At 46.5% G+C, this 60,948-nt stretch overlaps 2 protein-coding genes across 3 annotated transcripts; both read left to right on the top strand.

Moving 5' to 3' along the window:
• Positions 1-518: 518 nt before the first annotated feature.
• BCO2 (beta-carotene oxygenase 2) lies at positions 519-13,549 on the top strand. Of its 2 annotated transcripts, XM_059829676.1 has the most exons (12): positions 519-707; positions 1,806-2,025; positions 3,509-3,637; positions 5,582-5,684; positions 6,881-7,009; positions 7,153-7,313; positions 7,631-7,798; positions 10,307-10,444; positions 11,147-11,308; positions 11,957-11,959; positions 12,368-12,478; positions 12,859-13,549. In XM_059829676.1, exons 1-12 carry the CDS (start codon positions 586-588, stop codon positions 12,970-12,972), a joined length of 1,560 nt encoding a protein of 519 aa, XP_059685659.1. In that variant the 5' UTR covers positions 519-585; the 3' UTR covers positions 12,973-13,549. The 2 variants fall into 2 exon arrangements, with proteins under 2 accessions (XP_059685659.1, XP_059685658.1); XM_059829675.1 differs by lacking the exon at positions 11,957-11,959 and having other exon boundaries at positions 11,147-11,329.
• Positions 13,550-16,505: 2,956 nt separating this feature from the next.
• PTS (6-pyruvoyltetrahydropterin synthase) lies at positions 16,506-21,432 on the top strand. The gene is made up of 6 exons (XM_059829760.1): positions 16,506-16,579; positions 17,448-17,527; positions 18,946-18,968; positions 19,949-20,005; positions 20,326-20,396; positions 20,922-21,432. The coding sequence occupies exons 1-6, from the start codon at positions 16,506-16,508 to the stop codon at positions 21,061-21,063; spliced, it is 447 nt and encodes a 148-aa protein (XP_059685743.1). The 3' UTR covers positions 21,064-21,432.
• Positions 21,433-60,948: the final 39,516 nt, after the last annotated feature.

Genomic DNA, 60,948 nt, shown 5'->3' with positions numbered 1-60,948 from the left:
TTCTTTCACTTTCTTCAGCAGACTGCTTGTCAAAAATCACTGGGAAATTGTTTTTAGGGCTCCCCTCAACACTACTGTGTATCATCCCAACTTGGAACAGATTCCTTTTTGCAACCTTGTAAGTTCTTGTAATAAAAATCCATATGTTACTTGCTCTCAGTTACTTATTGAAATAAAATTCAACTATAAGCTTCTTTAATTAAAAGAAAAGTTCTCTTCTTTACTATCATCACGTATTTTATTACCTCCTTTGGACTGCAGAACAGGTGTCTCTAATGAATTAACTACAGTAGAGTTAAATCCACTGGATTTTCAGGTCCCTGTGGATGAATGGGGTACTATGGGAACACGGCTTTAGTTTGAATATCCACTACAGCTTGGTGGCTTGCAGAATGCTGAATGCTATTCTCCTAGACATCCAAAGTCAAGCTCTAGCAATTGTCTGTTTATTCAAGTGAAAATCTTAGTTACCTGCTTTTTGTTCTCACTGCTTTCTTTGCAGGTTTAAAGAATTTCCTGCCCAGCCCATCAAAAGAGCAAATCACTTGCCACAGCCCCAAGGGTTTGCAATGCATCTCACCCTTAATGCAGACTGTAAAGGAGACCCCTCAGCCCATCCCAGCGAAGATCAAAGGACATATTCCCAAATGGATTAATGGCAACCTTTTGAGGAATGGTCCTGGGAAGTTTGAGTTTGGTGAGGAGAAGTAAGTCCAGGTTTGGTGAGTTTGTGAAATGATTCTGGCCTGAGCTCTGCCTAAACCTAAAGGGGACCCACCTGAATGTCTCACCACTCTTTGGAGCACCTTGTAGTTTCTTTTTAAGTAAGGCAAGGAAGAAATGCTTATGTTATCATTCTTTTAAGAACAGTTGCTCCCTCATCTAGAAACTCCCAGTGGGCTCTGTGAAAATAGGAGCACGGTTAACTTACCTAAGGTTGGAGAAGCTGAGTCACAGAGAGGCTGTGCCCTACTCAGCATAATATAATGAGGGAACAGAGCCAGGGATTAAAACATCCACATTCCTAGTCCTTTGTCATTAACAAAAATCCATCCCATGAGCACTCTGAAATCCGGGGCAGGATTTGTAAAGTAGATTGCACTAAATTGTGTGAGTTGCTTTAGAAGCAAATCCATCTCATTTTAAAAATAATGTATTAAAATATTTCAAGAAGGCAACTACCGCCTTCGGCTTGGAATCTGCCATTCGAACTAATTGACAAACCTAGTTCTTCCTCCAACAAAGCTGATGGCAGTGACTGGCCAAAGGTGATCATCTTATCATATTTCCAGGGATAGATCATAAGGTTTTCTCAAAGTCTCAGAGATCTCATTTTGGAGAGAATAGCATCCTGCAAACAGCTAAGAGCTAAAGGCTCCTTCTTGTGTGGTTGGGCTTTCAGTAATAATTTCTATTCTTATTGTACAGTAAAGCATAATTTTTATTCCCTATGCAGAAGTCTGCAGAGTGATTGGTTTACCAGTATAGATTATTTCCCCCAAAAGCTTATACATAGCATTTTCAGAAGTCTCTGAGGTCCACTTTCAAAAGTAGCATAGGGAGTCCAAATCTCACTGAAAGTCAGCATCTAACCTCAGGTCCCACAGCTGCAAATACACTTGATTTGCTTCACTCAATTCAAATGTTTTCGCAGACTCACCACAAGGCTATATGTGTTTAAGTGTTCATGGGATCTGCACATTAGCTTTTTACGAACAATAATAAACCTAAAGGCAAGAGGGAACAGTATAGGAGAACATCATATAGTGCCCAACTCTTGTTCTCTTATTTATCTCCTCCTGAAGATTTAACCATTGGTTTGATGGCATGGCCCTGTTGCATCAATTCCAGTTGGAGAACGGCACAGTGACATACCGGAGCAAGTTTCTGCAGAGCAGTTCCTACCTGACTAACAGCCAGCACAACCGCATCGTGGTCTCAGAATTTGGGACGCTGGCAATGCCAGACCCGTGCAAGAGTGTCTTTGGGCGCTTCGTGTCACGCTTTGAGATGCCACGTAAGAGGGTTTCTAAGAAATAAGAAATGTTCTGAGATTTTCTTGGGGAGCTTGTGGTTAGGTTTAAAGGGAGATGTGAGGAAGTCTGGTAGGTGTATTCTGAGACCATGTTTTTCTTGGAAGATGACGTCTTGGAACAACAACAAAAAAAGCAAGTTGATGTCAGACTTAGCTGGAAGAGGCACATTCAGTTTAATGTTTTAGTGCCACTTGAGCTCACTCCATTCCAGAGTTTGTTGCAAATTTCCAACAGAAAACTTTCCCCAAAGAACACCCTGTGCAGTCCTGATAATGACCATTACAGTCTGACATTCCACCTGAGAGACAGCTTTGCCCTTAAAACACCTTGCCTTGCTAAGCTTGTAGGATAAGTGGGCTAATCCTTCCCTTCCTGTACTAAGGTGCAGGAGATGATATGAGTAGGGTGAGAGACAGTATTGTGCAGGAACAGAAGTACCATTACCTGTAGGATTCTGTGTACATCAGGAAAAGAAATAGGTTTACATGCAAGCAAAGTACTTTCCACTAATACGAGAACAGACCTAAAGTTCGCAACTTGTTGCTCATGTGTGTGACCATCTTCTGCTTCTTATCTTCCCTGAGGAGATGGATCCTGTTCTGCCATGTCATCTGTTCTATTCAAAGGTGCTCATACCTTCACTCTTTGGTCTGCCTAGCTCCCTAACTCCCCACGCCACCCCAGCTCTCTCAGTAAATTTCGGAACTATCTACATCCCCCATCTTCTCTTTCAAGCTCCAGCAGTTTGTTCCTGCACACCCTTGCCTGTTTGACTCTTTACACACATGTAGGCTATTCCTCACTACAAGAAGGCCTGTCCCCCAGGCTTTTCCTGTACCAACTTCAGGCTCTGTGTTCACTGCACACATAATGTTCCAATTGGGGGAATTGTGTTTTCCTCAGCTCTTCTCAGCCACCTGGCTAGTGAGTCGCAGCTCCCCTAGGAATAGCAAGAACAGCTCTGGCTGTTGTGTGAGTGTAGCTCTCAAACAGCATCTCCCTGACTCAGTTTTAAAGAGAAAGAGAATAGGGAAGAGGAAGCATACCCTGTCCCAGCCCTGTCTCACAAATAGTGTCCCTGCCCTCCCCTCAGCCCAAGTTGTAGCTTTAAGTCTTGCCTCTGTTGTTTCCAATGCTGTGAATCAAACATGACACTCTTTGTATGGCTGTCAGAGGAGAGGACTTTGGCTAGGGAGGAAAGGGAGGTATATGAAGAAGTGAGAGTCAGAAACAAAGTGCATATGGAAGTATGAAGATTATCTTGGCTTCACTGCAGTGATTGCCAGAAGAACCAGTCCTTTTATCCTGAACTCACCTGTGCAGACAGTTTCCTGACTGCCTTTGTAGATTAGTGAGATATTTCTAATCAATCACAGAGGGATTAGTGTCATTGCAAATGGGTTTATTTGTTTAAACATGTCTAACTTGCTGTAATGTGATGTGAGCTTAAACAGAGCTGTGTACAACTCCAGGATTTCATTTCAGAACCAAGTGACAATGCCAGTGTGAACTACGTTGTGTATAAAGGAGACTATTATGTCAGCAATGAGAACATCTTCATGTACAAAGTGGACCCGGAAACGCTTGAAACGAAGGAAAAGGTGTGGGCAGGTGGGATAAAGGGGTTAGCTTATGGTACAGGAGAGTCACTCCTTGCTGTTTCTAAAAGCAGATTCTAAAAGAAATTATCAGTGTGGCTCTGGGCCATAGCCATAAGCATCTCTTCATGGTGTGCTCAAGTCTCTGAAAAATCTGCTTAGCAGTAAGGCAGCTCTCATGAGTGAAGATTCAGTCACTGCCCACTGTAGCAAGCAAGGGGAGAGACAGATGTAGACTCACTTCCGTTTGGGTACAGCTGACGTTCTTCCAGCGCACTCACTACTTGTCTGGACTTGTCTGTACCTACCAGTGTGTGAAGAATCAACGTGCATACAGGAAGAAGTTAACATCACTGATCTCAGATCTGTATTCTTGCCCTGTCTCTTCATTCTTCCTATCTGTTCCCTTTATCTCCTTCTTACACCCCCAGCTTTAAGCACTCCAAAACAGCCCTGCAAAGTCTCGACTAAAACCTCTGTCGCAAATGGGTGATGAAGTCAATGTAAAGTCAAGTCAAAATTCAGATGCCACTTTATTTTCTCCCGTGCTAGCAAATGAACAAAAAGTCAGAGTAGAAGTCTTGCCATATGTTCTGTGCATCATCTCACAGGAGTGTGGCTGCATTTGAGGGAAGAATATGACTTGTGAAACGACAGTATAAGCTATATGTCCCCCTGCCTGCACCCTTAGAGGGGATTTGGGTATTTGCTGGGCTGAACAACTGTGCGAAGGACTGAGGAAGGATTCTGCCATTCCTGAGTCAGTATTAACTACTGCACCTGTATGTTACCACGGACTATTTAATACCACAAAATACCAGGCTCAGCACACCCTCAGATCTCGAGGGAGGCATTCCAGGAGACCCTTCCCTCCCTACAGGATCAGTTGTGAGTCATGAAGAAACTCTGTTTATGAAGTATAGCATGCTACTTGCATATTGAAATTGAGAGTTTGACAATTTGCTATTTTATCTGTTTTGTAAACCATAATGCAGTGATGAAAAGATGCGTGGGTATTTTTCGTTTGAATGTTCAGCTCTGTTGAGCCATCTTGTAATTAAAAAAAAATTCCCCTTAAGCTGCTTTTTAGATGCAGACCAGTATTTTTTGGCTAAGTGAAGAAATGGAAGGGATGATTTCACATTTAAACTCTCTGATTTGAGATGCCTTAAAAGGACATGGTTTTCTAAGCTTGTGGTGCTGTGGCACTCTTTTCTACTGGGGCCTTCCAAAGGGTCTCAGGTTGGATACTTGAAAGCCATTTTTTTAAACTTTTGGAAAAGAAGCATATCCTCCCTGCTTTAATGTTTCAATGCATGGATTGATCTTTCTCCAACTTTTTCCTTCAGACTTTCTTCCCAACACATCCCCTCCGCTGTCTGAGCCTAAACCATACCCTAACTCAGGAACTAGGAGTATATGTTAACACTACTCACAACTGTACCTTTGCCCTGACTGTTCCTTCTAGCTGTAGACAGGGAAGCTAAACTGTTTTTTCTGTGAGGAGAGTGAACACTGACTATCAATTAGCTATGGGTGCTTTCCAAAAACTTGGTGATTTTTTGGGGCAGTGACTGTCTTCACACATGTGGAGTAACCACTGTCTGTGGTTATTCTGGGGGCCTAGCTAAAATGCTGATATGGGCAACATTTCCACTGTGTCAGCACTTCCTGCCATTAGTAATGCTCATGTCTCCCAGAGAAATGGCTGGTGCTGTTAGTCCCATTTTACTGGTAGGACTAACACAGAGAGAAACATTGTTAATTTTCAAGGATTTCAGGAAGATTGCTGGCAAAATGAAGGGTTAAGTCCAGATCCCACATTAGGTTGTAATCGTCAAGCTATTCTTCCTCAGGCTTTCACGAAACCAACATTTAGAAAGACTGTTGCTTGCTACAGAGCAACAGGAAGCTTCTATCCTGACTTAAAATCTTTGGCATTTGCAGGTAGACTGGAGCAAATTTGTTGCAGTGAATGGGGCCACTGCTCATCCTCATTATGAGTCTGATGGGACAACATACAACATGGGCAATTCCTACGGGAAACATGGTAAGACTGGGCATGACCACGTCTGGCTTGTGGGCAGGGTGTACAGGCTGCTTCTTGTTGCTGCTTTAAGGAGCAGTTGTTGAAGAAACTTCAGTGTCTAAAGAGACCTTGAAATTGCTGTTTATCTTTGTGTCAAAATGATGGCAAACCAGATTAGTTCTTCTTTCAGGGTGTCAGTCTGTCCCATAAAAATGGCTTCTCTCAGCAATTAGTTTCAGATGCTCTGGACTTTGTCCTGTGTATATCCCCTCTTCTTCTCCCAAGCTTTGATGAAAAACAGGAGAATGATTTTTAAAGTCCCATCCAGCGTTGAAGCCTCATACAAAGAATTTGGCATATTAGCCACACATTTTCCACTTAAACCAATCGGCTTTTGATAAGGACCATAAGGGTTTATACAGGAGAGAAGGTGGAATTTATTACAGTGACCTGGCTATCTTAGAGCAAAGCTGAATTTTCTGGGATATTTTTCTTTTTCCCAAAACCATGAGCATTACATCTAGTTGGGATCTAGTTATGTCGACATGGCTGCTCCAAGCTAGCGTTCACCGTTAGTTACATGAAAGCCTTCTTTTTCAGGTGCCTGAGGCCTGTGAAAAGAACCACTGCCCTTTATTATGATACCTCAGGCTGGTTCCAGTTCACTGAACAGTTGCCCGGTTTTGATAATTTTTCATTCTTGCTGTTTTCATTTCCTTTTGTCCTTAGCAATTTCGAGCTTTGCAGCACATGCCGTTTTCAGCTGGAGAGACCAAACTATAGATTATTATTCACATGTGCCATTCTTTCCTGACCATATGCGCAGATTTATTAAATGAGTGTCATGTCATCCCCAAGGCTCAAAGTTTTCATTTCCTTTGATACACGAGCTACGAACTTGGTTTTCTTCCTGGTTGTGTTATTATAGGATACACTAAGCTAACATGGAACACATGGCAGACAGTAAAATTAGATGGCAGTCTACAAGACTGAGAAGATCCTTCTAACTTCCTTTCAAGCTTCTTTTTTTTGGTATGTAATCCTCTGTTGATTGTTTTATTGACTTGAGAACTGGCTTTTTGTTTTCTCCTCAGTTTAGCTATGACCTTGGCTCCTAGTATTCTAGGAAAACAGAAAGGAAAAGAGCCTGACTTTGGCTTCGTGAATGTGGACAGTCTCACATCTCAGTGGTGTTGAACACCCTTTCTCCTTTCCAGGGTCTAGGTATAATATAATTCAGGTCCCTCCACAAAAGTCAAACTGTAGTGACACGTTAGAGGGAGCGAAGGTGCTGTGCTCCATTGCTCCGATGGATAAGATGAAACCCTCCTACTATCACAGCTTTGGTAAGAATGCTTTCTATCTCAAACTCTGTGGATTTAGCCTACTGTGAGGCAGAAAGGGCTGTTCACTGCCCTCTGCCCCTGAGATTTTTTTATCGTCTCATTTGCCTAATACTTGGATGATATCTCCTGCCTTCTCTTTTCAGGAATGAGTGAAAACTACATAATTTTCATTGAGCAACCCATCAAACTGAATCTGTTGCAGATTATCACTTCCAAACTCCGTGGGGAAGCCATTTCTGAAGGGATAAGCTGGGAGCCTCAGTACAATACTTGCTTCCATGTGGTGAATAAGCACACTGGGGAGGTAGGTGGATCGCAGGGGCTGAAATGCAGATCCCAAGTACTATGTAGTACAAAAAGGTCAGTCATAGCCTGGAGATGATGCTACAGGGATGGAGTCATGACAGAAAGGGGCCTATCCTGGGCTGCTTTACATTTTGGCTTTTCTTCATCTGGTTTTGCCTACTTACTGGCTTAAAGCAGCCATTCTGTAGTAACACAAGGGCACAAGACAAATACTGACGAATGAGTGGAGAATTAAATGGGGGAGAGAAGAGAAAACTCTGAGGTGTGGCTAGGATCTTTAGAGAGGAAATTTAGCCTCTCTTATGGTCACTGTAGGTGCTGCCAGGGCAGTGGTACAGTAAGCCCTTTGCTACTTTCCATCAAATCAATGCCTTTGAAGATCATGGCTGCGTGGTCCTTGATCTGTGCTGCCAGGATGATGGAACAACTCTGGCTACTTACAAACTTCAGAATCTGCGGAAGAGTGGGGAAGGTCTAGATCAGGTAAGATCTCTGTATTTGTGTTGCATAGAATCTGATGGGGCCCCATGCTGGTTGAGTTACTTTTCTGAAGTAAGGTTCACGTTAGTACAATGGAGAACACTATGGGGGAACCACAAAGTGGAGGATGTGAACTGGGGAAAGGAACCACGACTATATGGAAAAACTAAAATGATGATCTATTGATCTGTTGGTATTTTTCTTCCTTTTAAATCTCTTAATAATCTCCATGGAGCGTTTCCTTGAAACTTTTAAAATTGGTGTGTGACACAGATCTCCGTCAGCCTAGCAGAATGTACTTCTGTTTTAAAATCTCGTTTTTAATGATACTAATTTTCTATATCCCTGTGTAATAAATTTTTCCCCCAAGAAAGTATGCAAAATAAGTTTTTGCATGACTTTTAAAGGGCAAAAGAAAAAGAAACCCTGTTGTTTAAAGGCATTACTTCAGAAAACCAGCCTTTATTATGTAAATCACAAACATCACAGAAACCCCTACTTTGTTCCTCACATTCACCTCACAACAGCACGTACTCATAAATCATTTATTATGTCCAGCTCTGCCAAAAGCACCATTTAAAGCCATGTAAGAGGCATTATTTTGCAAAGGTCATACATTGGAAAAGTGGGGGTGCTTTCAGTTTCTTGTACTGCAGCTGTGTTTATTGGAAACCCACTATATTGTGGGTGAAGGGCAGGCATTTCTACAACATGTTCAGGCAAATCTGAGTTTCCTTTGTCTGTGTTCTGAGCTGACTAGAAGCAAGTCAGTTCTGATCTGAAAAGTGTACAGTTGTGTCCCCATAGGATCATTTTGTTCTGCTTTCCTTTGTTGTTTTTTTTGCAAAGATGTAGTGAACGTTAATTCAAGTACAGCATAGTGTTAATATGACCGTTTGCTTTGCAAACTGCTTCCAGCTTTTGTTCAGCCTTCTCTGAGCACAAGAAGAGCTATAATTTGATCTGTCTGAAGGTGTCCTTATGTCAACATTAGGCATGTGTTTCCAACACCCACGTTCTTTAACGGACAAGTAGCATAGTCATTAAACTGTAGATGCACACATGAGTGCAAGTAATTTCAGAACAGAATCTTAAATTTACGCTGCACCGAAAGACTAAGGCATGCCTGAGCATGATTTTTCTGTTTTCCCCGATTCATGCTCAGTGCTTTTGCTTGCTGGCTAAACCATATTTTGTCTGGTAGAGTTCGTCAACCAATCAGTTTACTGTGGCTACATAAGACATAAAATCTTTGAAAACAGGGTTTCAGGATTAACACATATGATTAAAGCAAAGTTTCACATTGAACTGGTGAGTTACAGATTGAAGTAACTGAAAAACACCAAAACAGGGTCCTTGCCACCTATTTTATTTAGAAGGCTTAATATTTTGAAGTGTTATGGGTTCTAAACTTGACTTGAACAGGATTTCAGTGGCAATGGTGGAATTATTCCTCTCATGCAACCCGCTGAATGTCTGCCACGCTGGGGGCTGCTAGTTTGCTCTCCCTTTTGCTCCCCAAGTAAATCCACCACTACCCTAGACTTTTCAAACATGAAGTCCATGTGTACCTGAGAACGGAAGAGGAAAACCACGCAGGCTAACTTGAGGCATTGAACTGAGGTACAGTAGTCTCCTTCTGCTCGGCTTATCATCCAGGGGAGAGGGATGCTCCTCCAGAGACTCATGTAGAGCATTTAGTCAGGTATTTCCAGTCATTGTCTGGACAGGGCCCTCCTTCCATTAATTTAACAGAGAGTCAACATTTACCCTCTGAGATCAACAGCAAGCAGTATAGTCGGTGTCCGTATCATGCTGTGATCCCACAAAGATCTGAGACAGTCTACAACCAAGCAGTTTTTCTTCTGAAGCTTTGTAACCGCATGCCGCTTATATACTTACAAAGTTTGTCTTCCATGCATGGTTCATATTATTTAAAATAATGTGGAAGTTTCTCAGTGCTTTGTTCAGCCTCAGGCTTCCAAAGTGGGACTGCCACTGATCGCCAATAGAGCTGTAGAGGGTGGCTTTCCAGAAGAGGTATCCCTTCTGCTTGCTCAGTGCTACAGAAGTCCCGTTTTCTCTAATGCCCCTATTAGCTTATGATCTTGGTTGGGCAAGAAGGGCCTAAGTCACACGGTCAGTAGGGCATATATGTGGACAGGCTGTAAAAGGATCAATGTAAGTCTGTTCTAACTGAATAAAATATAGTGCAGCATATGTCCCAGTGCTGGATTTGGAGGATAACTGAGTGATTTGCATACCCAACTCAGCATTAATTACTGTGAAAGCAATGCTGACCCATTTAATTTGTTGTCTTTCTGTTTTCTACTGTAAAATACTGGAACAAGCAGAGCCCTTACCAGAACTTGGTAAAACACACAATAGAAAGAAGAAGATTTCAGGGGTGGGAGGAATGTCTAAAACTTCAGAATTGTTCCCAAAAAGGCCACTTAGCCCAAAATGCCACTCGACTCTCTCCAGCACCATAACTTTCTGTCTCTGTAATAGATTTATGACTCAATATCCCGAGCTTTCCCGCGTCGCTTTGTTCTCCCACTGAATGTGAATTCAGACACACCTGTGGGGAAGAATCTGAACCCACTGTCTTATACATTGGCAAGGGCTGTCAAAGATGCAGATGGCAAGGTATGTATTAAAGACTTACATAACTGCATTTATGGCTGTGGTGAGATTGCCTGCAACAGTTATCATGCTGTGCTATTATCTTCTCAGATCTTGTCCACCAAGCAAGCAAGCAAGGTTTGGTCATTACTAAGATGGGACTTAGTGTTTTAGTACAAAAACTACCACGTTGCCTTAAATGAGAGAGCAAAGCCAGACTGGGACTTACCAAAAATGCTCAAGTGGATGATAAGCCTTTACGATAATTGGCCAAACATCAGCTTCTGCACTGACAAAATCCTCTATGCTTTCACCTGGGTAAAGGCTTCTAGCTCTGAACAGCCCTACAGAGTGGGCATTCAGTGGTATAGAACACGTGTTGTCCACTATGAGTGGAGTCATCTCTGTATGTACTTTGTACATCAGACTGCTGAGTGCCGGCCCTGGGATTTTCTGAGCTAGGAGTGCAGGAATACATGGACTTACTCCTGTTTTTCACATTAGACTGATCCTTGAAGTTTCCAAGGTCTGTGATGATGAGTCAGTTCTTTGGGTGAAACAGATAAGGGAGATGGAATTGGTGCTTCCACCTGCCTCAGTGCAATGTCAGGCTCATCTTTAAACATTACTTCTCCACAATAGTTGTGCAGTGGGTTGGTGGGACCAGTCAGGTCTTCTGCCCAGTCAAAGCTAAACTGACACTTGTGTAATGCATACTTCTTCTAGGTCTGGTGCACACATGAAAATCTCCACCCTGAGGCCTTTGAAAAGGTTGGGGGCTTGGAGTTCCCCCAGATCAACTACTCTCGGTACAACGGTAGGAAGTACCGTTACTTCTACGGATGTGGTTTTCGGCATTTGGTTGGAGATTCCTTGATCAAGGTTGATGTGGAGACCAAGAATTTCAAGGTGAGGTGAAGTGAGAATATCTTTTTTAGCAATGGGAGTCATTCCACTGAACTGGCCTTGAAGATATGTCATTTACTAGGCTCTTTACTCTTTAGGGGTTTTCGTTCAAATGGGTCTGAGATGAGATTCCTAATTTCATCTCTCACCTAGCACCTTATGAATGGGGCACACTTAACCAAACAGGAGAGGATATCACTCCAGGTTCCTAGATAGATGACAGAACAGAAAGGGCTGGATAAAGTATGCATGTGTCTTCTAGGCCAAAGAAAAGTCATCTCTTGCCAGATGGTACAGAAAATATCCAAGTAGCATAGGCAGTTGGAGATAAACTGCCAAAGTATTTACGACTTGGGCAAGAAACAAGGTTTAGGATATCTCCAACTGCAAACACAAGCTGGGATTTTTCCCGTGTTTCCCTTAAGCAGGGAATAATGATCCCCAAAGTGTTAAACGCTTATTAATCAGAGACTTTTCTGGAGGCTAGAGAGAGTTAGGAATCCTCAGACAGAGATGCCCATTTTAATTGTTCTGCTCCAGAGACTTATTTTGCAGTTGAGTGCCTTCCTTCAGCACAGCCTTGGGGTGCTATCGCTCTGCCTGCAGTAGGAGCAGCAGCAATGCCCTCAGGTGGTGATAGTGATAGATCGCTCTGCTGGCATGGCACTTCCCTCTCCACAGTGCCTGGGTACAACATGGTCTTTCTGCACTAGAGTGGCGTGATGGTGGCTGTGCTGACTAGGATGGTAGTGTTTTCTGAGCTTGTAGCTTATACCTGTGCCAGTGCAAACTGTTGGATGAAATGAGTAATAGGAGCCCCTTTCACTGCCTGTTTGCATGATGCCTGGCACAATGGGCATGCTGGCACCACCATACTACTGGAACCAAAAGAATTAATTAAAAGGTTGAACTATAGGTTTCTTGGAGCACAGAGTATGCCTGGGTATCTTTGTGGGGAGCACTCCAACTTTCAACTCCGCTGACTGTAGTAGACAAGTATTAATGAAATGAAACACATCCATATGTTACTGTGCTTGCTAGATTTGGCAGGAGGATGGATCCTACCCATCAGAGCCTGTGTTCGTGCCAGTGCCTAATGCCATGGCAGAAGACAGTGGAGTCATCTTGTCTGTTGTGGTCTCCCCCACTGAGGTAACTTATTGCTACTGGTTTGTCAAAGTTACATAGTATCACACATACTTTCTAAACCACAAAACTGAATTTGAGGCTCTCTGGCAGATAGTTGAAGCACCACGCTCCCCAAGGTGTGTGCCTCTGCAACTGCCAAGCACAGCCAGGCAAACTTCAAGTAGGAGTGTGCCTTGGAATGTCAGTGTTCCTTGAGTGGCATCCGTGACTACCAGTGCTCCTAGCCAACCATCTTACAGGTTTAATCTATATGGTCTGGTTGTACCTGACTATATGGCCTGGTTGTACATTTGGGCTCCCGTATGGGCGACAGATGTAGTGGGTTGGACAGTGGAATGAAGTTCAGCCTTGGCATTCATTCTGGCTTTCTTTTCATCCTGCAGAACCAAAATGCTTTCCTGCTTGTCTTGGATGCAGAGACCTTCAGGGAATTGGGGCGAGCAGAAGTTGCAGTGCAAATACCTTATGGATTCCACGGCATCTTTACTTCCCACTGACTGAAGACCTTGTCACCTTCTGTCACTCAGGACCAGATCAGGCTCAGAAAGAAACCTCTGCTTTCTTTTACCTCCCATCTTTGCATTATGCCCTGGATCAAGGAACTGCTTTTTCTCTATCATGACCTCTGAGTTACTGCTGTATTCCTAACAATATATAGCAAAGGGTCTGAGGAAGGCAGAAGCCCCTTCTCTCAAACAGCTCACTGCTTTATCTGAATTTTCTGACTATCTTGATAGACCAGTTAGCAGCAGTTCACAAAGGCTGCCATGTATAAGGCTTGCAAGGGAGAAAATGGAAACTAAGATGACCATTAGCTTCCCTTGGTAGTAAAGCGCTCTGAAGGGAAGAGAGTATCACTGCTTAGGGCAGTGACTTTGGCTGAAATGTGTAAAGCAGAAGAGAGGAGTAAAACCAACTAGTAACATGTAGACCCAATGAAGGGATGTAATTTCACCCCCATTGCAAAAAGATTGCCTTCAGTGAACCCTAGAAAGTAGATGCAAACACTCACAGAAGCTGTGCTTATAATGCTTTTCTCTGTACACTAGCAGTGCCCTCAAATAAAACCTTGTGAAGTTTCTTCTTTCCTTTCCCTGCCCTCACCAGCCCCATGGCCAACTTTGTGCTGTGCCACAAGAGGCTAGAGCTGCAACCCTGACACACACCTTATTATGTTACATGGTCTTGTAGACATGCATGACACATCTCCACCATGCTCCTGCTTAAACAGCATAGCTGGATACAGCTCTGATGGCTAACGTGTCCTGCCTTTCTCCTAACTCAATCAGTATGAAACATGTAGAACTCCATTGTGGCCTTGATATCCCTTTGCTCTTAAGTTGAGCAGATCAAACTCAAAACACTCTCTCATATGCTTGCTTCCTAATCCAGGCTGCTTCAGCTCCCTTGTGCCCTAGGGTTTGAAGGAAAGCCACGCTTCCTATTTGCAAACTTGCTTTGCTTTTTATTTTTTTGACTCCTGATGTTCTGGAGGTGAGCCCAGTCAGAACACAGCCAAATCAGACCTGACTCACTCTACCCAAACAACCCAGCTTTATCTCCTCTCTGACCTTTCTTCACCCTCCTTACAGGTCTTGGGGAAAGACAGGGGAGAGAAACGAGGGTTATAGACCACGGCTGCAGCACTGTGGGAAGGCAGAAGGAGAGGCTCATGCCAAAGCTAATCTCACAAAGTCGCTAGATGGCAAACGCCTCCCGTTGCTGGTGCTCCAGCCCTGCCACCCGGCTGCCTCCTCCACTGCAGCCGGCCCCGCGCTGTCACTTGCCATGTCAGCCGGTGCAATTGCCCTCCTGCAGCCTGTCACCCACGGCGAGGGGGGGGGAACCCCCAGCGAGGTCACAGCCTCAGGACTGGAAGCTGAATGATGCTAAGGAAGTGCTTAATGACGGCAGGTGGAGTTTTGTTGTCTTTAAACTTTTTTTTCTTGCTGAGGTGGGAAGGGGAAAGGCAGGTCAGAGGTTCACGTGCAAGCCTGTGTTAACTGCAACCAGCCAGAGCACCCAAGGCAGCGCTGCAGGTAATAGTGCAGGGGAAAAAGATGTCCTGCAGTGCAAAGCCCATGCTGCGTTTATAAAGCTGTACTTCAACAGTGCAATCCTAGCCCCTGCCCGTGTTGTGTGCACACAGGCTGTACTCCACTACCTTAAGAACTGTTTTTTCTTCTAGTGCTGTTATACAGAACTTGGAGATCTGGCCCTGACGCTTGGAGTTTTCCCGCTCTGACAAACTGGCAGATACGCTCTGTTATCCCTGGGGCACCAAGAATTTCCAGGAATTAAGGGAATATGTGGATGCAATTACCTTGCAGCACCGAGAAACCCAGGTTCCACCCCCTCTCCCAAACCTTTCTGAAAATCACCACACTTTATGGATTCCTCTGCTTGAACTCCATGTATGTTACTCCCAAAGTGCACTCCTTCAAGTCTGTCAGGTTCGTAACCATCCCAGAGATCAAATTAGTTTGCCAGGCTAGAAAGGGTATCAACAGGCCTGGCAGCCCTTTCCTGTGACTGGTGCAGGGAAGGACTGCTGTGTACACTTGCGTTATCTAAACCATCTCAAATCAGGCACATGACCAGGGAGCAGGGCATTCTCAAAAGTTTAACAATAGCTCCTTGTGGAGTGGACAGAGCTCAGTTATTTTAGGTGGGTAGGAATTAGATCCATGAAGTTTTCTCAGTCCCTTCAGGCGAGTATTGCTTTGTGAACTGCTTCTCTTCGGATTGCTGTGTAAACACCTTACAAGCGCATTCAGAGCCTGCCAGCTTTCCTTTGGCAGACCCACCCCTGTGCACTAACGCATTTATAAACATGCTTCTTGCAACTGTCATAATATAAGAAAACACAAGCGAGTCAAACCGTTGGCCCGCAGGCCAAATCATTGCTAACTTTACAGGATAAATGAGAGGATGAAATGCCTTGAAAGAGGAACGTCAATGAAAAGACAAAAGGCAGGATGAACAAATTGCAGGTCTCTGATCTGGTTCTGCAACAAACGCCAGTCCTGCCCTGTAGAAAGCTCCTCTGCTGTTTGAGCTCATGTTGTTTCACTGACGCACTTTTTTCAGTGCACATCTCAACTCGTTCTGTTCCTGGACCTCACATCCACCAGCCCAGCAGCCTAGATAATGCAAATGAGGAACTCTGATGTAGTCCAAGATAGTTTTTGTGTATGTTCTCGAAAGCAGAATTTGAACTAAGCTGAAAGGTTAGCTCGTCGGTACTCAACAGCATCCCTTCTCGTACAGCATCACCGTCGTACCGAGCCCACTTGGACACAGGTGAACAACAGGAATTTGAACTGGGAAATGCAATGCGTGTTTTCCAGTCTCACATTCCGTCCTTCAGAGCTGATCCTTCTCTCCCTGGGACGCCCATGTAGAAATGTTTTAACAGCTGCTTCTTATCCTCAGGGTGGTTCCCGTGATTTTGATTGCTGCTCTCAGAGAGCTTCTGGTTTTCTGCATCCGTGATGCAGTGAAAAGTGAGCGAGTAAACAGGTGGTGTAGAAAGCATTTGCTACAGCAGATCCCACCGGTGGCCCGCTGGAGCTGTTGTCACACCTCTGCATTTGGTCGGGCTGACACAGTGGCTCCTAACAGCCTTTTTTATTTTCTCGCTGTATCAGTGGCTCACACAAGACCGCAGTATGTGCGCAGGAGACGGTAGAGGGGACCAGGAGCAGCAGCCCAGCTGCGGCAATGAAGAAGGCAGGCGCTTTGCCCGCCTGCGCCTCAGGGCAAGGCGAGGGCAGGCTCCTGCGCCCGCAGGCCGCGGCGAGCCGGAGGGAGACCCGGCCGCAGTGCCCGGGGGGACCGGGCCGAGGAGCCGAGCCCTGCGCAACAGGCGGGGACGGGGCACCCGCCGCGGCTCGGGCACCGGGCGCGCAGCCGCCGGCGGCCCGGCCCGAGGCTCCCGCGGGCGGCGCTGCCGAGCCGCCGCTCGGCGCCGGGGCCCGGATGGAGCCGGCCGCGCCAGCGCGCAAGCACCGCCCGCCGCGGCCCTGCCATGGCGCCGCCCGCAGCGCGGCTGGCGCGGCTCTCCCGCGCCGTCTCCTTCAGCGCCTGCCACCGGCTGCACAGGTGAGCGGCGCCGGCACGCCCGGCCCCGGGAGGCGGCACAGCCGCGGCAGCCCGGCTGCCCCCCCGCCGTCCTGGGCGGAAGGGCGCGGAGGCCTCGCGGAGCTGCGGGCGTTTGCCGCGGCGCGCTGCAAGCGGCCTGGCCGGAGCCGGGCGCACGGCGCGGGGGCCCGGCTCAGCCGCTGTGCCCGTATGCGCGCCTGCTGTCGAGCGCTTCCCCGTTCTCCTTGTTGGGGGCCGTCTTCTGCAGGCTGCAGTAGCCGGACCCGGTTGCAGAGATCAGTGCTTCACGAGGTTTAACGAGAACTGAAGTTTAATTTGTAAGCGGGACGGATTATGCTTGCAGTTTGTAAGCGACTCGCCGTGCCCCCCATCCGTCGCCTTTTTCTCACAATTGACGCGTTCCTAAAGAGTGCCTTGGCGTGACATACTCCTCGGAGCAGGCACTTGAATTTCTTCAAAGGAAAGCTCCAGAGAGGGAAGTCGTCCTTTATACAAAGCTCCCTAAGCTTTGTTAGTTAATAATAAATAATAATATGCATAGCTTGCTCCAGGCGCTTCCTCCTAGGAGCCCAAGTGATTTTGCCGTTATGCGAATAGCTGTTAGTGTTTATACAGCAGTGGTATTAGGCAGTTGTTATGAAGCCTGCATATAGACATACAAAACGACAGCAAAAAACCCCCTTGTCAACAACATCTTCTCACAGGCCAAATACTCCGCCGGTTCTGTTTGTGCCTCCTGGGTAGGAAAAGCTAGTGGGTTAAATTTGGGAGAGTGAATAGATGGAAGAGCCAGGAAGCAATCACAGTTGAAGTGAAGCCATGAACATCTGTAATGAATCCTGAAATGCCATGTCTGTATTTCTCACAGTAAATCACTCAGCGATGAAGAAAACCTGAAGCTGTTTGGGAAATGCAACAACCCAAATGGCCACGGACACAACTATAAAGGTAAGGAGTTGACTTCCATGCTTACACGTGTAGGCGTGGGGAGAGGCAGCTCCCAGGCAGGCTGGTTTGAAGGCAGAATAACCCTTGGGAGAGCTGGGTCAGTCATGTGTCTCGGCAGTCTGGTACGGCTTTTAGTGGCTGGCACTGGGGTTTTTTAGAATTAGAAGGAGTCCTCTGCAGCAGGGAGGTTTAGCCATGGCGTGGATTTGCAAGCTATTAAGTTAAATAGATAATAAATATTTATCTTAAAATGTCAAATCTACTTGTTTATAATCTGCAAACTCATTGTGTTTTGAATGAAGATTTTTCTAAGCAAAAGACATGCAATTTAAACAGCCCATAAACTTTATTTGAATGTTGTTTTCACAAGTTCTTCTCCTACCATCTATACCCTATGCACGTAGAATCGTATCTCTGCAGTTGTTATGCTGGCTCCCTGTTTAGCACTGTGTATTGTAGGTACCCTGAAACCTCTGCTACAGAGCTATTAGCTTTACCAGGGAAGACAGATTGACAGATTGCTGGACTGAAGATCTGTCCCTCGTTTGAAAGCTGACTTACAGGCACAACAGTTCTTGCTTTCTCATATAAGAAGGATGTTCCCACTGTGAAAAAAAATTGTGGAAAGCTAGGGAGATGCCTCTAAAACTGTTCCTTGGGGGCGGGGGGGAGGAAGAGAGCGAAGAGAGAGAGTGAGAAAAAGCGCATGAAGGGGCTTTTCCACCCCAGAGGAGGATCACAACCAGGCTCAAATGACTGTCTTTCTGTGTTCCCCAGTGAGCTGTGATTCTGTTCTCAGCTCCTGGGCTTAGTGGGAAGGAATGCTGAGCTTATAAGGATGTTGTTTCCAAGTGTTTGTCTCTTTTTTGTTGAAAAGGCTTCTGGGTTGAAATGGCACCTTGCAGTAATGCTAGTTCTTAGAGAGTTGGTGGCCAGTTCATCCCTTTCTTTCTTTCTCCGGTATTCCGTAATGTCAGAAGACTTATAAGCGGACTCCACATCTTATGATCTTGTGGGTCTGGTGATTGTATGGGCACCTAGGGTGTCTGCATTGTCCAGAAAACTTTGCCGATCAAGAGGCTGTGATTGACAGAGTGTGCAGGGCACAGGCTGTCACAGGGAGTAGGTACCTGAGAGGTCATCTAGTCTTACCTCTGCCTGAAGGGGCACTTCAGCGATAGTGGCATGTCTCTGGGTATCAGACCTTGGAGAATGACTTCTTTGACGAGCTGGGTGACTCCGAGTCATTATTCTTTATGGAGTGGATACCCATTTTATAAAAACAGTCCCACTTTTAAGTGCTGGGGAGCCTGCACCAGTCCTTGTGGATTAGTGATGAATGGGTTGCATGTCCCAATCAGTAGTGTACTTTGTTGCTATGTTCATGGTCTTGTGACCTGATATTTTCTTTTTTTCAGTTATAGTCACTGTGCGTGGAGAGGTAAGTGCGGTCAACGTTTTTTTCCCATTCCTTAGGGTGGCGGGATAGATGGGTCCCCGTCTTCCACAGTACTGAAGTTCTAGCTCAATTGCTAGGTTTCCCAGGGTGTTTGTCACTACAGAAGAAGGTTTTCCGTAATCACTGTCCTATTCACCTTGCCTCTAACAAGGATTTGCAGGTGACCGTATTTAATCCAAGGTTTGTAATGATCCTCTGGGCACATAACTTAAGCTCTGGTCAGATCTGTGGGGCACCTTTGGATGACTACTGAGCCACAGGGAGGCTTAGCACTTCCAGTAACTGTTTCTTTCTGCTGTTTTATCAAGGTATTTTGCTGCAAATACAGAAGGAAATTCTGCTTTTGTAGTTGTTTATCACCCTTCATCCTGTCATTGTTCTGTGTATTCTGCAGAGTGAGTTGTGTAGATAGCGCTTTGGTTCTGATGTTTTCCAAACACCTTTTTGAAGATTTGCAGTTCATAGGAAAGGGGGTTTCTATTCAGATCTGAAACTAAAACTTTAAAGCCTCTTCCTTCTACATTCCCCAAATATGCTGTGAACTACATAACCTGATTTTGTTCTGGAGCTGTGCCTTCTCCAGATGGGAGGATGACCTGAGCTCAGGCTGGTCTCTGTTTTGTCCCTGGTTGTTCAACCCAACAGTTTAATGCCTGTTTTCCTGCTTATGGTCATGCTAGATTGTTGCTTGAAGACTGAGTGTTTCAGTGAGTTTTTCCTCCCTGGTGTCAGCTTTTATGAGAGGGTGGAACCACTGGAGTTGTTTGTATGTGGTATCTAGCCTTTGGGAACATCATAGGAGTAGAGTTGGAACTCAGTGAGTGAAGGTGGAAAGATATTTTTCTTGTGGCTCAGATGTCTTGAGCGCACAGATATTCAGTCTGATTTGTACAGGCTCACGGCAGCCTTGGTAATAAGGACGTGTAGCTAGGCTGCTAACCTCCCTTTTGTTTTCCCTGCAGATTGACCCAGTCTCAGGAATGGTTATAAACCTGACAGACCTGAAAGAATATATGCAGGTAATAGCGGTATTTTCCTACACATCTCCTGGGAGAGTTGGTTAGAGCTTAGCAATTTGTCTAGTACCAGGGTGGAGACATGGTGAGTTGATGATGGTAGGAAATAAAGAAGAAATTAAGGAATGATTTAAGACTAAAATCCTTTAGCCCTGTGATGTTAGGTGGTACCATGTCTCCGGCTAGAAAATTAACATGTGGATGTAGGGCTCTTATCCTTTTTTTACATACTGTTGCCTTGCTCCAGTCCCATTTGCTTGGTAATTTGAACCCCAACTCCACTGAGCAACCGGGACAAGATTGTTGCTCTTTTCTTTCTGCAGGAGGCAATCATGGAACCGCTTGACCACAAAAACCTGGATAAGGATGTGCCGTACTTTGCTGAGGTTGTGAGGTGGGTGATGGGGACTCCTCGTGGCGTTGGTTGCAGGGTCAGGGAACAGTCTTCAAGGCTTAGTCCTACATCTGAAAGAGCAGCTGCGATAGCTGTGTGTGTAACACACCTGTGACGCACACTTGTGCATGTCGGGTGCTGGGTGCCCTGCATGCCTTCCAGCCCTGCTGCCATGCAGCCTGCCTCACTGTGCCGGGCTGGGTGCAGGCCTGCTGGGGCAGCTGCCGTCCCACGTACCCAGGAAGGCACCACGTGCTTGCACCTGAGGACCCCTTTGCAGACTGGCACTTGTCACATGAGCCTGCTCTGGGGACAGCTTGGGAGACAGATACGACCTGTTAATTAGACCTCCTCTCATCCGTGTTTGCTGGCAATGGTTCAAGCCCCCCTTACATTCAGGGTGTCATCACGTGAAAGCTGCCCACATGGTTTCCCGTGGCCCTTAGCATCTCCCCTGGCCCAATCTGGGTGTAGCCTCAAATATCATTGCTGTCAGTTCTGAATCTGCTCGTGTTTCAATCTTAGCACCACAGAGAACGTTGCGGTATTCATCTGGGAAAACCTCAAGAAGCTCCTGCCCGTGGGAATTCTTTATAAAGTCAAAGTGTATGAAACGGACCAGAACATTGTCGTTTATAAAGGAGAAGAAACAATCTCTGAGAAGTGAAATGAGTTTAAGCTCAGCTGGTCAGAAACTCCGCTGCACAATCAGATCAGTGGATTACTCCAGCCCAGCTCACTGTATTCCCTACACCTAAACATTGGTTATGTATTACATAAGGACAAATACAGATGTTTCACAAGAATTCTTGCAGCAGTCTAGCAATTTGGGTTCTCAGAATTTGTTGATTTGTCTGCTTTTTCTCAAGACATTCCTTTTTCGCAAACCCAAACCACCAAGCTGGTGTGAAATTTACAATTGTGCCATGGTAAATAAAGCAGCTTTCTAGGGAGGAGACAGCCTCGCAAAATGTATGTCCTGTCCAGTCATAAAAGGCTTTGCTTTTTCTCTAATTAAACATTGGATTCATTTATGATTTTTAATAAGCTGGGCTTTGGTGTTGTTTTGGTTCTCGATCGAAGAGGGAAGCATTCTTGAGAATGAGAACTACATGATCCTCTCTTTTCTTTTTTCTTCTTTTTTTTTTTTTTTCCTGTGCTACAGGCTTATTTCTTCTTGTGACTAGCAGGTCTTTCTCTGTATAAGGAACTGGTATAGTGAGCAATATAGTTGTTTACAAAGCAATTCCCAATCCAAACTGCAGAGCTGAAGAGAACAGTATGTTGTTGAGAATCAGCATGGGAAGCTGAGGAAACTGCGAAGATGCAACATCGCAGCCCCAGTGGTGTCAGAGTGCCCTGATGCATGGGTGAAAGTGGAAGTATGCGAAAATAAGCCCTTAAATACTGGTTACCCAGCTGGTGTCCCAAAGATGCCACTCTTGTGAAGTTTTGCTAAGAGAACGTTTTCATCTTAGAAAATTCTGACTGATCTTGTCTCATTGTAGGGCAAGCGCTCACTTCTTAGATACCCTGTGGTGCTATGTCAGCTCAGGGCGAGTACAGACAGATAGACATAATCCTCACCTTGCTGAGGAGTCATTCCTGCTACAGGAATGGAGACTTTCTATTTTGCATCTGATCATGGACAGTTGAAATAGTAGGGGAGGACCTGTGATACCTGGAGTCCATATCCACTGAAGCCCCCTGAAAGCTTGTTGGCACAAACAGCCAGATCAAGCATGTTTTTCTTAGGGAAGTTTCTATGAGTTCTGTAGGAACAGGATCAAACTCTCTCCTTTCTTCTTTCTGGAGAAAGCAGTCAGCTCATGTTCCTGCTGCAATGATCAACAATTACTTGGTATTTTCATCATCACAATCCCGTGTCGGGAAGGTCTCGCAGACAAAAGAAGCACTTGGTATGCATCAGTCATCAGGGCTGCAGGTTCCTGCTGTCACTTGCAGATGAGGGAATGCAACACTGTTCAGCGTAGGTTGTTACAAAAGGGCGAGGCTGTGAGATGAGTTTAAATGAACACTAACCAAGTTATTCTGAAGATTCCTAAAATTGTAGGCATACTGTGAAAGCTAAGGGCTGGAAGAAGAATGCATGTAAAGCCGGTTAGGGAACAGCTATTGTGCAATTCTTGTGGTTAAGAGCCACAAGATCAACCTGTCTGTCCCGAGGCATAAGTGATAGTACTGTGGGTGATTCTCTTTGTCGCATGAGCAATGTCCTGAAGACTGGTTAGGTACGGCCATGAAGGATAACTGAATGCATATAATTAAAAAAGTGATACGCAGAGTAATAATTCCCTTGCTTTACAAGGAAGTTATGCATCTGAACAATGGTAGCAAACAGCACCATTTAGGAAGGGTTAATGAAGCTTGTCTAATAGTTAACCTTGGCCGCACTCTACTACAGGCTGGGGGTAAAGTATACTTCTGTAGCTACCATTTCCGCTAGAAAGTAGTTTTTACAGTTCCAAAAAATACTTTGACTGTATATATATACTGTACTATATATATAGAAACACTTTTAAACTGTGACTGCTTTATATGATGACAATTCTGTGCTGTCTCCTGCCTTGATCCCTCTTTGCTCAAACTTTCTGGATGAGCTTCTAAAAGGGAGTAGTGAGAAAAGGCTGGAGATGAGGGATATTCCAACTTTACCTCTTTGGCAGAGCAAAACCTCTGCCATGGGAGCTCCAACGTTGGGGGTTTTTTCCCTCTTAAAGAGGGTGCTTTGGTGAATAACTGGCTGAAGGTTCATTCCAGTGTGACACGAGTAGAGAGTACTCAGTGCATCAGATGAAGGGAACACACTGTTGCCCCTTCTTCGCCCGTTTTTTCCCTCAGATGTGGAACCAGTCAGCCTTTTTCTGTGTGGACTCTTGCCAGGGAGGTTTTGCAGCTTATCTGAATGCTTCTGCTGGTCTGTAGTTCATTAGTGTGATAGGTCGTTCTGGTTTGCTAAAATGATCTAAATCGTACTGGATGATTGCTGATGATTCACAAAGCATTTGGTGTCTTCAGTGAGTTATGGAGACTAGAACATACCATGTGGTGTCTTTATCAGAAGAGTAATTTAGCTGTTGACATTGTTGACAAAAAACAAGCAAACAAATGGTTACACGTATATAGCACAGCCCATTGCTATTATTAGCATGAAGTCAGGTGCTAGGCCAGAAAAAACTAGCCCAAATGCCTCATCTTTTACTGCAGTGCAACATAGCCCTGACAAAGTCCCACAATAGCTTGGGCATTTATATTTGTTGCTCTGTTGCATGTTGGAGATGTATTCACATCCTTTATTCTGATCTCTCCAGTTTAAATGGCAGCAGATCCAGATAAATTGGTTGACTGGGTAGTGTCTTGGGTGAAGAGGGTTGGCAATATCAGAGCTGGAATTGTAATTGCCTATGTCCCAAGAAATTACAGTGTATTCTGTCCCTTCTCCTGCTTAGAGGGGTCTTGATCTTTTGAGGTGCGTGTGAGCTCCGTGTAGGGAAGTCTCTGTAGGAATCAGCCTCCAAATTCACAGGTTAGGGAGGGAGGGTTATGTAAGGAGAGAATTAACTCACGTAATTAAACATTCAGCGTCTCTGTGCTGTAACTTAGTTACTGAGTGATGAAACTGTTTGAAGGAGAACTGTTGAGGTGACGATGGAGCAGTCCAAGACAGCAATTAAAAGGGCAAAGCTGATCCCAGGAGAGCTACTGCAGGAGCAAGACTTCCAGCTTCGGTGCACATAAATGTAAACAGCAGTATAATCACACCAAGACCAAAGAAGTGCTGTGTTGTGTTTAGTAGGGACTGAGGGGGAAGACCCAGTTCTGCCTTCCTGTCACACGGGAAGATAAATCATCAAGTTATACAGAAGAGGAGTAGTGCCAGGGCAGGGACTGCATGAATGGGGAGCCTGTGCAAGAAGCTGGCCACGTCGGTTGCTTGCACTGCACTTATGCTCGTGTTGTGCTTCACCTAACATGACCGTGTGGTTCTGCCAACTAGAAGCAAAGCAAAGTTTGAGGCTGCCCAGTTTCAAAGGAAAGCTGTTTAGCAGCAGCTCTTCATTTTAATTAACTGTTTCTAGGGAATATTTTCCCATTCTACCTCGCTGCAAGGAGAAAAAGTCTTACTCTCTTTTCTGTGCTTGAAAGACAGTGACCACACGAGGACTGTGGGTTCAGCCCCAGCTTTGGCAGTGTAGGGAGTGGGAATTGATCATTTTCCCATGACGTCTGAAATTATGAAACAGCAGAGCAAAAGGGACACTGTTACAAAAAGATCAGCAAAGTGAAAAACAGCAGCTAGGACTGAGCCAAGTTCTGCCACTCAGTCTTACGTGCCACTCCCTAGGCTGTTATTTATAGTTCATTGTAGCCCCAACAATGACCGAGTTACTAAATAATCCAGGCGTCGCTTCTGATGAGGGACTGTGTGTGGGACATGGTGCCCCCACCAAGAGCTGTTCCTCCGAGTTCAGGCAACCGGCAGTGTCTTACGATTCCGGAATTGAAGTTTGCCCCTGTAGCATGGCTTCTTTGTATATGTATGTGCACAGTGCCTGGAAGGCAGTGAAGGCTGCGGGGTGTTCACCGGACCTCAATCTGCTTCGCTGCCCAAGACTGGCAGTGCCTTGGGAGGGAACGAGAGGTTGAATGAAGCAACAGGGAGCCCCCAGCTTTGTTCTGCAAAAAGCTTGGGAAGGTTACTGTGAACAGAGCTGCGGGCTGTCGCCAGAGAAAGAGGTGATGTCGGTGAGAGCTGCTGCACCGCTGAGAGAGAGGGCCCATCCCTGTCTCTGCCCCAGAGCTCCCAGCTGAGAGCCGGAGGGCTGACTTACTGGCTAACATTTTCCTACCTGCTCCCTGCACGTTCCTCATTTTTGTGGGGCCCTGCCTGGCGTGAGTGTCTGCAGAGACACAGGCCAGAGGTGGGAGGAAGCTTAAGGGACCTCAAACACAGTTCCATCCTCCTGCAGGCAGTCATCGTTTAGGCTGTCTGTCCAGTAATGTATCAAACTGTACTTTAAAGCTCATTAGGATATTTCCTCCGTCCCTGGCTCTAATTATCAGCAGTCTCTGTGTGTGCGATGGGGAGGCCAACTGGAAGCAGAGCCTAAGGCCACAGGGAAAGTGGTGCTAGCGAAAAGAACAAGGGGGTTAAGGGGCATTTTGTGGCTCTACCCCTGCAATGAGCATTATTTGTCCTGTGTACTCAGTGGGGCCAGGGCCTGGGGGAAAGGAGGTGTGATCATGCCACATACGTACAGGGGGAGCTGGTTTATGGCAAAGCCATGGTTTGGGTATTTTCAGATGTTTGCGTGCTTTGCCCACTCCAATGTTCTTTTTATTGGTGTGGGTGTCCGTAAGTACAACAGAGTCATTAGGATGGGAGGGAAAGCAGGCTTTTACTGTACCAGGGGTAGGATTTGTTCATTCAGACACTGCTGAAGCACTGGTTTGGAAAAATCAATGGCTGCTCTAAAAGTTACATAGAAATGTCTGTGGATGTGGCAAAGGACTAAACAAGGCTGTCCTGGGACAAGGCACCTCTGAGGCAAATGTCTCTACTTCAGATTTGTAGGTATCACCTGACTCTCTCCTGTTATTCCCATCCCTCCCCAGTGGGCTGCTGAGAGAGTAAACGTTGCCGTATTTCCACCAGAAAGGGACGAGTGCAGCCAACAGGAGACTCGGGGCTGAAACTACATCTTGTTCTTCATCAGTGGGATTTTGGAGTGATGTGGATTAAGAAAATAATGTTTAATTGTGATTGTTGGGTTACTCGCAGAATGAGTGATGCGCTTCCTCCTGCTATATCTATGGTAAGATACATTAATGAGAAGTGAAGTCTGTAGTCCAGAAAGTTGGGGTTGTTTTGCTCATTTTTTTGAGGCAGCATGCGTCACCTGGGATAGCACACCGGCTATTAAAAGTTCAGGAACTACAGGAAGTCAATGGAAGGTTGGGAACATTTTTAATGGAGCTGCATCCGTTTGCTGTAATCATTCTGTTAATTATTAATCAATGTTTTAAAGCTAAGTACTTCCAGTAACAAATTCCTACTCATGGTTAACTCAAGATTTCATAGATGCGTCCTGAAGAATTGGGCTTTAGGGCTCATCTGATACCTTCTCAGAGCCACTTCTCTGCCTCTGTAGACAGTGAAGTCCCTGTCAGATGCCATGTACTTTGTACCACCCTCCATCCGGCAGGCATTCCCAGAGGTTGGCCCAAATGCCCCGAGCAAGGCGGTATGCTGTGCTGCAAACAGAACAGAGTGATTTACAACACAGAAGAAGAAATGTGTTTGTCCTAGGCTTGCTTCAGACCATGGATCAGACTGTCAGTCCATATTTGCTGCCAGCTGTGGAGTCTTTCGAACAGTGACCCGAAGTTTCCCCAGTGTGAGACCCAGAGACTGTCACCGGATTTTGGGTCCTGGAGGAATTAGAGCTAGCAGAAAGGAGCCCAGGGCTGAGAGACCGCAGAGCCCCGGGTCCAGCAGACCTGGCTGACTGCACCAGTGAGCCCCGACCTCCCAGCACGACAGCAGTGCACTTTAACGCTGACTGCTCTTTATGGGCAGCTCTGGTGAGTGTTGGAAGTGGGCCAGGGAGACAAACTGTCTCATTTCCATGGACCTTCCTCATACCAGCCTACCTGGCCATGCACGAAAGCATTGTGTCTTTCTCAGAAGTGAAGACAGGCTAGAGGGCTAGAGAGAGCGAGCTGCCAAGGGGGCATTTTCTAGGAGAAAGGGTTGTCTTATATGTGATGACTCCTTTGTCCTCTACATGCATCCACACAGCTGTACGACCTCGTTGGTCTCTGCCATATGTTTCTGCTGCAGAACTCACGAGTTCAGTGAAATACTTGTCATCCTGATGCAGATTCTGTGGTGGAGTGGCTCCATAATTGCCTTTGGAGCAAGAAAGGAAGACACGGGCAGCTGTCCTGGTGGCAGGGCCAGATAGTGTGGCATGTTCTTGTCTCTTGGGACATTTAGCTCTGAATCAAAGGAGGGTCTTGCTTTGCTTGCACTTCAGGGTTGGAAACTGAGGTGATGCTGGTTCTTTTCTCTTAGTGTTATTGGCAGCTACTATGTTTGGCTTTTTTCTTTTTTCTTCTTATCTACAGCAGTTTCATATGCTTTAGTCTCAGCAATGTCTTTTACCCACTGATGTGAGCTTCTTGGGTGTTGCAGGCCTCACCCTTATTTCCCTCCCTGCTAAAGCAAGACAATTTCCCTATGTTGGGTTCAAATTCCCAGTTAGAATGCAGTACCCTTTGCATTCCTTTTCCTGGTTGTGTTTGTGAAATGAGTTTTACCAGGGAAATTAGACAGGAAATTTCCATGTAAAAGGAAATACTAGTATCTGCTGCTGAATAGCAGCAAATAGAAAAGTTAACGAGAATGCCACTGATGGGGCTTATCAATGGGACAAAACCAGCAGGAGTTCACCTCTCTGGAGGTGAACTGCATTGCTCTGAATGCCCTGTGCTCATAGATAGTATGGTAAATGGGAGTTGCCACAAGGATGTTTGAAAGGAATTTCCTATGTATTATCCAAGGCAAAGAGCTGTAATCTTACGAGACAGACTTATCAACAGTGAGATTAAAATTGAACAGTATTTTGCAGCACTAATTAGAACGTTATTGTGTGTTGTGCACTGCAACAGCAGAAGATACAACATATTCAGATCTCTCCTAATTACTCTGCCTGTGAAACAGATGCCGATTTTAATAGCTGGACCCTAAAAAATTATTTCTACTAAATTCTGCAGAAACATTCCATTAGTGCATGACTCCAGGCACTAGGTAGAAATTTTAACTAGGTAGTTAACATTTCATCTGTGAAATTGTGCTTGGGACTTCTGACTTTACAAGCCAATCACTCTACAACCTACCAGGAAACAGGAAGGTCAGTGGAGATTAGTATGAAACAAGTGAAAGTTTACACTTGCATTGAGAAGCCTAATGGTATGAGAGGGAGGAATATCTTTCTTGTCTTTGATGCAAACCGTGGCTTTTTGAGATAGACAAAATTTGAACAAGCAACAGAGCTGAGTAAGGTGCTCCCACGTTAAAACAAAACTAGCCTTAGCAGGGAGAAAAAGGCCATGGCTCAGGGGAAAAGGGGACTGATCTCTGGAGTCAACAGTCACAGACCACTGTCAGGTCACCTTGCGCTGGGTCCAAGGAGAGGTGTAGGCAAATTCGCCACTGTGTACTTCTCCGTCTTTGAAACAGAGCTGAGCACAGGTATTGCAGACTGCGCCTGTCTTGGTTTGCAGCTGTGCCTCTGAGTTGCCAACACGATGAGTGCCAGCCAAGGCGGGCTGATGGCTAGCATCAGCTCTGAGCAGCTGCAGAAACCAAAACGGTCTGGAGAAGATGGCTGGCGTGCCGGCAAGGCTATCCGATATCGTGTCTGCCTTTTGGGAGAGCAGACAGACCTCTGAGGAGAGGAGGCCCGGGGGCAGAGCAGGGCACCCGCTGCCTCCATGTAGGGCTGACTACGGGCAACCAGTCCCTGTCCCGGCAGCTGCCCTGGCAGCTGCCAAGTGCTGAGAAAATGGGACAGTGCTGAAGAAAGGATCGGGTGCCCAAACCAGGTGGAGAAATTAGGTAAAGCAGTGGTTGTGTTTAGTATTTCCAAATAAACTGCACCTCTCAGTTTATTATTTTCCTTCCTGGCTGAGAGGGTGCAGAGGTTCAGGAAGAGAGAGTGAGAGAGAGTTTGTGTGTACGTCTATTTGTGTGTTAAACAGCAGAGAGTTTCACTTAAACCTGTAATATCATCAGAAAAAGGCAGAAGTGAGAGGAGAGATCCTTTTATCCCATTCCCAGCACTATTTGGAGAAGTGAAAAGGGCAAAGGATTGACACAGGGGAGCAGCCCTTGCGCTGGCGGCCGTGGGGGGGTCTTATGCTGGCAGAGGAGGATAATGGAACGTCTGTTGAAAAATTTGGGTAACAAAAGCAGATCTGTGAAGCAAGACAGACTTGTTGGCACGGTTTGTAACAAGTAAGAGCCAGGTATTAATCACGACTGTCCAGTTTTAGCTCTTTAATTTATCAGAAAATTCTGTAGGAAGAAAAAACAAATCCCTCTTAAACCTCTAAAACATGTCTGAATGCCTGAGAAATACATACGGTCAGGAACAATTTCTTCCTGCTGTGCCCAGCTCCTGGGTTAAGTTCTCAGGAATATGAAGGCTTCTCTACTGTCAGGCTCTCGGTGCTCTGGAGTGAACCTTTCATCACTTGGTAGTTAGAATTTATTCGACAGAAATAAGGGCTAATTGTAGGGATATCACAAACTCTGGCCTACTAAGGCCAGGTTAAAGCTAGATCTCTCATCCATGACCATCAAAATTCTGTTATGATCTGGAGCTCAGTCTTCTGAAGGGGAAACAGCACGAGGATTAGTGGGGCAGGGATGCCTTTCTGACTCTGCCCTCCAAAAAGCCTTCTGGCTCACCCTGTACAGGATTGCAGTGTACAGGCCTCACCTTTGTTTGTGTGCTTTGTTTGCTTGTCTTTATGGGCTCATCTGTGGGGTCAAAGCCAAATATTTCACAGTATTCAGAATCATTTCAACCCCATTGCCACATCACAGTGAAGCCAGGAAATAATGTTAGGTGCCAGAGTCCTCTTTCATTCCTTAATTTATTTAGATTAGTTTAAGAAAAAATTACTTTCCAGAAGTTTGAAAATTCCTAAATAAACACTATCCATATAAAAATACAAACAATAATAATAAAATCAAGACATTCAGTGGCCCATACAATCTTGCCCTACAGCAAAATCAGCTGTTGATTAAAAAATGAGAATAAAAAATACCCACCCTGCCATTCCAGAAAGCCAGAAAATAACCAGAGAAACTTTATAAGGCATCCACTGAAATAAAAAAAATGGGGGATGCTGCACGAAGTAACAATATGGAGCATAAATTCCCAAGGCCTGGGCCTTTATGGAGGATACCCTGCCAGCAGGATCTCCAGCTTGTCCTGGTGAGGGGTCTCCTCCCCAGGTGGAGGGTTGGTGGGTGCACTTATTTTCTCTGTGCTTGCACTGGAGGTTTTAAACTGGCTGAGACATGTGAATCCTAAATCCATAATTTCCCCTCCCGGTCTCAATTCTGCTTCCAACTGTTTTAGTGAATATACTGTGGGGGACTGTGCCAGACTGTCACTGAGACACGTATACACACACAGACACACACAAACGCATGCTGTGAATGCAGGTCCTAGGCTGCGCAGTCAAAAGCAGACCTCTCCTTGAGCTTCTCACCAGACCCTGGTATCCTAACAAGTAGAGGGCCTTTTCCCTCTCAGGCATTTTCATGCTTTTTGTGCTTCACAGAACCCCAGGTGATGAGGAAGGAGTTAATTCATGCAGTGCTCCTTTGTTAGACAGGGTCTGCTCTTCACTGTGTTATGCTTTTCCAGCCGAAAAGCTAGAACAGAGTGATCTCTGACTTTCTATGAAACGTTTTGTCTTGCTGAGATTGCTGGCCCTGGGCGAGGGGAGTAAGGGAAGGATCAGCTCTGTGGTCAAATAGACCTTTATAATTTGATGTAGGAGTGCAGTTGCCATCCTAATACACAGAAGAAGTGAATCGTTTTCCTGAGTAGATCAGCTGCCTGCCCTCCCATGCATACTGCAAGCAAGGAGGAGAGGTGCAGCACAGCTGGGTCATCTTCTCTTCCTGACTTCTAGGAGAGCAGTTTGCTTGTGACAAGGACCAGCGGCAACTGAATGACAGCTATGAAGAAAGATCCGCTCTGAACCCTGGAGACGGAGTTGGGAGTGGTGATTGCTGGTGCTGTGGTTGTTTCTGATTCTGAAACGGAAGGAAACCCCCAGGGTTGATTAGAAGTCCAGAGGACCAGCTGAGCTACAGACCTGCTCCAAGAGGCTGCATTTAACTCTTAATTTCTCAGAAATCAGGGGTCAAACCCATGGCAGGGGAGTGGGATGTCTGAATATATCCAGTGACATCAATGGAGCATTATCAGTATAGGCTCGAGGCTCCTGGGTGGTAGGGGATTTTCTGGAGTACCAGGAACATTATCTGTGCCAGCAAAGCCACAATTTCCACTTTGTATCTGCATGGCAGAGTGAATAGGGGGATGAAGCCTGTGCCAGTACCTGCAGAAATAAATAAGCCTGTCCTCTCGTTTGTAGCTGTTTAATGTCCCTTAAAGCAAAAAGGAAGCTCGAAAAGGTTTTAAGTTCAACATTATAACCTGAAAAACCTCTAGCTAGTTCTAGCACTCTAGTATCTTTGCCTTGTCTCCTGACTATCGGAGAGATGAGATATTCTTCATCTGGAGGTACATTGAGTCCATCTTTCCCCTCTCCCAAAACACCAGAGCACAAGTGTGTCATTTGTCCTGCTGTTTGAACTGCCCAACTGAAGCTTATTTACCTTTGTTCAGAGTCACAGTCTTGAACTCGGTGGTTTTATCAGTGAAGACGATATATGCCCTGTGGAAGAAGGGAAGAGAGAGGATATAAAAGGGGGCATTAGGAGCAGATGAGGAGACAGGAACTATGAAGTCATCCTGAGCTCACTTATATTGCTCTCCAGCCATATTGCACATTTTTTTTTTAACATCTGAAACACTGTTTCTTCATTTTGCTTTGGCGGCTTTACTGCTCTTCTCTGGACTGGATAAGAATGCCTTGTAACAGGGTGGCAATTTACTGTGACCATCTGCTCCTTGTAATTAGAATCACTATTGTCATGAACTATTGCATTCTTCCTTCCCGGAGGTAAGGCCAATCAGGCTAATGGCTATGGCTTCCTTTGACAAATATTTCCCACTGATGCAACTCCATTAGTGTCAATGGAAACAAGAGGGGTGTTCAATCCATTCATTTCCATAGAACTGATCTACATCCCTACTAATGTGAGCAAGTCTTTAAACTACAAGACCATCTGTGGGGTGACCACTAGATACGGCTTTGCAGGAAATGTTTCCTTGGTATTTTCAAGAGAAAATCTGGAGAAGGCTCAAGAGGTTTGTTTCGGCTTCTGCTCTAGAGGTGGGCTCTTGATTCTGGGTGTTGCCAAGAGCTTACACAGGGAAGTACTGTCCCAGCTGAATACTTAAAGGTGGAGTATAGTCTTACCTTATTTCCACAGAAGATATGTTACTGTCTGGAGATGTCCAGTTTGCTGCTTTCTGAGTGGCATTTAATATTGCTGTGTCAATAGAACTGCAGTTGTCTGTGTCTACCATCTTCCATTCTCCCACGGAGACATTTTGTGGGGATAAGGCTTGCAGTAAATACTTGGTCACATTCTTGCTGACAGTGAAGTTTCTGATGTCACTTATTGTAACTGGAAACAGAGCAAGTTAGACAAAGTCAGTCGTCTGTTCTGTGAGAGAGGCATCTCCAGACTCCATGCCTTCAGGGTTTTCAGCTAAGGAAGTATTTGCTCCCACAGTGCTCTCTATGTGACACAAGTGCACCAGAAGCCTGCAAAGAGAAGGTGATGTACTAGAGTCCACACCCAACCAGAGGAACAAGAACTCCCTTATCTGCCCCCTCCCCAGTTAGGGAATAGACTAGGAGGAGCTCCTCAGTCACCAGATTCAACCCCTGCTATTGAGGGTACTGTATCTGTAAGCCAAACCAGAGCTCCTTGCAAGTAAATCTCTTCTGGATCCCATGCAAATGGCAGGGGTGGAAAAGCTAAAGGGGACAAGCTTTTGGGCGGTCAGTTCCTCCTGTCAGCCCATAGCTGAGTGTGCCAGAGCCCACCCTTTCTTCCCCATGTCTCTGCTTCGGGTTGCTGTTTCACAGCTGTGACTGGTCTGCGCAGTGTTGCTGTGTATCATGCTTTTGTTGCAAGCAGAAGTTGGACAAGAAGTAAATGAAGCACGAAGATCTGCTTGCCAGGAACAAGCGACTCCCCAGCCGTGCCTCCCAGCCCAGGTTGCTGTGCGTGCTGTACTGCCGTGGCCCTCTTGGCCCTTAGCACCCTTCAGGTCGGGACTGTTTCAAATGAAAGCTGCCAAAACTGTCAGAAGCTACAGGAGCTGATGTGAGACAGTAGCTAGCATCAAACTTGAATTCCGTCCTCAAACAATGAAATAACAGCAGTGAACAAAACACCCCTCTATTAAAATCCCCATCAACTGCAGTGGATACTCCTTGGGTGAGATCTGAAGGAATCTGTGCCAATTTACACCAGCAGACTACCTCCCCCCTTGCAGGAAGGGATCAGGATGTCTCTCTTTCACTGTTTTCTCAGCATTTAGGTTTTGCTGAACCTCAAGGCAAAGGGACATTTGTTGTCAGGTCTGGAAAAAAGGGTCTACGGCTACGTTCTTCGTAGTATTAAAAGCTATTTTCTATGATTGACGCTGAATATCTGTCAGCATAAAAATAGCCTATTCACCTTTGTCTTTACCACTGAGAAGGGCAAATTCTCAGGAAGGAAAGGGACAAAATCACAAAACAACTTCCCCCCAAATTCTGTGTTTGCAAGAGCATTCAAGTCCTTCTATGCAAGTTTAGGCAGAAAGATTAAGGGAGAAAAAAGCACCCTAAGGAAGGAAAGAGAATTTGGGGCTGACCCTGTAGACATGAACATGAAATAGGAACAAAGAGGTAACAACTAGTGCCATATAGCTATCTCCTGTCTGAAATTAAAAAACAACAAAACCAGAGTGTTAGACCTCACACGGTTTAAACACATCTGAGAACACCCCAAGACTCAAGAAACCAGCTGGATTAGGGGAAGGGGAGATACATTTCTGTGCAGTGTGAAAACTCGGAGATCTAGACAGAAGTGGCTTACCTAGGTAGGTTGTGTTTGCCTTGTATGCCTCAGGTGTCACAGCTACAGTGAAATTGCTTGCAGTTGTATTCAGGAACAAATTACATCTTTCTGCCTGCGTATATGCTGGGACAATTAGTGTCCCCGTGAAGAGGAGTTGCACCAAGAAGAGGAAAGTTGCCATGATCCACTTTGATGTCTGTGCTTCACGCACCTGCACCTGGGAGCTGAGAAAGCCTCACACTTTCCAGCCTATTTATACTCTGTTCCATACTCTGCAAGTATTTCCTCCTCCCCATCCAGCTCACGTGTACACGCTCCCGATGGGAGGTTTCACTCATGCTTTTAGAGATTACTTCCTTCTACCTGCTTAGCCTCTGAGTGAACTAATTAAAATAAAGGGGTGACCAGCTGAGAGGGATTAAAATGAACAGTGTGTGTGTCACTCAGGAACCCACGGGCTGGAAATCAAGTCTCTGCATGGCTACCTCCCTTGAGCTGCCTTTGCATGGTGAACACTGCGTTGTGTGCTTGCATGCTCATAGTCCCTGTAACCTCTTGCAGAAGCCCACATTCTGGAAATGTGGAGGAGCATCTGCAGTCCTGTTTCCAGGCTTTTCTTAAAGGCCAAACAATTCCAGAAAGTGTGGAAAACCCGGCAGGGGTACATCCTTGTAGAGATGTTCAAAGATAGCCTCTACTGCTGCTTGGAGAAAGCTGGGTAGTGAAGGGCCAAGAGCCTATGAAAGGATGGTCTTTCTGACCCTGGACCATAACCCCCTTTCACAGCACTTCACTGATGAACACAGCAGGTTCTTGTTAGGGGACAGATCACTTATGTGATTCTTCTCGAGTGGTACCATGACAACTCGTTTTGGCTGTACCCCTCAAATAATGTTATATGAAAAAAAAACCCGTTTCTCTTTTCATTCTTTCCCCTTGCCTGGATTTCCCCATTCTCCCCTGCAGGTCATTGGCTGGGGTTTTCAGAAGCTGATTTTGCAAGTGCAAAGCCGTTGGGGTGGTGCTGTTGTGGGATGAGTTATATCAGCGCTGGTGAGAAAGGAAGCACTGCCCCATTTCTGCAAGCAGGAAGGATTCCTCCAGTACGCCTTCTGCCTTGTTGGGAAAGGAGCGGAGAGTACAGTCCAGAGCGAAACCCAGAGTGTGTGACACCCAGTAATTAGAGATGGTGACGATCCTAAATCAGTTCCCCTGAAATGGAGATCACTCCAGAACCTGTTCCCAGTGCTAATTCCACCGAGGGCAGTTATGTCCATTAGTCAAAATGAGCAATATGCTGAACGCATAGGTATTCTAGATGAGCTGGATCCTCAAAAAGGAGAAGGGTGTGCCCTTTCTTTCCCCCTGTCTGCCTTACACTCACAGACATACCATCGGCAGCCCACAGGAAGCTCCTGGAGGCATTTTTGGTGCCCTCGTGCTGTAGTTTTGTCAAGCCCACCTCCTCCGCTTCGCCCCAGGCTCTGCTGAGTGTGGCTGGGCGAGTGGGAGGTCTGGATTTCCCTCCCTGTGCTTCCTTCCCTTTTTCCAGCCCCAAAGCACCTGGCCCAGGCAGGCCTCACCACCCCGCCAGCGGCCCGCAGGTTTAGATAGAAGCTGTTGTGTTCCATGTTTCAAATAAAAGTTGAACAGAAGTGGGAGAAAAAGGGCAAGTGCAAGAAAAAGAATAGGTGAGTTCAGGACAAGCAGAGTAAGAGGAGAGCAGCAGGAAAGAGGCCCGACAAAGAAAGGCTGTGTTGGAAGAGCTGATACATGTTCAGTGATGCTAACATTGGTTGGAGGTAAACTTGACCCTAATGCAGAGTGTGGAGAAAATGAGAAACTGAGCTTTTCTGGCTTGTTAAGTTCACAGAATCAAATACTCCTGCAGGGCCTCATTTCCTTATCTTTTTCTTCCATGCCTTCTGCCCTCCTGGAAGCTTCTCTGGGCAGTATCTGCGGCTCTGCTGATGCCCGGTGTCAGTGGGCAGCACAGTGCTGAGTTCGGAAACGCTCTGCACGTTCCCCCACAATGGAGAGAAGCAGGACAGAGTGCTCCAAAGGGACCGTAGGGCTGCAAGTCCCCTGGAAATGGGAACTGTTCTCCCCCACTTGTTGCACAACCTTTTCTGCAAACACCTTAAGGAACACGGAAAATAAGTCAGCAAAATGAGAGCAAATGGAATGGGGAAAACGCAAATAAAAATGGAAGCAGAGGATTTTGCAAGCACAACTTCACTTCTGACGCTATTTGCCCTTGGCAGTTTCATCTGAAATCCCCTTGCAAAAGCTCTGTGCCAGTTCGTGAGGATGACTCAATATCACGTCACTGGAACAAACAGAGTTGAAAATAGATATGTTTGCCTCTCAGGGAGAATTAATTTTGGAAAAGAAAAGGCAGGATGGGATTGTGTCACATATATAACAAGGAATGCTCTGCTACAAAAACTTATCCAGGGCAAAAGAGATCTTTGTAAGTGATGATGGAAGTGACAATGTTTATTACATGATGTACACTCAATGGGGCTTTTCAGTTTTGTTCCTCATGGGTTCTTGAAGAGGTTGAACTTGCCACGGGAAAGCAGGAGCTGAGGCCTGCCTTTGGAAGGGGATATAGCCAGAAAGCTCTATCAGGAGGAGATCTCTGGAAAGCAATAAAATTAATATTTTTAGCCCAAAAGGTGACTTCATAGTCATTAATTTAGCCCATGTAGCTTAGGGATAAGCCCATGTAATAAAGCAGATCAAATGGGTGTAAAGTCCAGTGGAGGAAGGGCAGGGAGTAGAAATTACTCTGGGAGACTCACATGTGTGTTACAAAGAGGCATTTGAATCACAGGACTCATAAGGAGTCCAAGCTTCCAAAGGACCCAAAACATTTGGACAGAGCAGTAGGACGGATGGAGCAGAAGCTGGTAGGGCCTAGACTGCTCAGCTGTGCTCAGAGCAACATCGAAAAATGCCCCCAAGGAGCTGCAGGACCCTGACCGGGGCCAGCAGGAGCCCAGCACACCTCTTGGCTCCTCTGGCTCTAGCAGAACCAGAGCCAGGGTGGGGAAAGCAGGAGCTGGCCCCTGCCAGCTCAAAAATTTTTGGCAGCTCACGAATCTGGGTTTCAGATGCCAAAATAAATACAGCCTCTGGGTAGCAAGGAACCACTGGGCTCCTCGGCCACAGTTCTAATCTGCGGTTCCTCAGTAAACTCAAGCACAGTTTGGAAATGCTTTAGGGGTGTTTCCCTGTCTCCCACACCCACTACAGGTGCAACACCGTATGGAATGACTTCGGGTTTATTCCCTCTTGGCAAGCAGACAGAAGTTATTCTCTTGTCTGTCTTTCTCCTTGCTAGCACAAGCGGTGTGGTTCCTTCCCTATCCTGTCTTTTTGTGTATTTGTGGGCAAAACTTAAGCTAAAGCTGTAATTTCCACAGGCTTCTTTAAAGGTCAAGTCATAGCCATTTCTGAGAAAACTCGTGCCGTTCTCTGCTTCCTTGCCACAGGTGGTTTCTCCCTCCCAGAACCAGCAGGGACAGCCATTTGGAGCAGGACCTTGTTTTTGTGGGGAGGCTCCGCTCTGCCCTGCGTGTTCCTGTTGATGCCATGCAGGAGGAGGTGGAGGTGGACAGGAGCAGTGAGGAGACCTCGGGCTACAGTACTCCCCCCCACCACTCATATGCTGAGGGAGCAAGTATGAGCATGGAAGACTCAGACTCCGCATTGCATTTCTCTCTATTCCCCAGGGGAGTGATGCAGGGAGTAACTCAGAAGCTGCAGCCCCCGTGGCATATGTCTTCCAAGGGCTTCCTGAAGGCCTGAGATGGTGATCTGGCTCCTAGGAGTTGGAAGGGAGGTGTCTCAGCAGCTCCCTTGCCATGTACCACCAGACTTCTGGGTCTGCTGGTCCCTGGGGGATGTCCACACAGCTCTCTGAGCTTCTCAAAAGGGTCCATTGCTACAGACCAGGAGCTCCTGGAAGCCTGATGCTATCTCAGTCAAACAGTGGGGCCGCATGGTGCTGAGCATCACTGGGCATGGGAATGGAGGCACTGCAGCTTGGCTCAGCTCAGAGCCTTCTGTACTGACTGGCGCAGAGGGTGTCTCATCCCTGCTCCCTTTCCCTGCAGCAAATCCACTCCTTTTTGTCTTCCCCAGAGTTAAATGAATCTGCCTTTTTGTGGGTGGAGGACTGGAGTCCCCTGGCAAACAGCAGTGCTTTGAATTCAGGGCTCTGCTTCAGGGAAGGAGGTGAAACCCTTCAGCATATTGGCTGAGAGTTAATGATCTGGGGAAGACCAGAAGCCAGGAAAGCGAAACCTTCTCCTCCCACATGCAACCCAGTAGGAGGAGATGGCAAGTCAGGGGGTGTCTTTTTGGCAAACTTGCAGCAGTCTTGCAGAGAATAAACAATAGCATGCAACTGCCTGCTTCGGAGCATGGAAATGTGAGTCACAGATAAACTGGATCAGGTTGTCTCTCTGGCCCTGGGGTTGCTGCAAGCAAAACCGTTTGGGTCAAGCAGAGGCTAAGCTAGGGCCAGGGCAGGGTGCTGAGGAAAGAAAGGAACGGAGGCAGCAAACACAGAGTCCTGTATATTCCCTGTCCTAGTGCTGAACGGGACAGTCCGGTCTGTGCTGCAATCACCCTGTCCAACAGGGCAGCACAGCCTTGGCCCCAGCAGAACACTCCCTCCCGCGACTCGGGCATCCGCTCCGCCTGGCTGCTGGCTCTGCCTGGCAGAGGGGGACTCTGCCCAGCGCAGGGCAAGGAGAGGTGTTTGCTCTGAGCTCCTCTGCATGGGTTTACTGGATTATTTGCTCTGGGCCAAGGACTCAAGGCAGTTGAGGTTTACTGGCCTGTTTTGCAAACAGTGTGTTTTATAAATGTAGGATGTTTTTTACTGCTTGGACTGCTGAGCTGGCTTTAAAAGATTCCTTGTCCTGCTCGTGGTGTGGGGTGACTTACCACTGCTGGGATGGACTCCGCACCGCTGGTCTGTTCAGGGGCTTTGGAGCCACCAGTGTCACAGCAGTTCTCTGCAGCTTCCAGGAGGCAGATGGAGGGCCCTGCCACACACCATCTCCTGCCTCCGCACAGGAGAGAAGGGAAAAACAGAGAGGGAGCGAGTAGGGCAGGCAGGGCCTCGTGGCTCGCTGGAGTTGCAGATTGGATGAGGCACGCACTTTGCATCAGGAGGGAGCTGGGAGGCTGCCAGTCCCCCCACGCGTCCCAGGTTTGCTGCAGGGAAACACCTCAGTCCTGGTTCCCTGCCAGCTAGGCGCTCAGGGTGTCCCTGGCATGGGATTTCCCACAGAGGAACAGCACAGCAGAAGGAACCTTCGGTTTTAAGGCACTTTATCCTAGTCTGTTAACCCTGAAGGGGCTTTATCCAGCCTTGAATACGAAAAGATGGATTGTTCTCTGCATTTGCCTCTGAGGGATAAGGTCCTAAAAGCCTCTTTGTTATCTACAGCAGAAAGGCTGTTGGCTGCAGGGAGAGGGAGGGCAGGTTTGCTCTGGCAGTTTGCAAGGGAGAAATCTGGTTTGAAGGACAAACATTTTGCAAAAGGGCACTTCCCTAATGTAAGCAGTTTAACAAGGGAATTTTCCTGCTTGGCCTCCATTGCTTCTTTGTACTTCCTCATGTAAACTTATAGCCATTTGTCCCTTCCTCCAGTGGGTTTTACAGGTACAGCTTCCCACCATGTTGACCTTCTGCCAGCCTGGCCACCTCCTCAGCCAGCTCCCCTGCCCCTGCCCTGAACCCACAAGATGCTTCCTTTGAGAGGTTGGGAGGCGATGCAGGGTGGGATTGCCTGGGCAGGCAGGGAAGGGTAGGCAGACCTTACTATGTCTTGACCTATGAGACAAAACATACATGAAGTTACATCCTATTGTGCTGCGAGGCAGGGCCTGTTGCTGAAGGGAGTGTGTAGCATTTGGGTAAATGGAGCCTGGTCATTCTGCAGCAATAGGCTTGTCACATCCTTATGCAAATGGCCACTGATTGCTCATGCAAAGCTGCCCAAGGCAGAAAGGTGAGACAGCCCAGGTGCAGGAGCTCTCCTGGCAGGGATGCAGAGGTCACTGCAAATCTCTTGTTTTGCACTGGGGACAGCCCAAGAAGTTTGGTCCCGAAACGATCCTTGATCACAAGAGATAGGAGAAATAGCAGCCAGGAGTTTGCTCTCTCTGGGACTTGAAGGTCTACAGAACAGTGGCCGGGTTTATTTGCCTCCTCTGCCTCCTCTCTCCCCAAAATGGAGAAGAGGTGTCTGCTGTCACCTGCAGCCCCCCCTGGACCACAGGAATTCTTGTCCTCTTTTTACATCTGCTGAGCCTTTCTGAAAAGAAAGCCTTGTTGGCTGTCCTGGTGCCACTACTGCAGTCTTCCTGTTCAGCATTTGGAGGGTTTCCTGGGGTTTCCACTACAGTTCCTTCTGTCCCCAAACCTGTCCATGGGAAAGGGAGAGAAATCTGTCCAGAGCAGTGCAGGTGTTTCAGTGCCATCTCGAGCAGGTCTGGTCTGAGGACAGACGTCAGCACTGGGGTGCAAGTACTTGTCACACCACCTTGGGGAGTTTGCCTAGGTGGGATCCGAGCCCTGCACATCCAAACAGAGCACAGCAGGAGCTCAGTGGGCACCCTGTCACCGTGTCACACGGCTTATTTGTCTTTGGAAGGAAGCCTGTTTGTACAGAAGCGTTATCACACAATGCAGAGGGAACACCCTGTTTGCAGGGGTGGTGGCTTCTGCCTCAGTGCCACAGGCACAGGCAGCTGTCAGAGGCTCCTGCGCTGCGGGGGGGCTGCAGGGGAAGGCAGGTAGCCTCAGGGGTAGGGATTAGGGACAGGAGGGAGCAATAGCCCTTGGGAAAAACAGCTGATGGGAAAAGGGTGCCAGATGGAGACAGGCTGCCCAGAGGATGGCAGCAGCTTTCCACCAGCTGTGCCTGGGTTTGCTGTCCTGGTTCTGGTGTGTGCTGGCACAGGACCAAGAAAAGGGGCAGGTAAAAACCTGCCCTTCCTTTGCCTGCCCCACTGCAGAGGGGCTCAGCAACCACCCCAGCTAGGCCCAGCACAGCTGGGAATGTGGGCCACGCTGTCCTGTGGGGAATCAGGTGGGTGCTGTCCCTAGAATCTATCTTCCTTTCCTTGGTGGCTGTGTGGGAACCCATGCAATTTGTTAAGTCAAGTGCTAACCCCAACAGTGACTCTCTGGTGCAGCTCAGTGAGAGAAGGTGTGGGAAAACCCTTCCAGCCCGCAGGTTCCCCCCCGCCGCTGGCTGCTCCCTCTCTGCCCCGTGGCAGGGGGAGATGGGGTGCTGGCAGAGAGTGGGGAGCAGGGCAAGCTGCAGGGAAACTGGGTGCCAGGTTGCACCGTGGCTCTGATCCAGCCCCACTGCCTCCTGCTTCCTGGGAAGCGATTTTCTCCTGTGGCCGGATTTATATTTTACATACACCCTGTCACACAGTGGCAGGAGCAGGCAGCATCGGCTGGCGGAGGCAGGGATTCCGCCAAGCCCAGCCATGACTGCACGCAAACAACCCTCGGGAAGGAGCAAAGGAGAAAGAGAGGATGTCTTTTCAGCCACCTCTGCTTCTTGTGCACTCTCCTCCTTATGTGGGCAGTCCACAGCCCTCATGTCATCCATAGCCACATTTCCAACAATGGCCAAATGCCTGGGGTGCTGAGTGGGGTGCAGGGTATAGTTGGGAAGGGGGATTTCTCTTTCATATTCATTGCAGACTCTGAAGGGTGCTGTGGCTGGGTGAGGGGCTGAAAGGGTTACGAAGACTGAGGCTGAGCTTCACAGGTGTGAGTGCTGCTGAGAGTATAAGTGGGGCTGGGGCAGTGGAAGAGTTGGAAGTGCTGTTCCCTGTGTTGTTGGGGTAAAGGTATGTGGGGAAATTGGGTCTGAAGGAAGGGGGGAAGCAAGAGGGGCTTTATGTGAGAGGATGTGGCTGTGGTGGTCTGGGGACTGCAGTCTTGGGCTGGAATTTGCCTGGCTTGCTTCTGCCATAACCAGCTTTGCCTTTAAGGGCTGCAGAGGAGAGTATCTGCTAGTCACTGTGGTCCCTTCCTGCCTCCCAGGGGTGCATCCCCGAGTTTTTTAACTTCCCTGATGCTCAAACTTCAGGTGGAGGGGGCAAAGAGGAGTATGCATGGGGAGACAGGGTGGTGTGAGAAGCTCTGTCCATCTGGCATTTTTCTGTTGAAAGAGGCTATTTCTGGAGGTGGTGAGGAAGTGTCAGAAGGTGCTGGAGATGGCTCAGGCTACAGTGGCCAGTTGTGGAGATGTTCCAGGTCCCAGGAGCCCAAGGGCTTGCAGGCTCTGCCTGAGAGGCTGCTTTGAGTCTTGGGCTTGGCAGCACGGTTGCCCTGATGGCTTTAACTAAGCAGCAGTGACCTCTTGTGAGAGCTGTGAGGATTACAAGCCACCCTGGCAGCTTCCGAGGCTTGCTCTTCCCAGCCCGGGACGGGGGGCTGGATGCAGAGCCTTCCTGCGGTGGCTGGCGCTCCTTGGCTGGCGCTCCTTGGCTGGCGCTCCTTGGCTGGCGCTCCTTGGCGGGTGCTCCTTGGCTGGCGCTCCTTGGCTGGCAGCTGGCACAGGCTTTGCCAGGCTGGGCAGCGGCAATGGGGACCGCTGGCACGGGGAGCGGGAGGACGGCGGGAGTCTGGGGACAGTGTCTGGGCCTGAGGAAGCTCTGCTGCGGAGAGCATTCATCGCTCAGCCTTGTGTTTCGGGGTGTAAAACACGTGCTGAGGTCCTGATTCTCTGTTGGGGGGGGAGCAAGTTAAAGAGCTCCAGTACAAACCACTGATCCTGCTGGCATCCCCTTGGATCTGTCTCTAGGAAGCGCGGTGTGAGCAAGCACAAGTCCCTGACTTGGTTGCGCTCTGCGTTCCCTTCTAACAGTGAGCTCTCAGGGCAGGAATTGTCCTCCCGAACATGAGCCTTAACTCTGAGCCCACTTACAGCTCCAGATTTCCCCTCTGTGGGTGCAGATATTTATTTTAAGGACCTGTGATGTTTTTCTGCCTTGTTACCTTTACTGGCAGCACTTGATAGGGCAGATGGGGCATATCAAAAGCTGATACCTGAGACAGGAGACAGCACCTGGAAGAATGCCTGATGCTACTGATACAGCTGCCAAATTGAAGATGGGCAATGAGCAATTTTCCTGGCTTCAGATTGACCCCGGCTGGTATGTGGGGTCCTGGATAAGGTATCTGCAGCTTTATCCCAGGAAGGTGGTTTCTAGCTCTCTGGTGAGACTATATTTATTTACCATTGCTGCTTCCTATTATATATTTGTCCTTCCGAACTTTGTCAACAGGAAGATGACTTCCAGTGAGACTGGAAGGGAGAGAGGATGTGTCCAATCAGTGGTACATGTTTAATCATCATGTTCTGATGGTATTTGGGAGTTTCCTATTTAATCAATAATTGAAGTGCCTGGCAATTAATTCTGCAGGACTCTTGGTGCCCTGGGTGCTGTGGAGTCGATTCTGAGCAGAACTTTCTTTTGGGAAATTCTGAGGGGTAATAAAGCTGCTGTAATGAATTGCAAAAGATACCAATTTCTTTCCTGGTTCCCTCTGACAAGTATAAATCGTTATTTTTTTTAAACCAGGACATGTGCATTTCACCTTTCTGGTAGGCAAGCTGTAAAGGGCCAGGCACTGCGAAGGAAAGAAGGGAAAGAGAAAGCTCTTGCGTTAAGAAAAGCTGCTGTGAGTGGCTTTTGTCTTGCATCTCTCGGCCATGACACTCCCACATCCTTGAGGCACTTCAAAAGGAGATCTTTCCCCTGTTTTGCCACCCTAAGCCCCTGTAAGTAATGCAACATGTGGCCTGTGCCTGGCTGCATGAGATCTGTCACCTGGGCCATGCTCTGACCTTGCAAGTGCTGAGGTTGGCATGTTCCTGGATAGTGACTAATGAGCAATCTGATCTGCAGTTTTAGCTGCTAGGAGCCTTGAATAGTAAATAAGTAGGTTAACAGGCACTGAGGAAAGGGCTGGTGGAAGAGAGGGCTGTGGAATGTCTACTGAGGAACAGTGCGCATGTGCAAAGAAGAACACTGCAGGACTTGGCTGTTTTAATCATGATTTGATAAAATGCTTCTCTCTGTCCCGGAGCGCCTTGACCCGAGTCATTTGTGTTTGTGGCTGGCAACTTTGCACTGACTGGGGAGAAGAAAAAATAAAGGAGGAAAAATATTAAAAATGCTTCACTTGAGTTGGAGATTTGGCTCTGACTTGGCTTACTGCTGGCTTCAAACACAGCAGCAGAACCTCTTGTGTTTAGCCCCAAAGGAGTCCCTAATTAGTAGAGAAACTGCAAAGCTCTGAACATGTTTGGGAATGCTTTAGAGCAGTGGCCCCCTGAGGTTCATTAAACAAATGAATTCAAAGCAGTCAAATAGCTAGGATCTTCAAAGTGACAAGGACCTCACTCCCAGAGAAGGCAGTGCAGCCATGAAAGCAAACTGGCATTGCAAATAAAATGTTTTCTAAAATGGGTGGAATAAAGGCACCCAGATCTCTGCAGCACACCCAGGGCTTCTGGACTCCCAGGCTTACCATGCTGCTCAACATGAGAATATACATCAAAAGATCACTATTCAATCTTAGCTTCTCCTTCTCCCCACAGACCTGCACACTGCCTGGCCATGGAGCTGTTTCTGTTTAGGTACAAATACGCTCCAGCAACAGAACTGCTCCAGAGGTGGGTGAGGGCATATTTGGATGCACCTATGCTTACACAAATGTACTGATACACACATCTGCCCAGACACTGGAGAACAGCAAGGTCAGGGCTGGCTGTAAGGAGAAGCACAATCACTGCTGATCTATTTTAGCAAGAGTGGCAAAACACTTATTGTCAGCAGGAGCTCCAGTCTGTGCGGATTGGCACAAGCCGCCCGAGTCTCTCTGTGTGCGGTGGGTGGACTCTGTTGGGTCTCAAGGACCCTCCCTTGTTTGAAGAGCCACCTGTCCATAGGGGAGCCCTAACACTGAGACTCCCGAAGATGGTAAGGAGCTGGGGCTCTGAGGTGGATGTCTCGGTTGACCCCAGCATGGGCAATCAGGCTGAAGGAACAGAAATGTGGGGATGCTGCGTCAGCTGCAAAGGATGCAGCACTTGCCTCAGTGCTGGTCTTTGTTAGGGATGCTTAAATAAGCTTAATCCTCATATAATTTGCCTAATTGGTGTAATAGTATTGTCCTGCACTAAAGTGATACTTTTCATCTGTAGAGTTTGAGGTGCTTTACAAAGCAGTGAGTGTAAGTCTTCCCTTTTTACAGCTGGTGAAGCAGAGGCAGAGAGACACCCAGCACTTGAGACAGCACATCCTGCAAAATCCCTCTGAGACCCCACTGGTCTATATGATCATATAGACATTGGTGATTTATTCTGATGTAACCAGATGGATTTTTAAATGACTGAGACTCATCAATCCATAGACAGGCCTGGACTCGGAGTCTTGCCTGTGTTTTTATTCAAAAAGTTGTAAGAAAAGAGGCCAGGATGAGGATTTACAGATGCATAGATACAGAAGTCTGAGACAAGACTGAAAATCTGGGTCTAGGAACACATGTGATGGGTATTAATGAAAATGTCACTGAACCTAAAGTCAAACCAAATGAGGACTTGCTCACACTGACATACAAATAGAAAACAGAAGGGATGAAGACATAGAGTTAACAGATTTCCTGGGGTACTGTTTTGCTCACAGGGAAGGGGCATCAGCATTTACAGCCCTACCTACTTCCTGTGCCAGGTGGTTTGAGGCTGTGGGAGACAAGGAACAGCCAAGTCAGTGAAATGAGGGGTTACGGGCAATTTGCTAGCAGGACCCCAGTGGCATTGGTGTAGGCTGAACTGGACGGTTACTTGAGAAGCGTGAGCAGGAAAGGGCAGTGCTCTGAGACTAGTTAGAAGGCTGATCAAAGACTTTGTGGGAAACCTTACACCTTGCTCTCTTCGATAGTTCTGAACAAACACCTTGCACATGACCCAATGATTTAGAAAATGGAGCCTATTTCATAACAAGTGCCCATTCACAAATGGTCTCATGCAGATGAGGCTTGAACAGGCAGCGGCAGAGACGTTTCTAAGGCAAGGTTGCAGCATTACGTTTGCATGGCGCAATATGAAGCGTTACCCAAACACCTCCAGGGCCTCCAAGGCACAATTACTTTCAGTTCCTAGCCCCTACATGAGCCGGGACTTCCATCAGTTGTAATTAAGTATCATTCGGATGGAGTTTAAACTGTGTTAGGATGGAGAAGAGTGGGGGGAGAAGAAAAGAAAGAAGTAGAGAACAAGGGACTGATCTTACAACTAGATCAGGCTTGAGTCAAGAGTGTGCTAGATTATTTGCCTTGTGCAGGGTTTGGAGGCAGACTTCTCATCCACTCTGCTACCTGCAGAGTTTAAAGGATATTTTCACAGTCTGTCAGGATGGAAAAACATGAATGGGGGGACTGGAGTGTGGTCCCTCTCCATCAATGACTGCCTTGTCCCACAATAGCATGGAAAAACTCAGAAGGCTGCAGGAGCTGCAGTGAGATGTAGCACAGGGCATTTCACAGGGGCGTGCTTATGGCTGTAGCCACAAGAAGGCTGAGGTGGGTTGACTGCATGTAGCCTGGTCAGCTTTTCCCATCTCAGCCTGTCTGATCGCGCTAAGGTCCGGGGCAGGCTTTCCCTCACCACGGTCCAGAGTGCCTGGAGCATGCATGAATGATGTGCGCGACTGCAGAATGTGCTAATGGTATGGGCAGATCCGCTGAGCTGTCAGAGATGGATGCAGTCCTAGGGTCGGAGAGATGCCATGGGAAGAAATCCCTCAGCAGGGGGAAATCAGAGACCTGCTCTCGTCTTCTGCAAATCTCTATTGATCAACACCAGACTGGTCAATATGAGACGTGTCCCTCCAGAGATGTGTCTGTTCCCACAGCTGCTGTCCCAGTAATCTTTTGGGCCCTGATTTAAGGAGATGTGTTTACTCTCCTCAGAAAGAAAGCAGCAGGTTCGTATCCTTGCTTGCTTCCACCCCTTTGACGTAGGATTTCCCAGCATCTCTCACTATGTGAAACACACCCCTTCTTCAGATTAATAAAAGGGCAGTTTTCCACTAGGGCAGCAGGAAGCAAAGTGCGGATTACAATACCTGATGGTGTTTTGGAGGAATGCTAGCATGTTCCTCTCACCATGTGACAAGGTGATTATTGGTGCATGGAAAGGATGGGGAATTGGATTTCTGCAGGGAGTAGGCGCACGGGCAAGCTGGACCCTCCAGGGCTGCCCATCTGCTGCGGGGCAACACGGAGAGGTGCTGGCACTGGGGGGGGCTAGCTGGGCACAAAAATACCCTCGGTGGTACCACACAGAGGAAAACTCTGCTCTTTGCTGCCGGCGTCAGGAGCTCTGAGGGGTGCAGAGGGTTGAGAGGAGCCCTGGGTCAGATATGGGGCTGGAGAGGAAAGGCAGGACATAGGCAACTGAGCGAAGGTAAATGCTGCATGGACTATCCATTCCATCTCTGCTCCTGTTTGGCCTTCTAAGGTGGCTCTGGGGCTAGAAAGTCCCAAAACAACCATACTGATTACTCAAAATATATTGAAAGAGTACCCAAATTATAAAGATATGGATGTGGTTCACTTTTTCACAGAACACAACAGCATAAACCCCTCAGGATATACAAGAGCTAGCTTTAACCTGATCAGCCCAATCCCTGGCAGTGTTAGCCAGGCCTGGTTTCCCTTCCTGAAAACCCGTAGCCCGTTTCTGGGTTGAATGTAGTGCAAGAGTTGCAATGATGTATCCCCTTTTATGGTTTGGTGAAACACATTTGATGAAAGCACAGTCAATTCTTTAAATTGCTGTTTAACCGTGACTAGCAAATCAATCTTCAATAATGGAAAGTCCAGCATGGGGGACCAATATCCCTGCAGTATTTCTCAACTCTCCTGTCTTCTGTGAGTCTCTTCTGTTTCCTACTTGGGCACTGCAGAGCCTTTGACAATATTGATTGAGTAAATTGTTGGAGCAGAACAATCTGTCCTCCCTTTTCCAACCAGAGAGCACCTCTGCTCATTGTTGATAAATTACATGTAAATTACCTGCTATTTCTTAGGTGCTAACATTAAAAAAGGTACAAAAATACTTTACCACCCTGTGAATATCAGCAAGTTGCTTGGTTTTCACTGGCTTTAAACAATGATGTTTGATGAAGGTTCATTTGAGAGTGATGCTGTGTTCCAGTGGTACTTTCAAAGTTATACAAATGCAGTAAGGGCAGACTAAAACACTTATTGTCCCTCTCCTATTATTTTGCTTGCTGTGTTTACTTAAGTTGGGCACCCGTGGGGGTGAGGAGCAGTTTTGTTGGCTATTGGTGCTGTACAAAGCTCTTGTCAGTAAGAATCCCTGTGCTCTATGCCTGGGCCAGTACTTCGGTAAATACTTTGCATTCATTTATGCACTTTCATTTATTCATTCTCCCTCCTCTTTCCCTCCCTTCATCTGTCAGTACAGTCCAATGCTGTTGAAGAGAAGCAGCATGGGAAACTAAGAATTAATCCAAAAGCCTTTCTTGATACTCAATTATGAGCAGCGAGAGGCAGATGATGTGCTACAGCAGGTGAACCCCTGGTCTCAGAGCTCCCTAGATCTAGTCAGCACGTACAGCAGGTAGAGAGGTTTATGTCCATCGAGCAGTAGTTATGCCCACTGTTTTGCTATCCTCAGAGATGAAGCCAGGGCTCTTAGGAAGCATGAAGCCTGTCAAGCCTCTGATGGAGGAGGACTGTAGGCACAACAGACTGAGCTTGTACTTCAAAAGAGTCTACCACGTGATTTAGGTTTAACTCTTAAATTGGATGTTTCTTAAAATGGCATGTACTCTGATAAGTAGGTTTGTGGATTCTGTGAATGTCTACTCTGTCGTGGAGAAACTTTTTCTTTAATGCTTTTGTTCAAGAACCCCTACCAGATCAATGTATTCTGCGGTGTGAGCTCTGCAAATGCCCGGGCTTGTGCTAGTGCCAGCATACAAACTGAGGAAATGAACAGAACACAGCTGCTTTGTCCTGATCAGGGAAAATGAATTTACTTGGTTTTGCCCTTTATCATCACCTACTTGTATTACTATGGTAAAGACGAAAAGTCTCTCCTGAAGTCATTGTGCTAGTTGCTGTCCTTAGAGAACTAAGGCTTGTCTTTTCCTTTAAGTGCTTCCATCTGAATATGAGAGATACAAAGGAGGAGAAAATTTCTATTCTTACCTTCTTTTGCAGAGGTGGAAGCAAGGAGCGGATGAATTAAGTGATGTGCCATGGCCATAAAGAGAGTCTATAGCAGAGCCAAGAATTGCTTCCTAATTCCCAGTCCTGTACTTCAAATGCACAGCCAACTTTCAGCTAAGATCTGAGCAACTTTAAGCACACCAAAGGCAGCTGGCAGTTAACTTCAACTGTAACAACCATGAATAAAAGGGCTATCTGGCTGAGGCATAACATCAGAAAGCATAAAGCGAATGAACAAATACCTTCACATTTTGTACAAGAGAAGGACCTGACTTCACATGGGAAGGACACTTTTGCCATTTTGAAACCTGGTGAATAATTAGCAGAGGGACTCCTGCCTTTCACTGATTTGGGGGGCTGTGGGATCCCCCAGCTTAGAGACTTGACCTGGTCTCTCTCCTGCTGTTTGCCTGGCACAATGTGATCAGTTTGTTTGCTCCAGTTCAGCAGCTCTGGCCAGCCGGAGCTGGCTGTGGCTGATCCTTCTGCCTGTGGGTAAGATTTAGCATCTCCTCTGAAATAGCAGCATCCGCGAATGACTAACTAATGAATGGTGCTATCTGGAGAGCGCATGTGGGCACCAGTGCTCAATTTATCAAAGGTGAAGAGGGACCACAGTTAATTATCTACCAAGAATTGTATTAATATAAGATGAAGGGCTTTAGTTAAGCCTCTCACAGCCTGGTTGTTCAGTGTGCAGGTACTGGATCCTGTTAGTCCTCTGGGATGCAAATCTTTCTGACTTGCTGTCATGTCCTAGAGGAAAGTAAAGAGCTTGCCTTGTACCCAGGTTTTCTTTCCTGTTTGCTTTGGCCCAGGGATTTGTAGGTAAATCAGTTCTTTCTTACTAGACATGCCTATTTAAACTTTAGCTCTTGCTATTTCTTCATGTTTCAGCGATCGTTACTAAGCAGCTGCTAGATGCAAGCTTGTTTCTTGGAAGTTTTGTTCAAGTGCAACTTCTGTGCTGAATGCTCTGTGACTGTGCTTTCTCTGTCCTTAGATGCAACTTGTCTCTATGTCCTGGCCTGGCCTACACTGGCACTTGCATTGACCCTTTTCTGAGGATAGTGGGTTTGTTTGAGCATTGAGACTTTTCAGTGCTGTCTGCTGGAGCTTATCACCCCATGGGCTCACAGTGAAGTCACACCCCAGGGTTACCTCTCTGACAAAATACTAATTTACTGTGCCTTGCTGTTTCTGTACAGCTCTAATAAGGATTACTGTAAGGTTCCTGCCTGAGGGTTTAGGGAGGAAGGTTTTGTTTCCCTCAGAGGGCAATGATTTCCCCAGATGAGAATCGTTCAGAGGCAAGGCTGGGGGACAGAGGCAGAGAAGTCCAGCTGAGTGAGTGAAAACGGAGGTGTCATCCTACATAAATCACTCTCATATTCTTACTCTAAGTATATACAGAACCTAAACATTGCAAATCCCTGACAATCCTTCAATTTTATAAACTCTGTGGATTGATTTTTTCAACAAAATCCTCACACTGCAAGATCGAGGTTCATTTATATGAATTATACAGTGATTTAGTTAATGACCTACTTTGAGCGCTATAAATTCCACAAAGTCCATGCAATTTATTATTTAAATGCCATATAAATCATGCAGGACAGAGAAAGGGGAGAGTATGTGTGGAAGGGAATAGCTGGCATGATGCCTGACCAGGAGGAAAACAAGGCATGGAGTCAAAGTGGTGCATGTGTGATGAAGTGCTCTGGGATTTGTACAAACATGGCTGGTCCCACTCAAATGCTTGTCAGCTGGCCATCTGGGCTGAAATGGAGATGATACTCACCACATGTAACCCAACTCCAGGCCACTTGCTCCTCCTTCTGTAGGGGTTTTCAGTATAGTCTCTTTTGTATTTGTGTGCCTTTCTTGAAAAAACTCTTAATTTTCAAGCCACTCAATTTGCTCAGCCATCCCATTTCTTCTGCCACGCTTCCTCCTCTCAAGTCCTTTGCAAATCCAGTGACTCCTTCCTCCTCACTTTTTGCACATCCAGGCAGGCTGAACGCAGAAGTAGGCTCCTGCCAGGTGCTCTGGCTATGAGATGCCACTGCAGATTCAGTGCCAAGTCGGGTATTCTCAGGAGCTTCCAGAGGAGAGAAGTGGGGTTTTTCCTGTGTGCAGAAGGCCATGATGAGAGCATAGAACTGTTGATAGCCTCTTTGTCGTAAGTGTAGCAGAGGAGGAGTATGAGGAGAGCTTGTGTGTGGAGGGCCTGTACACATAGGAAGATGCTGCTTGAATGTAAATGTTTTTTTGATTGGCTCAAGACTCTTTCCTAATGCAGGAAAGGGCTGAAATCAGCATGTTTCTGCACTTGTACTGAGATGTGAGTCAACACCCATTCCTATAAAACAGCCTGGCTTAGCTCCTGTTGCTTGAAACAGCTTCAAGAGGAATTGTTTGGGAGATTTTGTCAGCTAAATACATTAGAAAGGCATTGATGTACTCTAAAAGAACCTTAATGGTTAGTCAGTGAGCGTGGAGCACTAGAGAGAAGCCCACAGAAAAACATCAAACGGCAGTGTATGGTCTCATCTCAGCTGTATCTGAACCTGTTTGCTACCTTTCTTCTTTCTCCTCCAAAATGAGAAGAAGGTGGGGACACATGCATATACATCAAATGAAAAAGCTGCTTTCAGAGACATCTCATGTCAGCAGTTGTGTACTGGAGGAATGACCTCCATCTAAAGATGCTTTAAATTCAACAAAGGTTTCAATGGTGTTAATTAGTTAATGGTTGTAAAAAGCTCTGAAAATGCAAAGACCCCTATAAATGATTGTTATTATTGTTGTTATTATCAGGTCTACAGCAGTGAAGCACATATAATTGGTGGTTAAGCTCCCCAGACACAGACTAATCCAAAGGCACAACACTGCTCCTACGACTAAATATAATCAGGATCAGTTCAGCTCAGCTTGTGGGAACAGTGGGAAGGCTGAAGCACGGGGATGTCAAAACACTGATGCTGTATTAGGTCCCTCTGGTACCTGGGGCCAGACCTCATGCTCTTGTGTGGCATGACCTTCTTTCTTCAGGAACATTAACTTTACTGCCATTAATTGAGACACCTCCTTTTATGTACCAGGTCAAGAAAGGCATCAGCTTGATTTTTTTTTTTTTTTTAATTCCTGCATAAACTCATCATAGGAAGAATTTTATGCCCTGGAGACTTTGCAGTCTCAGTGGAAAAGATGAGTGGAAGAGGACTCAAATCCAATAATGAAGAACAGCCTGAACATAGCCTCCTAGTGACAAAGCCAGGAGCAAACATCCTCTGTGAGTCCAGTGGGCACTTTTGGACTGTCTGAAAACTCCATCTTGAGTCAGCTGTCCACAGGACTTTTAACAAGCCTAACAATCCGCCTTTTTTGCCTGGGCTGCTGTGATGCGTTTCCCTTCATGCCAGTTGACTGCTAGTGCCCCAGTGCAGGGATGCTTGGCTGCTTCTGCTGCTGGAAATTATCAGACATTTGTCACTGAAATAAATTACATCATTTTAAGATGAGTACGTTGCTGGTAACCACTGTCCCTATCGAGCCGTGCAGCCCCATTCATCTGCCCAGATGCAGCTTGAAGCATTGTATTTCTGAATGAGAACCTGAGGGAATGCATGTTGGCAAAAGCCCATTTCATTTGAGACCTTCATTTGGTGCTGTCTCAACAAGCTTTTGTGTTGCTCCTTGGCATGTGTTTCTTTCTTATCAGCTCACAAAGGACTTAATGGCACAGGGAACAATCTTTGGCTGTGCTAATTGTGTGCCTTGTAATCCTGCCAAACGCAAGGCACAGTCTGCGTGTTCACATATTACTGTGATGCGAAGAATCATTTACCCTGTTCTCAGGTAAGTAGATTGCTGATAAATGTTTTCATCACACTTGTCAAACATACCTTTTTTGTTCTAAAGACAAAACAATCATCTCTTCTTCAAGTCTTCTCTGTGGTAACTTTATATGGTAACTTTATCATGAGATCAGGGAGGCAGGAAGACCTGTGCTTAAAAAGACCAGAGAGGAGCCAGAAGCATTTGGGGATTTTTCAGCCATAATTGGCTTTTTTGTTGGTAAATATCAATTTGATGTAATTCCATCAAGAGGGTTTCCCAAGTACCCTAAGGAAAATGAGCAAATGGTTGTATATATATGCCCAAATTCAGGATCTGGCCTGTGTCATGCTCCATTCATGTTGGGCCAGTGGCTTACTCTTGAGTATGTGCATTGCAGTGTCTTCTACCCTGGACCAGCAGTTATATGAGTGAGTGCATCTTGTGGGACACTGCTCTTCACTGACGGGATAGTCCCTGACACCTTCCCAAAACCTTAGCCTGGATGTGCTGTGGGAATGTGAAAGGGGAACCATGTGCTGCTGAAACCTGGAAGTTAGTTCCCCACCTGAAAGACAGGCCAATAAATACAAAAGGGTGCTCACAGCTGTGCTGCTGGTAATCTCTGAGCACAACCTGAGGGATGGGCGTGAGCCTCCTTTCATTAAGCCTTTACTTAGGAGAAGTAATCATTGATTTCTATCAGCGAGTTCTTCAAATATGAAACCAAGCTGTGAAGTGTTCCCCCTGCAGCCATTCAGTTTGGGGAAGGGACTGGTGGAGTGATGTGAAGGAAAGGTTTGTTATCTTAATGCCAGCATGGGCCAAAGGCAGACTGATGCTTTTCCATCAGCAACGTGGGCTCTATGCAAGAGGTGCCACCTCCCCCAGTCATCTTCCTCCTGCCTTGGCATGAAAGGCCTTTAAGTAATTACTGGACTTTAACCTCTCCCACCTTGCCATGAGCAAAAACATCCACACAAAATGGGCAGCAGGAGGTAATTTCGCAGTTGGACAGCCATGACTCAGGAGACCCCCTGCCTCCTCCAGCTGAAGTCAGGATGATAACAGCCTTCCCTTCTCTGAGGAAAGCGAGAAAGCCTCAGTGCTCTCTTTATTTTAAAATTTGCTCTTTTTTCCTTTCCCCATTCTAATAAGAACTGCTGGGTGGAATTAGATTATTCTTCATAACTGTTCCCTAAAGCAGTCTGATGTCAGCAGAGGTCTATATCTTCCCCTCTGCCCCCTCCACTCCTGCTTGCACCCGTGTCTGATTCTGACATAAGAGAGAGTAAAGGTTCACTCTAGGCAAGAGCACGTTCAGACCTGGAAGACTAAATCAGGGTATTTTTCTCCTTAGTAGCACATAAGGGAGCTAGCTGGTTTCTTACAGCATTCAGCCTAGCTTTACAGGAGATAAGACCCTTAAATTAACATCTGTATCATTTTACACCTTAGCTAGTTCCATTCCATCTCTCCAGACCTTTTCAGGCAACATAACACAGAGTCTGTTTCCCCTTCTTTGTAGATAGGGGTAGTGTTATTGGGTGGTGTATGATGGCTTGGCACAGATTTGGAAATTGGAGCACATGAAGCTGAAGTGACAAGCCAGCAAAGCTGAGACTGGCACACCAGTTAGTGTATTGTAGCAGAGACCCAGGGTGTTGGCATCACCTCTTTGGTAACTAATAATTTATGTCTGTGCTGGGGGAAAACTAGTGGAGGTACGTGCTTGGAAACTGCTTGCACCAGCTGAGGTGCTGGCCTGGTTCATCACCCATGTTATGAGTGTCACCAGCCGCTTTGATTCTTACATCTGGAATTTGAGGTGAATGGTCTGAAAATGTGATAGTGAATGGTAAGGACTTTTGGTCTGGTATGAAGCATAGAGGGTTGCATTCCTACCAGGGTAAATATATATTTAAGCTCACCCACTGATTTCTTTTTCAGACAGCACAGACACAGTTAGAGCCAGAAGGGACCACTCTGCTGCTGAAGATGACCTGCTACAGAAATAGGTGGGAGAATTCCTGCCATGGGGTCTGCCTGCCATTTGCCAGGCAAGTTCTCCAGCTTTTGCATCAGCCTGATTTAACAATCATAGCTTTGCTTGTTCCTAATTATGGTACGTCATGTAACAGCCGGCTTGCCCGTGTTTAATCACAGTACACCTAACAGCCTCACTCCTTCTGCAAAGGGGAAAGAAAATACAAAATGAGTACAAGTGAGCAAATGTCCAATTATGTTATCAGAGGCCCAGGGGTGAAGGGATGCAGGTTTTCTGCCTCCATAATAATTTGCACTGCGTGGAGCTGCCCTCCTGTTGCAGAGCTGGATCCATTGTGAGAGCCAAGATGGGGACAAGGTGCGGAGGAGTTTGCCTGGCTTCTGGAGTGAGCGGCTGTGAGTGCAGACTGGCTCAGCAAAAGGACTGTTACCCCATGAAGGTGATTTCCCATTGCTAGGCTGCTTATTTTGCACATGAGTTCCTTGGAGCAGGGGCTGCTGCTGTCTGTGGCTAAGCAGATAACTCTGCAGGTAACAGAGTCTGTCTTTTCAGCCCTTTATTCACTTGTATGTATTTGATTACATAATAAAATGATGCCTCTTTATTTGAGGTACCTTTCCTGGAGAGGAAGGGGTAACCCCACTTTGCTAGCTGTTGTCGTTCCAGTGGCAGAGGCTGCTGGTACACTTCAGCCGGGCACTGGGGACGAGCCGCTGCACGGCTTCTGCATTGCTCCTCTGGGCAGTATGAAACCCTGAGCAAGGCAGGAGCCATTTCTGTTCCCCTGCATGTCTGTGTCGGTAATCTCCTGGGATAGGTGTTATCTGCCTGCCTTAGTGGTGTCTGATCCCCCAGGTCTCAGTGAGGAGAAAAATGCAAAATCATTTGGCCATTTTCAGTAAACTCCCAGATAATAATTTGAAAAAGGCTTAGGTTACTGTCTGGTGGAGAGATGTCCTTTTCTTTTTCAGGAAAAGGTGTATATATAGATCTTGGCTCTTGTCAGAGCTGTTTCAGTATTCCACACACGGGCAGATAGCTTACCAACACCTCATGATTTTCTTTCAAGCCTTGCAATATTGGTGTGTTGTATCTCTTGCTTCCCAAGTCAAGTTATTGCTGAAAATAGAGTTTAAATTAAAAGGAAAGGTTTTTAACCCTTATAACAATAGAGAAGAGCAGAGAATAACTTTCGAGTGCAATTTACAGGATCGGAAACCAAAAAACAAATACAGTTAACTGAAACTCATCAAGCATTTTTTTTTTTTAAATCTCCTGACTCATGATGTTTGAACTCTTGGGATCAGTAATGTTTCCAAGAACAAACAGAATTTTTCAGGCAGATGATATTTATCTTTGGTTAAGGGAATACCCCAGTAAGGAAGGAAAAAAAAAGGGCACAGAAAACATGCAAAAAACCCCCATCCTGGCTGATGGCAGCTCTGAGAACAACACATCTGGTGGAATTAACAGAGGTGAATTTAGTGCTTCAAAGGAATGATGTTGAGATCCCTGGATTATACAGAGCACAAGTTTGGCTGTTGAGCAATTGTTTCAGACAAAGTATTTTTTGGAGATATGCAAAATCCTAGTGTGATAATGAAGCCTATCACATTTCAGCAGTAAAAATATAACCTGTCTTCACCATGGTTGTTAAACACTCTTATTTGGCCATTTGTTGTTTGCCTAAGGCTGTTACTGAGATTAAAGGCATGCTGTATTAGTTGCTGTCCCTACAGTGTGCACACATGATGTACAGTGATGGAAGGAATAGAGTGTCGTTGCTGCTGTTTTACTCTGAAGGAACAGGAGAAAGGCTTTCAGCTCCTCTGGTCATCAAAGGGTTTAACAAACAGCTCAGGCTCCTACCTAGGCACAAAAATCCTTGTGCAGCTTGAAAAAAATCTGGGCATGTCTGAATATCTGGCCCTAAGGAAGCTCTGGGCGCTGGACTGTTTCTGAAGCCTGACTGTGAGTGCAGAGCACTGACTCTGCGCTTGAAAAAGGACAGATGAATTGCAGAGGACATGGGCAGCAGTGCCATAACCAGTCTCTTCTTCCCTGTGCCTGTTTGGTGTGTGAACATCAGCAACTTTCATTTATCTTTTACCGGTGCCCCACCAGGATTAGGAGATTTCTGACCTCCCTTCACGCCTTCACCAGTGACTGCTTACAGATTCTTCTCGCAACTCAGAAAGAGACGTATTTTTTTTCTGCATACTACCCTGGGGCAGTTCAGTCCTGCTCAAAACTTCCTTGCTGTGAGGTTTGTCCTTTTAATGCATTCAGCTGGAGGAACATTGTTCTTCTGTACAACACTGCGGATGTATCATTCAGTTTAACCCCTTAAGGACTGTGGTTACTTCAGTATCTCTGTCCTTTGTGCCTTATCTTGTTGATTTGTCTCTCAGCTCCCTCTTCTGCTTCCCTGTTTACCCTCGAATCCAGCAATGGTCTCAGGCTAATGATCGTGGTCACAAGCTGCCTTAGAAGTTGGGGCCTGAAAACAAGGATGATGCTGAAGGAACGTGCTAAATCAAAACCTGGAAAGGAGATAGTTTTATCTTCATTTTACAAAGAGGGAACTGAGGCCCCTCTCATCATACTCCACTCCCCTAAAGAGCATTGTTGTTTTGCTCCATATTTAAACAATGGAGAGACGTGATTTTTTTTGATCTTCAGTGAAGCCAGTTACCCCCATGGAAACATATTTCTAGCATTGACCAGGCCTGCCCTGCTTGCCTTGGTTAGGAGTCTAAAGTTAGTAGGAGAACCAGGAATGTAAAGGATTAGCTAACATGACTAAGGTCATCCTGAGAGCCTTTAGCAGAAATGAGAACAGCTCCCTCCTGTCCCTGTTAATGGTCTATACTCAAAGGTCACAAGGATTTTTTTTGTTTTCCTCTGCTGGCGTCATAGTTTTTAGTTGTCTTTCTGTACTTTTGAAGACTGTTAATTAGCTCCTTTCAGAGCTTTGCTCATCACACATGGACTTTCCCATTTTAGCACAGTGATTGTTATTTCAGGCTGGAGTAATGAGCAGAGGGAAGAAGATGTCATTTTAATGTAGGTTAAGTATTACAATGTCAATAATTTTTTTTGTAATTACAGAATATAAAGAGGACACATGGCTAATTGCAGAACATTAAGAGGACAAAAGAGTCAAAATAGTTGAAGTTTCTGATGACCTATGTGAGCCTTATTTCATTTTTTTTAATAGAAAGTTACTTTCCTGAGGAAGCTTTTGCCACAAAGGATGTTCTCCTGTGACTACTGTACCAGTGGGCAGAGTGAGCGCAACAGCCACAGATTTGGTTACTTCACATCTGTTTTTATCTCACTGCAATGAATGGAGGCATTAAGCCCCAATGAGCAAGAAACTACAGTTTGGAGGGAGTGATGGTGAAGGACACAGATGATCTTGCTGACAACACTGAAAAAAAAACAATAGATGAGATCAAAGAAAAACTGGAGGAAGGATTCAATGCAAATGTAGACCTCAGTTCCAAAGACTTTACACATCACCAGGAAAAACCTGCAAGTAACTGACCCAGATTTCAGGCATCACAAAACTCCTGGGGTGTGGGAATAGATACATACTTAGTGAAATCAAGCAAACAAAGGAGAAAAAAAAACCACAGAGCTTTTTCCACAGCAAGGGTTTGTGGGTTTTTTGTTTTGTTTTGTTTTTTCACCTTAAAGTGATTAAAGTTTTGCCAGAGGTAATTGCATTTTCAGGAAAATGGTTAATGAACTGGGTAAACAACAACAGCGGGAAGTGCAAAGCCAGTAACTGTCCAACTGTGATATACAGCTCTGTGTCTAATAGTAAACCGAAGGGCTTTTTTGAGGTCATAGTGTGCTGCAGTGCCCAGGATGCTAGAGGGGTCTTCACCTGCAGCCGACTGACCTGAGCGACTGACACTGGGACACAGGTCCTGGCCTGTACCAGCTGGGATGAATTAGATTTTAAGACACCGGACAGGGTTTCTGTAAGGGCAGCTTCACGTCCACCTCGTGGAAAGCATGTTTGGTGCAGAGACAGGGAAAGGGGAAATATAAGGAGAAGACCACATAAATGAGAGGATACATCTGCACTGGCTTCCATGTACCTTCGGTGCAGAAAAGCATGTCCTTCGGAAATGATTGATGGGTGAGGGTCACATATGAACTTGCCTTTCAAGCCCTCTCTGTGCAAGATGCAGCTGGAACTGCACTGTGTGTGGCTCGGGTGGCAGGCAATTATTTTTGATAATGGAGGGGAAATCACTTTCCTAAATGGAGCATGATAAGAAGTTCTTTTGTGATTCTCTTTTCCATCTGCACAGTCTCATAATGGAGCAGCAAAGTCTGTTGCAGCTCAGGGTCAGTTCTTGCTGAACAAAAAGCCTCTGGATGCCTGTTTGCTGTGATGAGGAGCCGCGTGGGCAGACAGGAGAGATATGCCTGATATGTAGGCAGATGAGATGACATCTCATCGCACCTTCCCTCAGGATCTTCCAGCCAAAGGGAGTTTTCTTTCCTGTCTCTTACGCTATGGAGGAGAGGGAATTGCAGTGTGGAGACTGACAGACTTCAGGGATTGTCTGTGGGGGGAGCTACCAGCAAAACTGTGACCTGCAGAGTCCCAGGCTGATGGAAGTCTGCTGGGTTGATCTCTTCTCCAGACCCACGGAGCATCCACTGTGAACATTCCAATTAGTTCTTCCCACTGTGCTCTCCTTGGCTTCGTGGCCAGAAGGAAGAGGGGACAAAACTTCTTACTCTTCCCTGGCTGAGTGTGTCAACTTCTATTGTTAAAGGAAACAACGAACACAAAATCCAGGGTCTTTGAGAAAAGGGAGGTAATTTTTAAGCAGCAGTCTTAAATACAGCAGAGAAACAAATTCTGTTGTCTGTTACGTCTGTGATGGATGGATGAGAGTGGGTCTGGTCTGTCTTTTGCCCCAGTCATAGGTTGGCAGGCTAACTCCTCTGCTGCACCTGGCTCAGCATTTTTTTTTTCTTTTTTTTTTTTCACCCCCCCTTTTTTTTTTTCTTTTTAGCTCTGGAAGTGCCTGGCTCAGCCCGAGGTTTGTTTTCTGGGAGGTCAGCCGTCACAGTGGCAGCCTTTTCCTGACAGTGCCCATGCTGATGCACCTTCCTCTTGGTTCAAGCTGTTTTCTGACGGAAATTATACAACACAGAGAAAGCTTTTGATGAAGTTAGGTTTCCTCAGAACTGCATGGTAAACACCCTGATGGTTTTACTGGTGTTCATTCCTGGAGACAGGACCTGGATTGGCAGCTCCAGTCTGGTGTTAATTTTCAAGACAACCCTAAACTACAGGAGTCAGGATTTCATCTTGGAAAGAAAGAGAGATGTTTTCCAACTCTGTGGCTGCTCCTGCCTGCAACTTGGAAGAGACAGCCTTGCATAAACCCTGGGTGATTAAACCTTCCACCTCCTGACTCCCCAACTCTCTCCAGAGTGTCTGATTTCAGACTGAGAGAGATCACTGAGGGATGGACATGGCCACATGTATTTTCTCTTTTTCTTGCTGCCCAGCTCTCAAACAGAACAC

This window comes from Gavia stellata, chromosome 26, assembly GCF_030936135.1.
Source record: "Gavia stellata isolate bGavSte3 chromosome 26, bGavSte3.hap2, whole genome shotgun sequence".
NCBI classification, from domain to species: Eukaryota; Metazoa; Chordata; class Aves; order Gaviiformes; family Gaviidae; genus Gavia; species Gavia stellata.
This window is presented reverse-complemented; position numbering and strand designations above follow the sequence as displayed.

Excerpts from the sequence above, each read along its gene's own strand:
- BCO2 (XM_059829675.1), top strand. The coding sequence starts at position 586 with ATGCAGACTGTAAAGGAGACCCCTCAGCCCATCCCAGCGAAGATCAAA. Across the intron at positions 3,638-5,581 it reads CGCTTGAAACGAAGGAAAAG|GTAGACTGGAGCAAATTTGT; the intron begins GTGTGGGCAGGT and ends TGGCATTTGCAG. Across the intron at positions 5,685-6,880 it reads CAATTCCTACGGGAAACATG|GGTCTAGGTATAATATAATT; the intron begins GTAAGACTGGGC and ends TCTCCTTTCCAG.
- PTS (XM_059829760.1), top strand. The coding sequence starts at position 16,506 with ATGGCGCCGCCCGCAGCGCGGCTGGCGCGGCTCTCCCGCGCCGTCTCC. Across the intron at positions 20,006-20,325 it reads ACCTGAAAGAATATATGCAG|GAGGCAATCATGGAACCGCT; the intron begins GTAATAGCGGTA and ends TTCTTTCTGCAG. Across the intron at positions 20,397-20,921 it reads TACTTTGCTGAGGTTGTGAG|CACCACAGAGAACGTTGCGG; the intron begins GTGGGTGATGGG and ends TTTCAATCTTAG.